The 63453-nt window shown below is 37.7% G+C and overlaps 1 protein-coding gene and 1 pseudogene across 1 annotated transcript; both read left to right on the top strand.

Annotated features, from left to right (window-relative positions):
* The first annotated feature begins 1306 nt into the window (after positions 1-1306).
* On the top strand, positions 1307-5404 carry LOC110901092 (annotated as a pseudogene).
* Positions 5405-17919: 12515 nt separating this feature from the next.
* Positions 17920-38692, top strand: LOC110901093 (protein FAR1-RELATED SEQUENCE 5-like). Its single transcript, XM_022147943.1, has 4 exons — positions 17920-18389; positions 18496-18756; positions 18849-18995; positions 38509-38692. Exons 1-4 carry the CDS (start codon positions 17920-17922, stop codon positions 38690-38692), a joined length of 1062 nt encoding a protein of 353 aa, XP_022003635.1.
* Positions 38693-63453: the final 24761 nt, after the last annotated feature.

The following is a 63453-nucleotide window of genomic DNA, read 5'->3' as shown; positions in this document are numbered from 1 at the left end:
TAGACATTTAAAAAAAACATTTACATACTACACTATGCGCTAAATTTTTTTTTGACATTCGACACCACATGTAAAAAAACATTTACGTGTGAGTTACATTCGGCAATTAAAAAAAATTTAAGTTCAACACGTGCATAAAAAATGTTTGACGTTCGACACCGCACGTAAAATATACATTTACGTGTGAGCTTACATAAGACAATTAAAAAAACATTAAATTCGACAATCGACAGGTGCGTAAAAAATGTTTGACATTTGACGTCGCACGTAAAAAAACATTTACGTGTGAGTTACATTCTACAATTAGAAAAAAACATTTACATTCGACAATCGACACGTGCGATAATTAAAAAATGTTTTTACACCCCTAATCGCTGGCCCGATATCCTCTTAACGTCACGCGTAAATCTATTTTCAAAATTTTACGTTAACTTTTACATGAATAAAAGCGTGTAAAATATATGCAAGCGTGTAAAAGTTGGACGCAAAAAAAATTTACGTTAACTTTTACACGAATACAAGCGTGTAAAAAGTTGTACGTAAAAAAAAATTACGTTAACTTTTACATGAATACAAGCGTAAAAGTTGTACATAAAAAAAATTTACGTCAACCTTTATACGAGTACAATCGTGAAAAAACTTATACGTAAAAAAATATTTTACATTCGAGACACGATGTGTAATTTTTTTTAACACTCTACAACATACGTCAAAAATACATTTACGTGTGACCTTACATTCGACATCTAACAAAACATTGACGATCGACACATGTGCGTAAATCTGATTCCGTTCTTGTACAAATCCACTTCGTTAGCTTTTTTCGTTTAAAAATTGGTGGTATATGAAAGCTATGCTTTTTTCTTTTGATTTCTCATGGTGTTGGGCTTTATGGTTAAAGACGAGGATAACATACAAGTGAAGAACGAATTGAACTTATTTTTTTGGCACAAGTTTAGTGATTTTTACGTCAATGTAAATATGTGTTTTAAGGACTTATGACGACAAAGATCAAGGGGAAAACAAACAAGTTGATTTAAAGGTTTTTCTTGCGTTTAATTTGATGGACAACGAACTAGATGTTTTAATGTAAATATGTGTTATATTTTGACTTAATGTTTTTCTTGTATTTTTTTTTATGTTTTGATTTGATAGACCTGACTTATATAAACCTAATTGACAAAAAGGTTAATGCAAAATAACCAAATAACCCTTTTCATAATTCAAAACAATTTTCACAAAAGACAAACTAATTATTGCATAATTATTGTTTTACTTTATGCAGTTTAATCTTAGTCACTCAAACATGATTGATCAAGTTTTGAGAATGGTTCATACGGTTCTCACAACTCAAGGTGGTTCTCATTTTACCCAATCCATATATATATAGTGTGAGGTTAATTGAGGAACACTAAAAAGTGGGTAACCGGGGAACACTCTTAAAGATTTAACTTAATATGTAAAAAATGAATTTTTTTTTTTAGTTTTTTTTTCGGGCGCTTTTCCTTATAAATGCTTGTAGAAGCAATTTTAATAAAAAAATCAAAAACTAAAAATATAAAAAAAACAGTTAAAAAGGCTTAAATTATTTTTTACAAAAATGATTTTTTTATTGGAATAGTTTTTACCTATTTTTATAAGCAAATGCGCTGAAATTTTTTTTAAATAATTGATTTTTAACATGTTAAGTTAATTTTATAAGATATATTTTTGAACTGTTTTTAAAACATTTTTTTATATTTTTATTTTTTTATTAAAAATGTTTCTACATGTATTTATATGGAAAAACTCCAAAAAAAAAATTAGAAAAAGTTGATTTTTAACATGTTAAGTTGAACCCTCCCCTATATATATATATATAATATATATATATATATATATATATATATATATATATATATATATATATATATATATATATATATAATATATATATATATAGGGGAGGGTTCATTGGGGAACACTAAAAAAGTGGGGAATCGGGGAACACTCTTAAGAATTCAACTTAACATGTTAAAAATCAACTTTTTCTAATTTTTTTTTTTTTAGTTTTTTTTCGGGCGCTTTTCCTTATAAATGCTTGTAGAAGCAATTTTAATAAAAAAATCAAAAACTAAAAATATAAAAAAACAGTTAAAAAAGGGTTAAATTATTTTTTACAAAAATGATTTTTTTATTGGAATAGTTTTTACCTATTTTTATAAGCAAATGCGCTGAAATTTTTTTTAAATAATTGATTTTTAACATGTTAAGTTAATTTTATAAGATATATTTTTGAACTGTTTTTAAAAATTTTTTTTATATTTTTATTTTTTTATTAAAAATGTTTCTACATGTATTTATATGGAAAAACTCCAAAAAAAAAAATTAGAAAAAGTTGATTTTTAACATGTTAAGTTGAATTCTTAAGAGTGTTCCCCGATTCCCCACTTTTTTAGTGTTCCCCAATGAACCCTCCCCTATATATATAAACGGGATCAGGAGAAAACACTCAAAAGTGTGAGAACGGTGAGAACGCATTCTGTCCCAACACGCGGCATAGAGAAGGGCGGAGGGGCTTTTTTGTCCTTTTATCTTCTGTTTTTCCAGTTCCGCTTTTCCCAATATTGTTTTATTTTTTGGGGTTTAAGATTTTTGGCGTTAACCAAATTCAATAATTAATGGCGTTTAATGGTTTCATTGTATTAACATTTTGGCGTTTATGGCGGTTTTCAAATCGTATGCCATTGGAACCCCAAGGGGGTCAGGAAATCTATCTGAATGGTGTTTTATCAAGGAGTTTTAAACAAGATGGCCCATTGTTCTATTATTTTTATATACATTTTGGCGTTTGTGGTATCTTGACGTTTTACAATTGTAAGATTATATTACAACCACAGGGAAGAAAATAGAAGCGAAGAAAATAAATTAAAAATCATAATCGGATCTCTCTTCACAATTTTCACTGTCATCAGTCTCTCTCTTCTTTAATAGTACAAGAACTGTCACCAAATATATGGCGTTTTATTTAAAACTTAACAAACCCATCGGTTTGATTATTTTGCCTGCTCATCTGTTGAAGTGGCTTTTTGTGGATGTTTGGTTAGATAGATCTATGATGTGTGGGTGGCTTTTTCGCTTTTTCTTCGTCTTGATCTTCTCTTTTCCTCATCCAGGCCTTATTCAAGAACAAAGAACACAAAATGACATTTGATTGTCATCAGTATCTTTTTCTTGAAGATTTGTCCATCTCATGCAGCAAAATCTTTCTGAGTTACTCCTCTCAGCTAACAATCCATTTAGTGAAACTTTGAAAAATAATACTGAATATCCAAGATAGCATATTAGCCATCTTTGATTTTTTTAATTTTTTGGCGTTTTACAGTGAGTGGTATTTAGTAGTATTTGGCATTTGTTTTTTTGGTTTATTAGATGGAAGTTGCTGAGAGTTATTATTTTATAGGATTTCTTTTGGCGGCGTAGGTTAGGCGGTGCATTATTATAATAAAGTATATGTCGTTTCAGTTACTGTTTGTAATTATTGTTTTTGATAAGCTTTTTTCTCTGATGTCTGTAACACGTCCCGTCTTTCAAGTTTGGCGTTTTAGATTCTAATATAATAAATTTTTCGTCTCTTCATTTTTACTATTTTGTAGTTACTGTTTCTAGTTACATTTTGAAGTTTGATTTTTATTTTTTTTATTTTCGGGTTTTTTATAATACTTTTCCAAAGTAATTTTATTATAGTTTGGGAGTTTTTGGGGGCGTTTTACGGCATGATAGCGTTTTAACAAGCATTTTGGTTGTCTGGCGTTTTTATTATATATGGCGTTTTATTATATAACAATCAACTGAAAAAGAAAATTAAAAAAAAGAATATATAAACAATTGATCTTCCAAATCTTCACTGTCACCAGTCTCTTTCTTCTTTTTTGAATCATCTTAACTGGCTGGTTCGACTTTCATATGATTCATTTTGTTTTTTTCTTTTTCAAGTACTTTTTTTGTGGCTGTTTTGAAGCACAAAGTCTGACATCAGCATCTTTTTCTTGGAGATTTGTCCATCCCATGCAGCAAAATGTTATTGAGTTTAGACCATTCAACCAACAATCTTGAATTTTCCAATGAACGATGTTTGATTTTTTAATTTTGGCGTTTTACCGATAAAAAGAACGCCACCAAATAAAAGCACCTTCAACCTCAAAATTTGATCATGTTAAAATCAATAATGTTTTGCTGTATGAGATGGACACCATTGTTAATCCTCTGTTAAGAAAGATAACTGACAATGTTGTCCACCCCATATAGCTAAACTTTATTGACAACAAACCTCAATAATGTTTTTGTATATTTTGGCGTTATAAATTGGATGGAAGTTGTGGATAAAGTCAATAAGATTTTACTCAATGAAATGGACAATATCCTTACTTAAGGATTTTGTCCATTACATTGAGCGGAAGCTTACAAACAACCAAACTGAATTTCAAATAAACGTTTTGGTTTAGAAGATACAGTAGAAACTCTATAAAATAATACACTTCGGACCACTAAAATTTATTAATTAAAAGAGTTATTAATTAATCGATAAATTAATAATTATTAATTAATTTTTTATTAATTTATAGTAGAATACCGTGCTAACAAACGAGCTTGGATGACTGTTGTGTTATTTGAAGAATATGTTCGCCAACTTGATAAAAAAATGGTTGGAAGAAAAATTCTCTTGATTGTGGATAATTGCCCTGCTCATCCAAAAATTATTGAAGGATTACGAAATGTTGAATTATTTTTTTTGCCACCAAACACAACTTCAAAAATTCAACCTTGTGACGCGGGGATCATACGAGCTTTTAAGATGCATTATCGTCGTCGATTTTATAGAAGTCTTTTGGAGGGTTATGAATTAGGGGTTTCAAATCCAGCAAAAATAAATGTATTAGATGCAATGAATCTTGCAATTTCAGCATGGACTATGGATGTTCGTGCAAATACAATTGCAAACTTCTTTCGTCATTCTAAACTTCGATCAACAGATAACATGACTTTTGAGAACTCAGATGAAGGTGGTGAAAGCACTCAAGAACTCCAGAATTTGATCAAAGAGTTGGATTATCGCAATGCAATGGATGTCGAAGATGTTCTGACTCACCCAGAAGAAAATGTAGTTGCACAGTTGTTGACTGATGAAGAAATTATTGAAAGCGTTATTGGAATTAATAAAGATGATATCGATGAAGAAGATCATGAAATTTCTACAATGGAGCCCCCTTCGCGAAACTAAGCTATTAAAGCGGCAATCACATTGAACAATTTCTTGTTGAGCTATGAGAAAACAACACCAGAAGTTCTTACCATGCTAAGGAAAATTAGAGACGGGATTCAAGGGGAAATTGATTTCAACAAAAAACAAAAGATAATTGAGTCATTTTTCAAGAAACCTTCATAAATCATTCATGTAATATGCTATATATAAGGAATTATTAATTTATATTTTATATGGGGTCTAAAGAAATTATCAAAAATGTATTATCTTATAATTTTAGCGAATTATTAATTTAGCACCCTCTCCCGGAGTCGGGACCGGCAAAAAATATTATCCTAGAGAGTTTATTAAATAATCGAGTATTAATTTATCGAGTTTCTACTGTATTTGATGTTTGGGTTTTTTGGCGTTTCTAAGACGAATGGCATATATTAAATATGACGTTTGGGGTTTTGTGTGTGTTTTTAATTGAAGGTCTGAGAAGTTGTATATATAGGATTTTTTGGCGGTTTTTTAGGCGAGATTTTATTATAATTAAGTTTGGCGTTTTATATTTAATGTCGTTTTTAGTTAGAATGGTGTGTGATTTTTGTTTTGGCGTTTTATTTCATGAGATGGCGTTTTGTGTTGAGAAGTCAAAAGACTTTTTTACCCTTAATGAAGCGCGTCCACGTAATAAAATTGATGTTATTTACGAAAACGCTACCGCGCCAATCTAGTCCATAGATTGTTTTGATCGAACGATTCATAAGCGTTCTCACCATTCTCACACTTTCCACCGTTTTCTCTAAATCATGACCATATATATATATATATATATATATATATATATATATATATATATATATATTGAGGTTCCTGTAAAAAAGACCTAAAGTGTGAGAAGGGTAAGAAAAAATCTCAGTCATTAGATCTTTCCATATCCATTTCATTAGATCAAGGATATAATGGTAATTGTATTAATAATTCTAATTAAGGATTAAATTTATGTAACTAAATTTAGTTAGTTATTTTAGGAATTCGAATTTTGAATTTTTATTATTATACGTAAAGATTAAATCATCAAGTGTTGGACCGGTTAAATGACCCTAAACAGTCAAGTTGAGTAGTTCATCATCATTTACAAAGGCGGAATCAGAGCAAACAATGTCAAACAGCTTGTTTCCTTTTAATTCTTTACTTTACTGATTAATCCTGAGCTTTTACACAGTCAAATGACACACGGACAGCACCTCGGCTTAGAAACACTAACTAGATTCTGCTCCAAATGAACACAGCACACACATATATATAGCCGGACTGATTCCGCTTGAAATGGGTTCAAGCGGAACCTATGATTTCACTCTAGGTGAACTCAAGCGGAATCACATACATGTGTTCAAGTGGAATACGTAATAAACTCATTTCGCTTGAAATGAACAATGTCATTTCAAGCGGAATTAACACTAAAAGCCACTTTTTCAATCCTAAACCCTAATATATCCTATCTAGACATAAGACTCGATTAAGACGTAGTTAACAGACACTAGGTGCACCAACAGACTCCCCCTTGGATGTTGACGAAGTCTTCGGCGTCGAGTCTTCAGCCTTTGTCTCTTTCCAATTTGTCTTTCTTGTAAAAGCTCTCTTCAATCTTCTCTTCAAACTTTAATCTTCAATCTCCCTTTTGAGTGTTGATCCAGAATTTTGAATCCCCCTTTCACAGACTCCCCCTCTCGATAAGCTGGGATCTAGGGTCGTAATCTGGCTCAAGCTTTTAATCATTTAATTGCCATAGGGATGTTAAATCTTGTCTCCTGTTTCTCAAACATATAACATTACCATCTATACAAACTACAAATTTTTCAACTGTTCATCAGTTTTAGAAATCCACTTAAGTATTCAGGTCCAAGTTAATGACCCTGATTACTCAATTAATCTACCAAGTCCAACTTAATGACCTTGGTTGATCTTTTGACAAAACAAACTGATTTTTATACAAGTATTTTCAAAAATTTTCTGAAAATTACAAGTATCAAGTTAATGAACTTGATTTTGACTTTCCATCAATCAGATTTTAATCAAGATAAGCTCTCCTCATCCTCCAGTCTAGAAACTTCCTGCGTCTGCTTCAACTTTTAGAATCAGACAATCAACTTTCTACTCTGGTTTGCCGAAAAATAAAGCAAAAATAAATATCATTTTGGATTTTCAATAAAGTTTCTAAACTAGAAATGAAATACAGAAACTTAAATGCAGTGAAAGTAAACTATTTACAAACATATTTTTGGTGAGCGTGTTAGGGAATCATATCAGTTATCAGACAAGTCACTAGTACTGTTAAGCTTTAATTTCATACTCAGAATTAAACAATTCACGTAGATTGCCTATATACTGATCCACTTTAAATTTTCACACAATTTTCAATCTGTTCAGGATACGATTTAGGTGTTTTAAGAACTTAAACTCATTCATGTGTCCCACCTCTTGAATATACTCCCGTATCCAGAATCCCAATATTCAGTCTTACAGGTGAGTATACCACAGATGATATCTGTAAGGGGTTAGATGCGAAACCGTGAGAGCTCAGGTCAGAACTTCCGTTCAGCAGAGAGATGATGGTTCGACTTTCGGTGTGTCCCCTTTAGAGGATCTTTTTTACAACTGCAATGATTATCAATTTTATTGTTTCATCAATTTGCTGAGGTCTGTGCTATGTTTCAAGCAATGCAAAAAGTATTATTCGGGGACTAGGTCAGAACTTCCATTCAGCAAAAGTCCCGGAATAATACCCCAGATATGACTGAGTATAAAGACCTAGTATTTCAGAAAGAGGGACCTTTCAAACAAGATTTCAGGGGTTACCTATATATCCAAGTAGTGTTCCCCACAAAATAAGTAAGTAGAGATTTTATGTTTATATCCCGAACAAACCTACTAAATGTGTAAAAACCTATCGACACATCATCAGTGAGACTGTTTAATACTTTTAAACTTTACAAATCTTTAGCGTACAGTAACTGTCAAACTGATGTACTATCATTTTCCCTTTTTACACAAGCTTTTTTCAGTTTTCTATTGTTTTTGGATTTTGAAATTTTATCATGTTTTTGTATTTTTAAATTTTTACTGTTTTTGTATTTTCTGAAAATATTTACTCCCCCTAAATACCAAAACAAGTAAAAAATCGACAAACCATTGCAGATTATTTCTCATCATCATCCACAACAGTACCTTCATCAATGCCAATAATGCCATCCGACACCGAGAAAAGCATCATACCATTTAGTTTTAAAAGATATTTAAAACGCATTTTGTCAAAAGCTTTGGTATGTAAATCAGCTTTCTGATTGTCAGTGTGGATTTTCTCAAGTATCAACTTCTTCTCAAAGCAATCTCGGATGAAGTGATGTCGAATTTCTATATGTTTAGTTTTAGCGTGATGTACTAGATTTTTCGTTATATTAATAGCGGCCTCATTATCAACAAATATAGGGGTGTTTAGAAATTGCAAACCATAGTCGCGCATCTGTTGCTGGATCCACAAGATCTGAGAGCAGCAACTGCTAGCAGAAACATACTCTGCTTCACATGTGGATAGAGCCACAGAGGTTTGCTTTTTGCACTACCAGGTGACCAAACGAGGTCCAAAGAACAGACAACCCGCTGTTGTTGATTTTGTATTGACTTTGCAGCATCCAAAATCGGAATCGGAATACCCTTCGAGCGTGAAATCGCCTTTTCTTGGATACCACAACCCCAATGAAGGAGTTCCTTTCAGGTAGCGCAATATCCTTTTCACAATAATCATATGCGAAGCTCTCGGGTTAGATTGAAATCTTGCTGCAAGGCACGTTGGGTACATGATATCGGGTCTTGAAGCAGTCAAGTACATCAACGAACCGATCATGGAACGATAAAGCGTCTCATCTACCCTGTCTCCGGTGAGATCTGGGTGTATCCCATGATTCGTCGCTAGTGGGGTTGACGCTGGAGTAGAACCTGACATCCCAAATTTCTCTAGAATATCATGAACGTACTTCGTCTGGTGAATGAAAATTCCCTCAGGTAGTTGATCAACTTGAAGACCCAAAAAAAATTCATCTCCCCCATTGATGACATTTCGATTTTTTGATTCATCACTTGTTCAAAATCTTTGAACAAATTCTCATTCGTTGACCCAAATATTATGTCATCCACGTATATCTGAACTATCAGAAGATGTCCGTCGACCTCTTTAGTGAAGAGAGTGGCATCCACTTTTCCATGAATAAAGCTGTTGGCTAGTAGGTGTTGAGACAAAGTCTCGTACCAAGCTCTCGGGGCCTGGTGTAAACCATACAGCGCTTTGTCCAGCAAGTAGACCTTGTTTTTGTGGATTGGGTCGGTAAAGCCCAACGGCTGTCCGACATATACCTCCTCTTTAACCTTCCCGTAAAGAAACGCCGATTTTACATCTAGCTGATATACTTTGAAGTTTTTCCAAGATGCAAATGCCAGGAAGATTCTGATTGCTTCTAGTCAAGCTACAGGAGCATACACTTCAGTAAAATCTATTCCCTCCTGCTGACTAAAGCCCTGGACAACGAGTCGAGCTTTGTTACGTACAACAACTCCTCTATCGTCTCTCTTACATTTAAACACCCATTTTGTGTTAATCTTCCTGTGACCATCCGACAAATCTACTAACTTCCATACTCCCAACTTTTCAAACTGACTTAACTCTTCTTGCATCGCATTGACCCAAGAATCTTCAGTTAGCGCCTCTTTGTAAGTTCGCGGTTCGATCTGCGATATAAAACAACTTAATGAAAATTCAGTTTGTAAAGGTGATACTGTAGAATAAAAACATGTAAGGCCTTGGTCAATTTGACGTTTAGTGCGAACGCCTGTTTGTAGTTCTCCAATGATCAACTCCTCTGGATGGTATGAAAGAGTTCGTAGCATTGCTTCGCCTGAAACATCTACATTGCCCTCCAGATTAGTAACATTCTGATTTGCACCATGTTCACTGACTGGGTTTGTTTGACTTGAAATCTGAATTTGCTCCCCCTCAGAATCTGAATCACCATGATCAAATATCGGCATGTTCTCAGATTCTTGATTATCATTCTCAACCATTTGATTATCTTGAATAACTTCATCTTGTCGGACATCATCATATTCACCAGCATTGCTTGGACCTGCTTCATCGTCGTTCGAAGTTTGTCGTGGTCGCCTTGAATACTCGGCTGGGAACCTTTCCTGCGATGACTCATACTCTCGCAAAATATCCAACTCATCAAAGAAATCTTCTTCTTCTTCTGGTTCTTCCATCATGTCAAACGAATCCCACAAAGTGTCGTAATGATAACACCATGAATCTCCAGGATTCTGCGGCGGCATTGTATAACGTTGACATTCAACATTTGGAGCTTCAATAATCCGCTTCTCACTTGGAACGAAGACTCGTCGTAATGGACTTGCATAACCTATGAATATCCCTTCAATACTCTTCGGACCAAACTTTCCAAAAGGCTCTAGAACAGTACAGGGTGACCCGAACGGTTCAAGATACTACAGATTAGGTTTGCGGTTATAGATCAATTCAAAGCACGTTTTGTTGAACTTCTTGATAGTGAGAACTCTGTTGAGCGTATAGCATGCGGCGGAAACAGCTTCTGCCCAAAAATTTATCGGAAACTTTGAATCAGCAAGCATTGTTCTAGACGTTTCGATTAGTGTCCTGTTTTTTGCGTTCTGCGACTCCATTCTGCTGCGGAGTGTACGGAGCACTAAACTCATGCAATATACCTCTTTCTTCACAAAATTCTTCCATCTTGCTGTTCTTGAATTTTCTTTTGATACGCCTTTGGTACAGATTTTCAATTTTCTTGAACAACGCCATCAAACTGTCATACATCTCATCTTTCGACTTTAAAAATGAAACCCACGAAAATCTGGAATAATCATCAGTAACCACAAGACAGTAGAGATCCCTTGTAATACTTTTGACATTCACAGGACCAAACAAATCCATGTGAAGTCTCTCCAGGGGTCTTGAGACTGAATTGACTTGCTTTTTAGGGTGTGACTTCTTCTTCTGCTTGCCTTTGATGCAGCTAATGCACTCCCCTTCCAGATGAAAACCTTTCACATGAACACCAGTAACCAAATCATTGTGCACCAAGTGATTCATTTTTCTTAGATGTATATGACCCATTTTCCGGTGCCACAATTTTGATTCCTTTTCCGTTGCTCTAGACACAAAATAATGAGCCTGACCCGTGGTTGTAGTAGCTACGCTCATGTCCAACACGTACAGACCATTAACTCTTGGTGCCCTCATGATAATCCATTCTTCAGGGATAACAAATCCTGGCTTCAAGATCAAACATTCTTTGTCAGTGAAGTGAGTGGTATACATCCTGTCACAGATCTGTGAGATACTCAGCAGATTATTTTCTAGCTCAGCAATGTAGTTAACTCTTTCAAACGTCACAATCCCATTAGATAACGTTCCTTCACCAATAATCCTACCACCTTGATTTCCTGCAAACCCTACATAACCTCTATTGAAATTCCTAACATCGTACAGCAAAGCTGTCTTCCCTGTCATGTGCCGAGAAGCTCCACTATCCATAATCCATCTTGAAACGGATCTCGGAAGCTCCTGCACAAACCACAAACACTTAGTTAGATTTGGATGCTACCCAAGCCTGTTTTGACTCAGGTAACTCAGCTTTGATGTGAGATTTTGTGGTGTAAAGTGGCGGAAAATTTTTGTCATTCATTTTTAAGCTTTCTTCATACCCAACCTCAACCTTTTTATATAAGTAAAACTCATCTTTTTGTGGTTGACCAGATGGTTGGTCTTTCTTTTGAACATTTTTCTTCTCAGATTTTTGCATTTCTTTCTCCAGTTTCACATAATAATCCAAAGGAACATTCATCTTTACCGGTGTGGTAGAAGATGATTGTTTTTCAGTCTCAGAAACCTTTGGTTTTGGAACACTTTCTTTCTTTTCAACAACTTTCGGCTTCCATGTTTGTTCAGCTGATGCAACCCCCTTATAAAATTTATCAGTTTTAGTTACCACCTTTTTAGCAGGTTCAGTTTTGACTTTGATGTTCTCATTTTTCAAAACCTTTTTCTCAACAACCAATGGACTTTTGCCCTTCACATCATCTTTCTTTCTTTGATTCTTCACAGCTTCAGTCTTAGACTTCAAGTTGGTACACTTTCGTGCAATATGTCTAACTTGATTGCATTTGAAGCATGTTCGAGTGTCAACTACTCGACTTGTGCCTTCGGACTGAGGCTGTAAGGCCTTCTTCTCAAAAAACTCTTTGTTTGATTTTGAAAAGATTTTTGACTCTTCATCAGACAATGAACTTGAACTGTTCACAAACACTTTCTTCTCAACAAACCTTCTGTTTTGAACATTCTTTTTCTGATAATCCTTACCACCCTGATATCCACCCAACCATTTGTTTCGATCGTTGTTATAAAAACGTGGTAGAACAACTGGCTTCTTGTAGTAAGCTTTATCTTTTTCAAAATTCATTTGTCTTTTTGTTTGATTTAAACTGTTCACTTCTGACAGATCAACTTCAATAAATTTGAACACATTTGTCAGTTTAGCAACATTTACATTCTCAAGTGGAAACTCAGAATCCGAAAACAACTTATCCGAACCCAACATCTTGTACATGACAAGATTTGGTCCTTCATTTAAGTTGTTCTTGGACTTTGGCTTCGGAATGTATTTGTCGAAGAAACATTCATCTTCCTCAGTAGTGTCACTTTCAGATTTTAGAACATTCTCAACAACACTTTTTACAACATCAGTTTGGACACTATCTTCATCGGAAGATAAAGTGAATGTGACATCTATTGTGTCAGGAAGTTTCACCTCATTTTCATCATCATCATTAACCAACCCTGATTTTTTCTTTGAATAAGTGTTCAAAACTGGTGGTGGAACTTGATGATACCCCACCCCTGTTCCATCAGAGAATACGTCTTCGCCTGCTTTGTTTTTTCCGATAGGTTTGGGAACAATGTGTTGCAAAACAAAGCTTGCGGAGTTGTAACTGGTCAATTTCAGATTGATGCGCTCATTTTCAATCTTAGCTTCTTCAAATTGAAGCTTCAACTTAGCAATCTCATCCAATTGCTTGTTGATTTGTTCTTCTTTGTGTCTAAGAATCACAGTTAAATGCTCATTTTCTTTTCTTGTTTTACCGTTTCGTTCATCAGAATCTTGAATTGTTTGTTTTTACTTGTTAAAATTTTCTGAGAGTTGACGATTTTCATGAATTAGTTTCTCATTTTCTTTCCTAATTCTTTCTACTTCAATTTTATCATTGTCAATTTCTTAGTCAATTTTTTAACTTGATCATTTGAAAACTTGAGCATTTTGTCACGATCAAGAATCTGATCTTCAACCTTTCTGACTCTTTTTGTCAGATCATTCACCTTTGTATCTTTGAGGTAATCTTGTGTACTACAAACTTTGCAGTTTTTCATGCAATGTTTGCAGTCACTGTCACCTTTGACTTTCTTACCTGACTCACTTGATGACGCATTTGAACTGACCTGGCTTTTAGACTCAGATACAGACTTACAGTCTACCTCAAGTGCTTTAGCAGCCAACACCTTGTCAGCCATCTTTCCAAAGTTTTCAGCGTTCAATTCCAGTGAAGTATCAATGATTCCTTCATCTATCTTCTTTGGCTTTTGCTCCTGCTCTTTTTCTTTCTCTTTCTCTTTTTCTTCACCACCTCCCCACCATTTTCTCTGTTGAGACTCTTCAAGTTCAGTAAATTCCGCAGTCGTAGCTTCAAGACTAAGAGTCTTTGGATCAATAGCAATGTTTCCTTCAGGATCAAGGTAACATTCTCTATCTGCATCCCATCTTTTTGCTCTCTTTGCTTCAGTGTGTACACGAGAAAGTCTCATCATTTTCCATTCAGCTCTCTGTCGTCTATCATTTGCTTTATCTTTTTCTGTTCTGGTGTCTCTGAACGATTTGACTTCTTCTTTTGCAACAAGCGCATAACCTACCGCATCTTCCTTAGGTAACAGCTCGCTCTAGTCAAAACCTTCATCGTCATGAATGACAGCAAGAGCTCTGGATTTTTCTTTGTCTTCAATCTGCTTCATCCTGGGGGGTTCAGCCTTGTTCTGATGATAAATTGCCTTTTTGTAGTAATCTTCTCTGAACAGATTTTCAGAATCATCAGCATAGGCACTTCGGCACTCCTTTTAAAATGACCTTTCAGTTTACACTTGAAACAGGTCACTTTTGATTTGTCAAAGCCTAACTTGGTAGATGGTCCACCAATAGACTTTCTTCCTGTAATCTCCATGAAACGCTTTGCCCTTCGAACTGCACTGGCCATACACCACCTTATGTCGATCAATTCCATCTCTTCAGGATCTACCTGATTGTAGTCTTCCTTTGTTAGGTTGGTGTTGCCTATCTTGCCTGCTACAAGGCTGTCATACGATTCAAGCACAGATGCTAAGAAAACCATCTGCTGCTTTTCAGATTCTTCACTGAAATTTTGACCATTCTTCAAATCTACAGCGATGTTGCATTGAAATAAGTTCTTTGATGCAGATTGGCTTGAAGGTGTTGAAGAAGATCCACTGTGAAAACCACTATGAGGACTTTCATGATTCACGGAATTTGAGCTTTCTACAGAAAACGCTGTTCTCGGAGATCCTATCTTTGGTAGATTTCCTCTGTAGTACAACTCCACGTTTTGTTGATGAGATGTGTTGTTGACTTTAGATTTCTTTATCTCCAACTCATGGCTTTCTAATCTTTCAATCAGCAAATCCACAGTCAACAATTCTAGCGGCTTGATGGTATTCTTCAACATCAAGGCAAAGTATTGCCAATCTTGATCATTCGGCAACGAATCAAACAGCTTGTCGACCAACTCCTCCTGAGTATAAGTGATTCCATGCCTAGCCAGCTCCATCTTCAGATGCCCAAATCTCTTGATCATTTTACAAACAGATTCATTCTTCATACAACCAAATAAATCAAACTCTTTACGCAACAATTTCTTTTTGTTTTTCATAATCTCAGCACTACCTACACACTTAATTTTCAACTTTTCCCAAAGATCTTTTGAATTCTCATATTCGATCAATGAAATTATATCATCTCTGACTAACTGATGAATCAATGCTATGCATTTTTGTTCAGCTACATATCTTTCAACATTATCTGTATCTGTCAAACTTTCACCAACACGTTCTCCTGAAGTATAACCATTCTTTAAACTTTTCCATCTTCGAAATGCGAATGCTTTAAGCCACTCCTCAAATCTCATAGCCCACCGATTATAATCTTCGATCGCCATCAGTTTAGGAGGCTTGTTGTATGTACCGTAAGCACTTTCCACGCTCATTGCATCAGAAAGAATCTTTTTCGCATTCGGGGTTGGTGTAGTTTCATTCGTGTTGTTCATTGTGCCGTCTCCCGAACCACTGGTATAAGCAAACACATCATAGAATGGGTTCATGGACAAATCATCCATTTCCAAGTACCTGAAATAATCAACAAACACTTAGAAAGTTTTTGGTTTTTAAAAGCAACAATTTTCAAGCGGAATAAGCTGAAGCGAAATCAACTTTTCAAGCTAAGTACAACTTCAAGTGAAATCAGCTATTCAAGCGGAATAGCTATTCAGGCGAAATCAAATGATAATTTCGAGCGAAATCTAATTTCAAGCGAAATCAGACTATTGACTTCAAGCGAAATCTCAATTCTCAAGCGGAATCTGTTATTTCGCTTGAAATAGCCTCTGATTTTCAAGCGGAATATGCAATGTCAAGCGGAAACAGATTATACTCATTCAAGCGGAATCAAGTTTTTGAGCTATTTTCACCATTTTTAATTCGAATTTTAATCTGATTCTTTGTAGGGTTTGTTAAAACTATGTTTTACATGACATATGTGAAAATCAGGCCATTTCAACTGTTAAAACTTGTTCAAATCAGAAAAGTATGTGTAGAAGTGAGTAGAAATGAGAAAATCTGGTAGAATCAAGCTGAATTGGTATGAACTCCTCCTTCTGAGCTCTGATACCACTTGTTGGACCGGTTACATTACCCTAAACAGTCAAGTTGAGTAGTTCATCATCATTAACAAAGGCGGAATCAATGCAAACAATGTCAAACAGCTTGTTTCCTTTTAATTCATTACTTTACTGATTAATCCTGATCTTTTACACAGTCAAATGACACACAGACAGCACCTCGGCTCAGAAACACTAACTAGATTCCGCTCCAAATGAACACAGCACACACATATATATAGCCGGACTGATTTTGCTTGAAATGGGTTCAAGTGGAACCTTTGATTTCACTCCAAGTTAACTCAAGCGGAATCACATACATGTGTTCAAGTGGAATACCTAATAAACTGATTTCTCTTGAAATGAACAATGTCATTTCAAGCGGAATTAACACTAAAAACCACTTTTTCAATCCTAAACCCTAATCTATCCTATCTAGACATAAGACTCGATTAAGACGTAGTTAACAGACACTAGGTGCACCAACATCTAGAACAATACGTCTATCTTCTCCATCATCTGCTATTCCAGAACATCAGGTCATAATTCTTCATGGAGAACGACGATCCAGGTAATATCCTTATGGTGTTTTTTCATTTATTGTGTGAATTTCTGTTAATGGTACTTAGTATTCGTTAAAGCAAAGCTTCACTTTTCAATCACCTGTTTTGTGGATTGTGTTCATATTTTTGCTTTTTTACAATCTGATTAGTTTTCTGATGAATATGGTTTTGACACTTTGATGTTACAATATATGGTGTTTTTTGCATGGGCGATGTTCCTTTAGTATACGAGTTTATTTAATGACACCATGTGTAATACTTCCAGGGTGTTTTATATGTACATGGTGTTTTTGATGTATACTATTGAAGTTGAAGGGTGTTTTTTTATACCAGTTGTTTCTTTGTTACAATTTGATTAGTTGCGTATGGTGTTATGTTGTAGATATTACGTTGCGGTGTCTTTTTTTGCACATCTTTAGTGCTGAATGGTGTTTTCTGCATGGTTGTATAGTTCCATTTGGTGTTTTTTTTGGAGTGTATTATTTTCTTTCTTTTTTTATATTCAATATGGTGTCTTACCCATAAGTTGTTATTTCCATATGGTGTTATATTGTAAATGATATCCGTGGTGTCTTATTTTCGTTTATGTTGTCGTTAATATATACGTTGTTTGTTTAGTGGTGTTTTTTTCTATATATGATGTCATATTTTTCCAATTTTGTTTAACTGAATTTAACCAGGCTATCATTTAATTTAGTTTTTTCGTAGGCTTTCAAACTTATCAGCCGGTTGGGCAACTACATCTGTCTCTAAACTCCGGTAAGAGGACTTATTTACCTGAGGTGGATGACTCGATTAAGCCGAAGGATAAGATGACGTTTGATATGCATTCCTCTTTTATCAAAAGTATACAATGGCTTTAGGCTTCACTGCTAGGAAGTCTTCTCAATACACGCCTCATGGTGTTATAAAATCTAAATATTTCGTCTGCTCAAAGGAGGGAACTAAACCTTTAAGGCGATTGATACATCTAAAGAAATTGACACCTCAAATAATGGGTCAAAGAGGAAATCTATTCGACGTGTTCCTTCTATAAGGACGGGTTACGAAGCACGTATGTGTGTAAAGTTAAACGCTTCGAATCTATACAAGGTATATTCTTTCAAGGAGGCCCATAATCACTATTTTGTTGCTGAAGACGATAGGCGTTTACTCCCCGCTAACCGAGGTATGAACTACATGCAAGAGCAAGCTGTTAACGCGTTGAGCGCCTTGAATATTGGACCAGTCAAAGCCTTTAATATCACGAGGACACTATATGGTGGGTTTAACAAGGTTGGGGTAACCAAAAACGATTTTAAAAATTTTAAACGAGATCTGAACAGGTATATATTTGAGTTTGACGCTGATATGATGTATAAACGGCTATTGAGGAAGAAAGAGTACATGCCAAACTTTTCAATGGAGTATATAACCACAGAAGATGGTATATTAAGGGCGTTGTTTTGGGCCGATGAAGATGCCAAAAGGAATTTTTCGGTGTTTGGTGATGTTGTTTCATTTGATGTGACATATCGGCGTAACAAGTAAGTTTAATAATTATCATCCGCATTTTGATTTTTTTTATAACTTTTTTTGTTAAGCATATATCATTTAGTTGTATGGTGTTTTTAATCCATATTTTTTGTTTAGGTACAAAATGATGTTTATTCCATTTTTTGGTATCGACAACCACAATCGTAAGGTTACTCTTGGTGCCGCTATAATAGTTAACGAAATGGCTGAAACTTACAGTTGGTTGCTTAAGGTGTTTCGTGAAGCATTTGGTCATGCCCCTCCGGTGATTGTCACCGACCAAGACCCATCCATGAAGAAGGCTATTGAAGATCCATGGACTGAGATTAGGCATATGCTATGCATGTGGCACATTATGGACAAGCTTATTACTAAGGTGTTTACTTATTCGACCTTTTAAGTTTTTTTTTAATCATTTTACATACTTTTCTTGTAATTATTGTGTTATATGTTGTTCCATGGTGTTCCAGGTTGGTGCTACAATCTGCAATAGTACAGATTTCAAAAAAGAGGTTGTGTGCCATTGTGTGGACTGATTCAATTCTACCTGAGCAGTTTGAAAGTGATTGGGCTACCATAATGAACGATTTTAACTTGGTCGATCATGAGTGGCTGCAGTCAATTTATCAAATCAGGGATACTTAGATACCGGCTTTTTATCGCGAGGAGTTCATGTTCGGGCTTATGCATACCTCATGTCGTTCAGAGAGTGAGAACCATTTCTTTGAACAGTTTTGTAACCCAGAGTGTACTCTTGTCGAATTTCTCAGGCATTTTGATTATGCCATTGAAGCTCAGATACATGAGCACAGGAAGAACGACCATGACACCAGAAAGATGAAAGCTAACATATGGGCGGCAGACTTTGTTTTGGAGGATCAAGTGGCTAGTATATACACACGCACTATACTTTTTGACGTCCAACTGGAGATACAAAATGGTTTATACAACAACCCTCGAAAAACACCCCTAAACATCCTAATTATACCCCGTATACACATAAATGGACTCGTTTAAACCTTTATTTTTATAAATATCAAATAAACAAAGTTCTAGAGTGACTCGCCGACCGCGACAGGGTTGTCCCTGTGGTTCGCGGGGCACGACCGAGAGTCACCTGACGGATTCTCAACGTGCCACATGGCACGACACGCGGCGAAGCTAGGCTGGTGAGTAACCAGACCTAGCCGTAGCTAGGCCTAGCTCGCGGGGCGTGAAAGAAACAAAGAGGCGGGTCGTGGGACGCGAGCCAACCCATTTCCAGCCTATAAAAGGAGGCCTCGAGCCTCAGTTCAACTTGTTCATTTTATTTTCTTCTCTCAGCCCCTATTATAGCTAAAAGCTGCTCGATATTATACCCCTAAAACACGAAGCTCTGCCTCGTTGTAAGTATTTTAACCCCCGATCACTAATTCGTTACCCTACCCGATTGATATAGGACTCCGTAACGCATGTCGAGGCTCTGCCTGACTAAGTTCGTTGGAGTTCTGTCTCATGTTTTATGGCTAATGTGATTTGGGTTATCTTACTAACACGTGTGCATTGTTTAATTTAATAGAAATTAATCAGGAAAAGCAACAGGAAGCTATAGAATTACCTAAGTCTACAAAGTGATTCATTCTCTTTTTCTACCAAATTGTTTTACCAAAACCTCAAATATTTTCAGTTATACTTACAGTGATTGAGTCTATGTATTCTACAATTGCTGCCGGTATGTGGGGTTTTGTATACACTACTAGTAAATACGTTACTATTGGACAACGAGTTAGCCAATGAGTAATATGACCACAGTCATAGAACTACCAACATGACAAATACTGAATGAGTATATTGGTAGATATAAACATTGTAATCGCTCTCAATACTGTAAAGTTATAAAAGCTTGTTTTGATTAAACTGGGATGCGCTCGCCAGTATTTCTTGCTGATAAAATATTTTTAAAACGCGTTTCAGGTAACTTAATGTGAAGCTAATAGAAGCCATCCATGGAGCACCGAAGGCTTAAATATGTGGCTATAAAAGTTACCTAAATAAAAAGGAGATTATGTTTTCAATAATTAGGGTTTATCCCTATGAATGTATTATCAATGGAACAAGGGGTTTTATCCCATTTATTTATTATAAAAGTTTGGTGTTTTGAAACTCTGAAACTATTTCCTAACTACGGTCCTAATGTATCATTTCCGCTGCCAAATTAATAAACACTGATACCACCCGCTTTGTGTTGGCTCGCGATGCCCGCTATCGGGGTAGCGGCCGGGGGCAGCGACAGAAGGTTGTATCAGAGCCATGACACTGGTTTAAGCCATTTAGGGGTTCTGTTAATACCTAAATTTTAACCAATTGTGTTAAGAAATAACTTATGTGATTCTATGTAAATATGTTTATTATTATTTTGTGTTATTTGACAATTTGCTAGTTTACAATATGAGTGAGCAAGGTACCTTTGACGCTTACCGTCAATTACTTAATTCCTCAAAGAATGAAGGAACCTTATCCCATCCAACCTCAGGATATACCACTGATTCTGAGGAAGGAATCTTTATATTTAAAACCTAATCTGAGGAACCATTCCCCCATAAGAAGAGAGGATGGTTTAGTAGAGGAGCTCATGAAAGGAAGAAAAGAATGAAAAAATTCCAACAACAGCTAGCAATAGCAAAAGAAAATAGAGAAATGAATACCCAAACCCAGGAAATTAGACCATCATGGGAGGAGGAAAATAGAGAGATGAATACTCAAAACCAGGAAGCTAGACCATCGTGGGAGGAGGAACTTGATAGGCAATTGACTGATTTCCACATATTAACAAATACAGCAGCAGACCCAAATCTTAACTAAGTAGCTGAACCACAACTTCTACCCTTATTCCATAACCAACCAATTGAACTAGAACACAATCAGGAGGACCAATTCCCAATCCCAGCATTTGACCCCAATGAGATCCCTAGAATTCCCGCACCAAACCCTATAGAGTGGTATACAACCCTGACCCCTTTAGACCCGTGGTGGTATGACAACGGGTCAATTCAGGATATATTAGACAACCCGTACCTTTACAGAGAACCTATACCACGTCATCCTGAACAAGTACCAGCACCACTACCACCCACGAATCAAGAAAATGTGGAGGAACTTCGCCAGTATGACGAAGATTTAGTTTAAGAGGGAAACCGGATCCGTCAGATAGGAGAGAAACTCGTCTAGAAGTATGACGAGTGTGAGATGCAGTTCTAGCCAAGCCAACACCATATATATATATATATATATATATATATATATATATATATATATATACATGTGTGTGTGTAATTTCATACTTTGATAAAAAAAATATCAACTAGACTAGATAAACTAATATATATGGATGCATAGTTACTAGTATTTAAATTCCAGTTGTAATTTGTACTAGATGCATATATAGATATATATAAAAAGAGTAAGTCGCAATGCTCGACGTTTTTGACCAATACGCTTACGTGATTGTTTGTATTAAATCTTATTCTGTGATATTAATACTTGATAAATGTTTACAATTCAGATGGACAACGAAATAAATCAGGACAACCAGAATAATGACAATAACGGGAACTAAGTGAATAAAAGTGCCATCGAACATATAGTAGCACAAGGAATCATAGATGCCATGCCATATATTATCAAGACTATTAAAGAAGCAGAAAATAATAATTCTGTAATTGGAAGTAAACGTCAAACCACTGAACCAAGTCACAGGGTGAACGAAAATCACGGACCTCTAATCCAAGCTTCAAATCCAAAAAGAAGAAGAACCATATCATATGGTTGTTCTTATAAAGAATTCTTGACCTGCAAACCAATAGAATTCTCAGGCAATGAAGGAGCCATTTCAGCCTTGCGTTGGATAGAAAAGACAGAAGCAGTTATAAAAATAAGTAAATGTGAAGATGAAGATAAAATCATGTTTGCTTCTAATCTTTTTAAGAATGCAGCCTTAGAGTGGTGGAATACCATTCTCCAATCTAGAGGAAGTGACAGAGTTTATAATATGGAATGGACCATCTTTAAAGAGATAGTTGAAAGAAAATTCTATCCTCCTCATGAAAAGGAACAAATTGCTAATAAGTTCCTAAATCATAAAATGATTGGAATAGACTGCAGGGAATACACTACCATATTCTTTGAATATGCTAGGATAGTACCCACCTTAGCTTCACAAGAGCCAGTATTAATCTCCCGTTACATCTGGGGATTAATTAGTGAGATCAGACACGTAGGCAAGGCAGCCGGGCCACAAACCATAGAAGAAGCAGTAGAACTGGCCAACACCCTGACTAATGAGTTGGTGCGTACGCAAGAGGAAAACCAGAGAAAGAACCAAGCTCAAAAGCTTACCCAAGAATTTCATTACGGTAATTCCTACTGTGGGAAAGGTACAGGTTCTTCCTCTTCGCCCAACTTCAAGTGTTGCAAAAGGAAGCACTCAGGAAGGTGCTCAATATACTGCAACTTCGACAAAATTTCTAGACATAAGGAATAAGATTGCATGAAGAAAGCAAGAAATAGGCTATGCTTCAATTGTAGAGAAGCTGATCAGATCAAACCGAACTGTCCGAAACTAGCTCTAGCAACAACCAGCAAAGTTAAGGCAACCGAAGGACCCAAGAAGAATGCCAGAGCATTCGTTCTGATAGCAGAAGAAGCCAAGATGATTCCGGATGTGATTGCCGATACGTTTTTAGTTAATGATATTTTTGCTAAAGTATTATTTGACTCTGGTGCAAACCAAAGTTTTATCAATTCTTTCTACAAACTTCTCAATCAACCATTAACTAAACTTCAACAAGACTATCTGGTGGAGACGACAAATGGAGATTCTATTAAGATAAGTGAAATCCTGCAGGGAGCAAGGATAGAAATTCTAAATCATACTTTTACTACTAACTTTTTTCCAATGAATCTAGCTGGATTCGATGTTGTATTAGGAATGGATTGGTTGGTAGCCAATCATGCTAGTATTTTATGTGATCAAAAGTCTGTACAAGTAAGTACACCAAATGGTGAAAAGATCACAATTAAAGGAGACAAGCCAACCAGGTCAACAAAATTCATCTCTATGATGAAAGCTGTAAGCTATGCAAAGAAAGGAGGGATGGTGTATATGATTTCTATAATCATTAACACTAAAGGGAAAAGAATTAAAGATACTCCTGTAGTATCTAAATTCTCAGATGTTTTTCTAGAAGAGTTACCTGGATTACCTCCAAATCGAGAGGTTGAATTTAGAATTCACATAATACCAAGAATGACACCAATTGCCAAAGCCCCATATCAACTAGCACCAACAGAGATGCAGGAACTGAAGAAACAGTTGGACGAACTACTTGACAAAGGTTTTATACAGCCTAGTTCATCACCATGGAGAGCAGCGGTACTATTTGTCAAGAAGAAGGATGGATCAATGCGTTTGTGCATTGATTACCGAGAATTGAAAAAGGTTACGATTAAAAATCGGTACCCACTACCGAGAATCGATGACTTGTTCGATCAACTTCAAGGAGCTTGATTCTTTTCTAAGATAGACTTACGCTCAGGATATCATCAATTGAAAGTACATAAAGAGGACATTCCTAAAACTGCTTTCAGAACAAGGTACGGTCATTATGAATTTACAGTCATGCCATTTAGTTTAACCAATGCCCCAACCACATTTATGGATATGATGAATAAGATATGTAAGCCATACCTGGATAAATTCATAATTGTCTTTATAGATGATATTTTAATTTACTCTAAGAGTAAGGAGGATCATGCAGAGCATCTGCATATACTTCTGACATTGTTGAGAAAAGAAAAGCTTAATTTATGCTAAATTCTCAAACTGCGAATTCTGGTTACAAGAAGTACAATTCCTTGGACTTCTGGTTAATCATGAAGGAATTCATGTGGATCCCACAAAGATCGAGGCGATTACCAAATGGAAAGTCCCTGAATCACCAACGGAAGTAAGAAGTTTTCTTGGATTTGCAGGATATTATAGACGTTTTTTTTCAAGATTTCTCTAGGATAGCCATTCCATTAACCAAACTGACCTGCAAATTCAGTTAAGTTTTAATGGGGACCAAAACAGGAGGAAGCCATTAAGATTTTAAAGCAAAGTTTAACCAATGCACCGATACTCGCGTTACTAGAAGGAACTGAAGACTTTGTAGTCTACTGTGACGCGTCTGAGTTAGGATGCGGATGTGTGCTGATGCAACGTCAAAAGGTTATAGCTTATGCCTCTAGACAGCTTAAGAAACATGAAGAGAATTACACAACCCACGATCTAGAGTTAGGAGCCATAATTCTTGCCCTTAAGATTTGGAGACACTATCTTTACGGTAGTAAGTTTGTTGTATTCACAGATCATAAGAGTTTAAGATATGTTTTTGGGCAAAAGGAATTAAATATGAGACAGAGACGCTTCGATGGAAATTCTTAGTGATTATGATTGTCATATCCAGTATCATGCAGGTAAAGCTAATTTAGTAGCTGATGCTTTAAGTCAAAAGTATCATGAAAAGACAAAACGAGTACGCTCTCTCAGATTAAATCTGCAGATAAATTTAAATGAGCAAATTAGAGAGATACAGGAAACAGTAATCAAGGACGATGCTGAAGGTTTAAAAGGAATGATTAAGGAATTAAACAAGGATTAGATGGAATTTGAAGATTCCATAAGAAAAGGATCTGGATACCTATTCAAGGGAACCTACGAAACCAAATTCTAGAAGAAACCCATAAGTCTAAATATGCAATACATCCCGGTAGTGATAAGATGTATCAAGACTTAAGATGGAATTTCTGGTGGATAGGAATGAAAAAGGATATAGCAAACTATGTTGCTAAATGTCTAACCTGTTCACAGGTTAAAGCTGAATATCAGAAACGTTAGGGTTATTGCAGCAATTAGAAATGCCAATATGGAAATGGGAATTGATAACAATGGAATTTGTTACCAAATTACCCAAGACACGAAAAGGTAATGATAAAATTTGGGTGATTGTTGACAGATTAACCAAATCTGCTCATTTCTTACCTATGAAGGAAACTTTCAGTATGGAACAGTTAGCCAAGTTATATGTAAATGAAATAGTTTCATTACATGGAATTCCTTTATCCATTGTATCTAACAGAGATAGCCGTTTTACATCTCTTTTTTGGACAAGTTTCCAAAAAGCAATGGAACCAGGTTAAATCTAAGCACAACTTATCATCCTCAAACGGACGAACAAAGAGAAAGGACAATTCAGACAATGGAAGATATGCTTAGAGCCTGTGTAATGGACCTTGGAGGAAATTGGGACGATCATTTGCCATTAATAGAATTTTCCTACAACAACAGCTATCATACCAGCATCAATGCTGCACCGTTTGAAGCACTCTATGGACGAAAAATGCCAAACTCCAATCTGTTGGGCAGAGATTGGAGAAAAGCAACTATCTGGACCAGAGATAGTGCAGGAAACAACGGATAAGATCATTCAAGTCAAGGAAAGACTAAAAGCAACACGAGATCGTCAAAAGAGTTATGCAGATAACAGATGAAAACCATTGGAATTTCAAGTTGAAGATAAGGTATTATTAAAAGTTTCTCCATGGAAAGGAGTGGTCAGATTCGTTAAAAGAGGAAAGCTAAGCCCAAGGTATGTTGGACCTTTTGAGAGTACCAAAAGAATAGGACCAGTAGCTTATCAGCTACAACTGCCAGAGGAAATGGCAGGAATACATGATGTATTTCATGTATGTAATCTCAAAAAGTGCTTAGCAGACGAATCATTAGTGATACCTCTTCAGGACATAAAGGTAAATGAGAAGCTTAAGTTTGTAGAGAAACGGCTTCAGATTGAAGATAGAAAAATCAAGAATCTCAAGCACAAGAGATTAGTTCTGGTCAAAGTAAAATGGGATTCAAAGAGAGGACCAAAATATACATGAGAACTCGAGTCAGAAATGCAACATAAATATCCACATCTGTTCCAATGAATCTCAAGGACGAGATTTAAAACAAGGTGGGGCGGATATAAAAACCCTCAAAAACACCCCTAAACGTCCTAATTATACCCCGTATACACGTAAACGGACCCATTTAAACCTTCATTTTTGTAAAAATCAAATAAAACAAAGTTCTAGAGTGACTCGCGGGCCACGACAGGGTTGTCCCTGTGGTTCGCGGGGCGCGACCGAGAGTCACCTGACGGATTCTCAACGTGCCACATGGCATGACACGCAGCAAAGATAGGCTGGTGAGTAACCAGACCTAGCCGTAGCTAGGCCAGGCTTGCGGGGCGCGAAAGAAACAAAGAGGAGGGTCGCAGGGCGCGAGCCAGCCCGTTTCCAGCCTATAAAAGGAGGCCTCTAGCCTCAGTTCAACTCGTTCATTTTCTTTTCTTCTCTCAGCCCTATAATAGCTAAAAGATGCTCGATATTATACGCCTAAAACACGAAGCTCTGCCTCGTTGTAAGTATTTTAACCCCCGATCGCTAGTTCGTTACCCTATCCAATTGATCTAGGAATCCGTAACGTATGTCGAGGCTCTGCCTGACTAAGTTCGTTGGAGTTCTGTCTCGTGTTGTATGGCTAATGTGATTTGGGTTATCTTACTAACAGGTGGGCATTGTTTATTTTAATTGAAAATAATCAGGAAAAGCAACAGCAAGCTATAGAATTACCTAAGTCTACAAAGTGAGTCATTCTCTTTTTCTACCAAACTGTTTTACCAAAACCTCAAATATTTTCAGCTATACTTATAATGATTGTGTCTAAGTATTATACAATTGTTGCCGGTATGTGGGGTTTTGTATACACTACTAGTAAATAGGTTACTATTGGACAACGAGTTAACCAATGAGTAATATGACCACAGTCATGGAACTGCCAACATGAAAAATACCGAATGAGTATATTGGTAGATATAAACATTGTAATCGCTCTCAATACTGTAAAGTTATAAAACTTTGTTTTGATTAAACTGGGATGCACTCGCCAGTATTTCTTGCTGATAAAATCTTTTTAAAACGCGTTTCAGGTAACTTAATGTGAAGCTAATAGAAGCCATCCATGGAGCACTGAAGGCTTAAAGAAGTGGCTATAAAAGTTACCTAATTAAAAAGGAGATTATGTTTTCAGTAATTAGGGTTTATCCCTATAAATGTATTATCAATGGAACATGGGTTTTTATCGCAGTTATTTATTATAAAAGTTTGGTGTTTTGAAACTCTAAAACTATTTCCTAAGTACGGTCCTGATGTCTCATTTCCACTGCCAAACTAATAAACACCGATACCACCCGCTCTGTGTTGGCTCGCGGCGCCCGCTTCCGGGGTAGGGGCCGGGGGCTGTGACAGTTTACACAAATGTGCTATCGGAAAGTGGGAAACGATGGGTGACTTCGTTAACTTTTTTGTGAAGGACTGGGAACAACCATGCACTACTTTCTTCGCGGTATATACAAAGAATTAAATATCTAAGTTTAACTATAATCTCCTCGAGTTTACACATGTTGTTTTGTAGTGTTATGTGTCAGAACGTATAGTACCTCCCGATTTACGGATACATATGGTGTTATGTATCTAAAGTATAGTTTTTTGCTCCATATGGTATTTTTTGTGGTGTGTTTATGCTGTCATGTATGTAACAAAATTTTAATTTTTTAACAGTGTCTTAAAGGTTATGATGCGGGAGGACGACATGACTGTGTGTTGTACATGCAAAAGATTCGAACAGTTTGGGTTGTTGTGCTCACACATCTTTTGTTTGCTTAAGATGCTTGATGTTAGCGAGTTTCCAAAAAACTATATCTTACGACGTTGGACACGGGAGGCTGTTCCCAATAGTGCCCCTGGTGCTATTCTAGGTATCAACGATAGGGATGATCATTATAATGAAGTTAACCGTGTTGTACGTGAGATCACATACTCTACGGAGTCGGATATCAACAAGCTTGTCACCAACTTTGATGTGTTGTGCTCGTTCAGGGATCATGTTGTTAACTATTTCAAAACAGCTGATGAGGCGGTGGTCAATGCCCCACGTAAGAGCTGTCGTGAAATGTCACACCCCCAAAAATACCACCTGTGGAAACCCTGTTAGGCGTGTGACAACCAATAACGAGCCACTAATCATGTTGAACCCATACAAGTTTTTAAATGAAAATCATCACTTATTAATAAAAAGTATCAACAATAAGTTTAAATAAACCCAACATTGTTCAGCGGAAGTAATTAGTAAACCATAAATAAACCGTTTCAAAACCAATGTATTATATCAGTAATTCCATCACATGTATCCATCCAGTTCAACCAATGACCACTCCTGCCACTCCAGTCTGCAAGTCCCAATCCAAAACACCTAACGACCTGCGAGCATGCAACAAGTGTATCAGACAATGCTGGTGAGTTCATAGTTTTACGAAAACATTGGTTACCAAGTATTTAGTTAATCCATTGAAGTTAATTCCGAAAGTAATGTTGATAATACCCCGAATACAAGACGGCTTTTGATTATTTTGCCCTTTCTCCAATGCTCCTATCAAAGCATTGGTCATGACTAGGTCATTAGTTCAACACCCGTCCTCCCAGGAACGGGGTGAGGTTGCCAAACCTAAGTAGCGCTACTAACTAATACCATGTTACCTCCCAGGTAACCAAACAACACGGAGGGACTTTAAAGGTGATAGGAAGAGTATATTATCCAACATTCCCGTTTTTACCCAAAAGACTTATCCCTCCCTGGAATACCCACTGACTGTCCCAACCACCGGGACGCATGCTCAATAGATGAACTCACCTTTGGTTTGCTCGGTAAGATTAAGTATCTTGTTTATCAATCAAGCACGCCCTAAAAGGGTTACTGATAATAGTCAGTTCTACGTACACATAAACCCCATGTTTCACGTACAACAAGTCATGTATTCCTTATTCACTTATCACACAGTCACGATACATGTAGCACACACGTAAAGTTCAAGCCATAACAGTCAATCAATTAGTCTCTAGTGTATACATAGTTCATAAACCAATCCGTCACATTAATTCATATATATAATGCATGCAGCAGTTAATTCGTTGGCACTCGAAATGTGCAACGTACAAACCAGTGATCGATCTATGACTCGCGCGGCCCAACGTATTGTTTACGTTATGTGCGGCCCCGTTTAATACCAACTGCATAACACCCATTGACCTTCGACCCATCCTGAGTCAATCTGTTACAAGATCCAATCCCTATTTCTTAACTATTGTTTAACTAATAATTATCACACCTATTAATTCACCTCATACTTTTACCACTACATAGAATTAACTGTTCCAATAAAAATCCACTACTTAAGTGTTTAATTTACACATGCATGTGGCCCATTACCCCACATCGACCCAAGTGATGAGGTGATCACATTCTGTTTACCTCGGCCCAATTACTTTCCCTGCCCAGTTTCATGTGCCACAATAATTTCACAACACCACCCTATGACTTCAACTTATCCATACACCCAAATCCAAATTTAATCGACCGCATACGTTATTTCAATAATCAGATTATTGGTCCATGCTTTAGTGATTTCCTTATCCAACTATGACAATCTATAAGTGATTAAGAACAATGGACGAGAACTGAAATCATATGTTCATCATATGTCGTGATACAAATACAGTCTATAATCAAGAGTTATCATCAAGTAATAAGTCAACTATCAAGATGAATCCTGGGAATCCCTAAACACCCTACGAAATTAGTTAACATTACATGAATCGTGTGTTTATAGAGGGCCTATTATCATGTTCATCTAAAACAAATTTATGGATATCATCATTGCCTTTATTGTTTTCTAACAATCAACAGTCATCGTTTTCATCCTTTAACAGCCATTATTGCTTAGGCTATTAACAACAAGCATCATCATTTATCATTTACACATTCAATCACACAAGAGGTTACTCCTTTATTTCACAGTTTATACACTACAAAGAATTTAAAACAAATGTTGATGAGCATAAACTGACCAAGAGTTTACGAGACGAAAGGAGATGTTCGCTACCACTGCTACCGCCCGATTCGGAGTTCCGACGGTCCACCGCCGCCGTAGCCAGTGACTTCTCTGCTGCTATCAGTCGTCTTCCCCGCTCTCTTCTGATCGGAAACACACCACCACCATTCTATCGTTGTGCCGTCGTATATAAACAGACGGAGTTGAGCTCCATTAACACTTGTCGCGATCGCCGTGAAACACCACCTCCGTCAGTCTTCCGCTGTTGGCGTGTTGTTGTCGGCAACCGGTTATTGGCCAGAAGCTATCTCCGGCGATCGGAGGTAGAGGGGATATAGGAGTGTGCGGCTGAATTATTGTTATGTGTGGGTAGGGTTTGTAGTTTTCTTAAATATTGTGATGATATGATAATTGCAAGATGTCACGTAATCCCCTACTTAAATTGCCAATCAACAAATATTGTGATAATATGTGGTGGGCCGGTCATGAGATGCACAAGGAATGGAGTGGGCCGATGTTGTAGATGGTGTGGGCTCGGTTTGCTATATTGTGAGATAATCAAGATTTACACTAAGTTCATATCCACTACATCCAAATGCATAAATAATGCTAACAATTATGCTAACAATTTATCAAGTGGGCCGATCCAAATGATTTCCTCGGCTACACATTTTGGGCCGAAATAATCAAAACATACACAAGGAACAATTAAAGCACATCAAAGACTAGTTGGGCTCATGAAATCTATTTGGGTAGACATGGTATGTGTTTGTAAGGTATAGTCATAAAGCCCAAGATATACGCGGCCCGATCCAATTCCACTAAGTGAATTAATCAGTTTATCATTTAAGTTTAACGGAGTTAAGATCACAAGATTACACATTACTAACCTCGAAAGTTCGGGTTGTTACATCAGCCCCAACTTTAAAGAAATTTCATCCCGAAATTTGACAAGTAAGAACAGAGGAGTGAAGTGAGAAATCAAGATTGTTGCGGATTTTCCTCAGGTGCCACATCATCCCCAACTTGAAAGGGAATTTCGTCCCGAAATTCGCCAATGATAATAGATGTTGACACAATCGTTTAGATAACTTCGGATCCTAGAGTTTACTCAGACCATTGCATTCCTACGTGAACTCCGGTCTACATCATGAATTCCAACGAACTCTCAAAATCTGGGTACGACTATATTAATCGAACCTTGACTTCCAGGTCCACGTGTTCGATAAATTTCTCCAGTAAAGGTATCGCACGTGCTTCATCAGACATCAGTTAAGCTCGCCACGCTTTCCAAGCATCCCACACCCTCTCAGGGGGAGACTTTCAACACGATACGATCGCCGACAGCGATCTTCCAATGTTTCCCAAGTTTATCAGCTTCCCTGACGGTCACGCGTTGCCACCAAACGATTTCCGATCCAAGGAATCTTCCCAAGAGTTTCGAGTACAGGTTCCGAACCTGTGATTTGGTTGTCACCCGCCTCAATTCAACAAGGAGATTAATGTTACTGTCCATGCAATGCCTCAAACAGAGCTGTCTGAATACTAGAATGGTAACCTCTACAGTAGAGCTCAGCCAAAGATATGTGTCCTTCATAATTCCACCAAGTCAATCACACACATGCTCGCAGCATGTCTTCGAGTGTCAGGATGGTTCATGTACTCTGACCGTTTGTCCTATGTAATGCTCATGTCTAGATGTGAGCTTAGGGTGTTGCGTATTGCCTGACATAAATCATACATATATTAAATTCAGAGGTAACAGGAGTTGGCACCTCGTGCCTAGAAGCCGCCTCTCTCAGAGGAACATTCACAACTGTGAAGACTCGTTAGTTTACTTGATTGCAAGAAAGTGTGTTGGTATCATGAGACAATCAACGATCACTCAGGTGATATCGTTTCCGTTTCGAGTTGTAAGCAGACTAGTGACAGATTCCATGGCAATTCTGTTCTCAGTTCCAAATGGGTGTTTCTGGTTGCCAATATCCCACATTGACTTTCCCACAAGTCAAACATCGATCTCATGCGTTGCTATGTGGGCCTTCAGGCCCGGTCATCCGTACATGGTCTTCAGGTTTTAATTCATCCTATCAAAACTCAAATGAATGGGATATCGAAACCCGAGTGCTTTGCCTGCACCAGCTCCCAAAGGTTGTTGTATAGGGAGGCCCAAATTCGTTCCATGAAGTAGCAAATATCGTCCGACCTACCAAAGGTTGCTTCCCTATGCCCCGCATGGGTTAATCTGGAGAACTCTCTTCCTTTAGTTCTTCAGTTTGAGCAAGGTGAGTCTGATCAGGTAAGTTAGAGTCGATAGCGGGCTGCAAAGCTCGTGCACGTCCAGGTTTCGCGGTCGTATTCATTCAAAAGTTCCACCCAGCGTTACCATCACGTGTTTAGCTCTTTTGAAACAAGGGTACACGGGAGGCCCTTGTGATCGGTCTAAGTGGTGTATTCGGTACCGTCCAAGTAATGCCTCCCATTTAAATCCAAAGACTACGGCTTCCACCTCAGGTCGTGACTCGTGCAGTTCTTCCTGTAAGTCCATTACGTAAGTCATCACTTTCTTGTGTGGCGTCGATGTGTAAACATTGCAGAGCTGGGATTCGAAAGCTGAAAAGACGTCCTCCTGTTTTGTCTTTCACAAACACAGCACCCTACTGTGCTAAAGAGATTTAAGCTGCGCGATCTTCGAAAATCATGTGGTGAATCTGCGATAGAGTCTAGTGTGACCAAGAAATTGCTGCATCCTCGAAGGGATCTTTGGTGCCGAACAATATCTAACGAAATGGGTCCTTAGCGAGATCCTCATGTATTCCCACTTTGTTGATCATATGACCAAAAAGGTATCTCTCGAATCCAGAAATTACCTTTAACAAGACTTCGCGCGGAGTGGCTCCTCCCTCAGGAGCTCTAAAATAAGATACAAATGCCGCCCATGATGTTCCTTCCTCTTGGATATGACCCAGAACGTCATCCATAAATACGGTCGATTCATGTGGTCCATAAAGCTGCTGGTATGTTGATTAACTCAATGGTCATGGTGTACAAAGTCGCAACGGCCGTATTGCGTTCGATATGCCGTTTCGGGAACATTCTCCTCTTGGTCTTCCGTCAATACATGGTTGAGGCAAACAGTTCTTGATTGTCACCTTGCTGAGTTCTGGATAATCAGTACACATACGAAAAGGCTTTATCTTCCCGAATATAGCTGGGGCTCCCTACAGCGAACAAAACTATGTCTAATAAAACTCCTGTCCAACAGTTCCTATAGATAGTCCTTGCAACCCTCCTGGTGCAAGACGGTATGTAGCACGAGCAATCAGGGCTGCCCCTTTCGTGAGATCAAACTGAGATTCTGCCTAACAGTGGTGGAAGTAAATCAGAAAGCTCCTCGGGTAGCACACTGAGAGGAATCACGAACAATGATGGATCCTTGATCATTTTTTCCTTAGCCTCAACATCAAGAACAGTTGCTAACGTAGCGTGGTGATCCCTCCGTAGACACTGCTAGGCCTTGATAGCTGATATGGTGCTAACCTTTGCACCACTCTGTTGTTTTAGAACAAATAACGATTCTCCACACAAAATTTCCTCCTCACAAGGTATGTCTGCGCGATTTTTGAATAACCAATCCACGCTAACTACTGCATTGTAACCATCAGGGGTAGTAGAAGGAAGGTCGATGTCGAACACCTGTTCCCCCAAGGTCGAGCTTGCATCCCAGCGAACATATAAGGCTTTAATTGACTTGCATCAGCCGACTCCACAACAGGTTCGGTTTCAAGAAGCATCAAGGTTAAACAGAACAGAGACGAAGCGAATAGCTACCCGTCCAAGCTATCATGTTGCTATTACGCCCGGTATAGCCTATGACAATACTAAATGTCCTCCCACGAGCTTCATTTCTAGTGTTGTTTTTGTCACGAGAATTTCCAGTACTGCCGCTGTTCCCTTGGTTGTCAATCCTTGTCGAGGTCGCCTTCGTTTCCATACTGTAAGTTACGATCACGAGTACCTTGATGTTGCCACGACTGTTGCCTCTAATATTGTTGCCTGTAACGGTGTCCCACATCCTTTCACCATCAAGGTCCATCTTTTCACACTCCGTGCCATGTTCTAAGGCACTACTCATAGTGCGGGCGGTTACACAGTCCGCTCTACAGTCAATCGTCATCGATTTTGTCCCGATTGGTTCGTAAAAGTCAACTCCCAACAGTCGTTGGCTGGGGTTGAGGATTCGATTAGAGTCAAATCCCTGTTGCTCGATGCCGGTAACTAGGGTCGTTCAAATGCTGAAGTCGGTAAGGTACTACGTTTACCCTCTTGTCCATCGTTCTTGCAAGCTGACTGAGTAATTCACGGTATGTTGTGAGAGTGCTGCAAAAGTGATCGCACTTCGGGATCTAAGGCGTCAACATGCTAAGTTCCAGCAAACAAAGATAAGTGAGAAAAGTATAGTCTAATCATTTGACGCCGAGCCATCCAACTCAGGGACGTTCGTACTAGCACCTAACATTCTACACAATTCGCTAGGCGTTCGGATGTGTGATCAGGTGATACTCGTTAGCATCGAGATCCGTAAGGATTCAGAAAGGGGTGAAAAGATCATATTCGGGTAGGAGACAATCACTACTATGACTCCTATAGACTGCTGAGTTCTAACATAACATCAATTAACAGAGCGGAACCCCTCTCACACTCGTTAAGCCTCATTGGGACTCACAGGCACCCCACATTATTATTATGTGTGCACCCATAATAATAAGGCAATTTGCATGCTTATCTCAGTGCCTCTTAACTCGCGCTAAAAGGTTCCCCGAATTCGAGCAATAAGACAGATGACGCCACAACATAGATCATGAAAGTTCAAGAAGAGTCGCACTCTTAAAACACGTAACATGGGTTGGTACATAGAAGTTCATACTGCAGTGCTAAGTGTGCATCCATGTGTGATATTATTCATAAGCAAACACTAGATATACTATGCAATAGTAAACAAGAAACGAACCTTGCAGTCTGGAGCTGAGTGTCATGGTCGATTTCGGATCTGTTCGGTTATAGTCTGGTTTTATAAAAACGTTTTAAAACCAAGTTCACTATAACCAGTGGCTCTGATACCAAACTGTCACACCCCCAAAAATACCATCTATGGAAACCCTGTTAGGCGTGTGACAACCAATAACGAGCCACTAATCATGTTGAACCCATACAAGTTTTTAAATGAAAATCATCACTTATTAATAAAAAGTATCAACAATAGGTTTAAATAAACCCAACATTGTTCAGCGGAAGCAAATAGTAAACCATAAATAAACTGTTTCAAAACTAATGTATAATATCAGTAATTCCATCACATGTATCCATCCAGTTCGACCAATGACCACTCCTGCCGCTCCAGTCTGCAAGTCCCAATCCAAAATACCTAACGACCTGCGAGCATGCAACAAGTGTATCAGACAACGCTGGTGAGTTCATAGTTTTACGAAAACATTGGTTACCAAGTGTTTAGTTAATCCATTGAAGTTAATTCCGAAAGTAATGTTGATAATACCCCGAATACAAGACGGCTTCTGATTATTTTGCCCTTTCTCCAATGCTCCTATCAAAGCATTGGTCATGACTAGGTCATTAGTTCAACACCCTTCCTCCCAGGAACGGGGTGAGGTTGCCAAACCTAAGTAGCGCTACTAACTAATACCATGTTACCTCCCAGGTAACCAAACAACACGGAGGAACTTTAAAGGTGATAGGAAGAGTATATTATCCAACATTCCCGTTTTTACCCAAAAGACTTATCCTGTTTACCATCGGGACGCATGCTCAATAGATGAACTCACCTTTGGTTTGCTCGATAAGATTAAGTATCTTGTTTATCAATCAAGCACGCCCTAAAAGGGTTACCGATAATAGTCAGTTCTACGTACACATAAACCCCATGTTTCACGTACAACAAGTCATGTATTCCTTATTCACTTATCACACAGTCACGATACATGTAGCACACACGTAAAGTTCAAGCCATAACAGTCAATCAATTAGTCTCTAGTGTATAGATAGTTCATAAACCAATCCGTCACATTAGTTCATATATATAATGCATGCAGCAGTTAATTCGTTGGCACTCGAAATGTGCAACGTACAAACCAGTGATCGTTCTATGACTCGCGCGGCCCAACGTATTGTTTACGTTATGTGCGGCCCCGTTTAATACTAACTGCATACCACCCATTGACCTCCGACCCATCCTGAGTCAATCTGTTACAAGATCCAATCCCTATTTCTTAACTATTGTTTAACTAATATTTATCACACCTATTAATTCACCTCATACTTTTACCACTACATAGAATTCACTGTTCCAATAAAAATCCATTACTTATGTGTTTAATTTACACATGCATGTGGCCCATTACCCCACATCGACCCAAGTGATGAGGTGATCACATTCTGTTTACCTCGGCCCAATTACTTTCCCTGCCCAGTTTCATGTGCCACAATAATTTCACAACACCACCCTATGACTTCAACTTATCCATACACCCAAATCCAAATTTAATCGACCGCATACGTTATTTCAATAATCAGATTATTGGTCCATGCTTTAGTGATTTCCTTATCCAACTATGACAATCTATAAGTGATTAAGAACAATGGACGAGAACTGAAATCATATGTTCATCATATGTCGTGATACAAATACAGTCTATAATCAAGAGTTATCATCAAGTAATAAGTCAACTATCAAGATGAATCCTGGGAATCCCTAAACACCCTACGAAATTAGTTAACATTACATGAATCGTGTGTTTATAGAGGGCCTATTATCATGTTCATCTAAAACAAATTTATGGATATCATCATTGCCTTTATTGTTTTCTAACAATCAACAGTCATCGTTTTCATCCTTTAACAGCCATTATTGCTTAGGCTATTAACAACAAGCATCATCATTTATCATTTACACATTCAATCACACAAGAGGTTACTCCTTTATTTCACAGTTTATACACTACAAAGAATTTAAAACAAATGTTGATGAGCATAAACTGACCAAGAGTTTACGAGACGAAAGGAGATGTTCGCTACCACTGCTACCGCCCGATTCGGAGTTCCGACGGTCCACCGCCGCCGTAGCCAGTGACTTCTCTGCTGCTATCAGTCGTCTTCCCCGCTCTCTTCTGATCGGAAACACACCACCACCATTCTATCGTTGTGCCGTCGTATATAAACAGACGGAGTTGAGCTCCATTAACACTTGTCGCGATCGCCGTGAAACACCACCTCCGTCAGTCTTCCGCTGTTGGCGTGTTGTTGTCGGCAACCGGTTATTGGCCAGAAGCTATCTCCGGCGATCGGAGGTAGAGGGGATATAGGAGTGTGCGGCTGAATTATTGTTATGTGTGGGTAGGGTTTGTAGTTTTCTTAAATATTGTGATGATATGATAATTGCAAGATGTCACGTAATCCCCTACTTAAATTGCCAATCAACAAATATTGTGATAATATGTGGTGGGCCGGTCATGAGATGCACAAGGAATGGAGTGGGCCGATGTTGTAGATGGTGTGGGCTCGGTTTGCTATATTGTGAGATAATCAAGATTTACACTAAGTTCATATCCACTACATCCAAATGCATAAATAATGCTAACAATTATGCTAACAATTTATCAAGTGGGCCGATCCAAATGATTTCCTCGGCTACACATTTTGCGCCGAAATAATCAAAACATACACAAGGAACAATTAAAGCACATCAAAGACTAGTTGGGCTCATGAAATCTATTTGGGCAGACATGGTATGTGTTTGTAAGGTATAGTCATAAAGCCCAAGATATACGCGGCCTGATCCAATTCCACTAAGTGAATTAATCAGGTTATCGTTTAAGTTTAACGGATTTAAGATCACAAGATTACACATTACTAACCTCGAAAGTTCAGGTTGTCACATGAAAGGTTTGCTGAAATTACCGGTAACACACAACCATCAAATGTAACCGTTCGTGTTCCTGTTGGAACTAGATACAAAGGTATGGCTAAGCCTAAACGGATGAAGTCTAAACGTGAAATTGCTGTAAGTTAATTGGGAAAAAAAAAGATGTGAGTGTCAAAACTGTTTTAGATATGGGCATAACGTACGTACTTGCAAAAAACCTAAATGGAGTAAAGAAGATGCTAGTTCCGAGGAGGGCGGTGAAGAAGCCGATGAAGGTGACGAGGAGGAAGCCGTCTGGGAAGAAATTGAAGAAGCTCTTGATGAACAAGATCAGGACGAAGAAGACGAGGAGGATAGAGAAGAGGATTAGGAAGTTATTTAGAGATGTCTAAACATTTGGTTATTTTTAACTTATTTTCTTTTTGTTTCGTACATTGTTAGGTTTTCAATGGTTATTCGGATTGGTAGAAACTCGTAGTTTTATTTGTCTGGTTTCGGTCAAATTTTATATTACCGATGAGAACGTTGTATATTTTGTGTATTATTTCATTTAAATCTGCTTTTTTTTGTTATTCGATAGTGTTATATCTGTTCAGGGTGTTTTATTATGTATGTTGGAAGTTTAATAGTGTTATTTCTTTGCGCACAATGTTTTAATGTGCATATGAGTTGTACTGTTTTTATTTATATTTTTGTTTTGTTTTACTTAAATCTGCTTATTTGTTATTTAATGGTGTTATATCTGTTCATGGTGTTTTATTGTGTATGTTGGAAGCTTAATGGTGTTATTTCTTTCCACACAGTGTGTTATTGTGCATATCAGTTGGTATGTTATTTCATTACATCAGTAACATGTTAACAGTTATTTCGTACAATCCCTCTGGTCGTGGATGGATCACAAAGGTCATTACAGATTCTTTCAACGAAAACGGTGTAGACTTGGTGTCTAACTAAACGGAAACACCAAAATAGAACATATAGAAGACAAACAGTTTACCAAACAAAATTAGAGTTTACATAGATAACGTATACCAAAATCCTAACGAGCGACCAAATGTTTTAACCATTGTTTAAAACCCATAACAAGAGTGCTAACATGCTAACACATCATATATTCTAAAAATGCCGAAATTGTTTTGTTTTCTAACAGAAAGTTGATGTTCTTTTGCTGTCCACCTACAGGGTACCATCCAACCTTTCACAAATACCTGGATAGCATTCTCTTCCATTCTCACCCTTTCATCCTCGTCTAAACGTGCAAATTCTTCTACTTCTCACTCTACATCGCCCCGCGCCGTGTTCACGTTGCTTAAAAGCATTTTTGAGATGTACTTCTAACGCAGATCCTCGATTTCTTTGGCTTGATTAGGCAAGATTTCTCCTTTGATGTCTCTATCAGGCGAGAAACCACACATCCATTGTCCCAAAGTTGTTCCTATACAATCCCAAAACATTAGCATTTTTCATATTTTGTATATATTTTAAGTACATGTATTTCAGGTTTTTTATTAAGAAACAAAGTGACACGAGCTTACCATTGTAAGTTTCCATATGCCGCATCAGGAAAATAACACAGTCGATGCCATTGTAACATGTTTGCCATGGGAATTTAAGTCAAACGGGTTGTGTAGTCCTCAGTTTTTCAGCGATTTTTAGATGTATTTGACTTAGTTACCGACAAAACGTTCTTATCTGCAATTACACATTTTTTTATGTTAAGAATTATATATTTTTTACACCATATGGTTACGGCAGTCACATATATATAAATCTACACCAAACTTACCATCTTCTCCACATTTTCGTGGTTTTTTCTAAGCCCGCATCACCTTCTATGTTGTCAATAATCAAGATCTCTCTTGTTTTCGAGTTGAAAAACAGGAGATAGTAGTGATCACCTGTCAAGATAGGTATAAATACCATCTGGAAACCCTTAATCGTTTTTGTTTCTGTCCCAGCCAGCACAGCTTTCATGTTTGTTGTAAACTCCGTTATGCGGTCATCATCAGACTTCTCGAAATCTTTCTCGAGTTGTGGTGTTATTCAAGTAAACAAAAATAAGATATGGTGTTATTCAATAATAAGCTATGGTCAAACAGTAGATTGTTAAACAACCCTAAAATTTGTAAACATACAATAAGCTATGGTGTTATTCAAGTATCAAACAGTAGATTGTTAAACAACCCTAAAATTTGTAAACATACAATAAGCTATGGTGTTATTCAAGTAAACACAAATAAGCTATGGTGTTATTCAGTAAGTTCACATAATATGGTGTTTTTACAGTTACTTATCTCAAAATTTTGGTAAACCCAAAAATTTATAAACATACAATAAGCTATGGTGTTATTCAGTAAGTTCACATAATATGGTGTTTTTACAGTTACTTATCTCCAAAATTTGGTAAACTTAAAATAAACCCTGGTGTTATCTAGTCAGTTCACAGAATATATGATAAACAAATTAAAAGCTACGGTGTTATTGGGTGGTGTTATTTTAAGTAAAGGAATAACTTACCAACATTCCTACGTTGTAGAATAATTTTGGGGTTGTCCCCATCCTCCTCATTTTTTCTTCGAAGTTTAAGACTGCAGCCCAGGCACTGATGACATTCACGTGTATAGTTACACCGGGTATCATCGATTCAAAAGGGCCCCTCATCACCATCACATTACCATCGTTGCTGAACAAAACTTCCCTATGAATGGAAACACCATCGAAATGAATGTATAATTTCATATAGAGACAAAATAATGGTAACGTATAATACTATACATGAAAAAGGTAAATGTCCAGTTCAGATTCATACCACTTGTTTCCTACGCCACAAAACATACAACGAGCTAGTGTGTCTTCAGACTTATCACGTCCATCTCTCAACGAGACAATGCGCTTGACGTACGTCGACCACAGTGCAACCGAAAGAATGATTGTTCATTTCAGCCTTGGGGTTTTACCTCGCTCCTCAGGTTGTGTTACTTTGTTGCGGTCTTCATCCATCACAGCGTCGGCCAGCCTTGTTGACAAGTTCACCGCTTCAATTCCCGAAACGTTGAATCTTGTCTCTGGTGTCTTTTCACTTCATCCCTCCTCAAGAGTTCTATCCACCTCTGCAACAAACGACGACGTCATTGGTGAAAAGGGAGACGTGTTCTGTGTTATACCATCATTATTTTGCACGTTCGCAGGAGTGTTATCTCCGACCAACAATACACTACCTTTTCGAAGATCAATGGTTTCAGCTGCTTCAACCACATTATCTTCTTCAACTTCAACGCTTTTATTTCCCTTTTCCGCATCATCACCCTCATTTTCTTTCTCATCTTCAACTTTAAGGTGTTTTATGATTATCTCCTTCCACTCTATTGCTTTCCGGTTTAACAGATCATTCTCAGGGAACATCACACATGAGTTTGCTAGTGTGTTTTTTATTTTGTTCACGCATATCTCAAACGCTCTAAACAGGTTATCCAGCAAATTTGACCGAACCTTTATGAAATCCCGGTTTAATAACATATTAACAGAAGTCACATATAGTGTCAAATCAAGTACGAATCATAATATGTTTACCGGCTCAAAATCCCCGTCAGATGCGCCTGATGGTGATGGACTGTTCACATATTGTGAGACCATCGGCACACGGCATGCGCCATTCGTACCTACAAACAATGCACACGTTTGGGTGTCAGTTTGTGACAGTAAGTAGTCTGCACAGTGTCTGCATATACCCAGGTGCGCATCATCATCTTCGATCTCTTCAGTACCTTCATCCATCAGCTTATCCATTTCCATTTCCTTTCTCCGTGTTGTTTTTTGCTTTTTGATTGGTTTTTCTCTATCAGTTGTCCTTGTGCATTTTTGTTTATCCACCCGTTCGACACTTTGTGTCTTCCTTTATTCCAGTTTCTCACCACATTCAATGTCGTCAGCTGGTTTGGTTTTTTTCTCTTCCTTTTCTTTCTTCTTCTCCTGTTGTTCTAAGTGCATCCTCTCCATATCCCCTCCAAGCTTGTTCAAAACATCATCATTGACAAGTTCAACAATAGGTGAACTGTGTGACGATGGTATCTTCTTTTTCTCAATTCCGTATGCAATCTGCGACAATATATTGCAATATGTTTCAAAAGATTGGTAAACTGATTAACATGTGTGGTGTTATAATAAAATATGGTGTTATTAAAGTAAACAAAATAAGTTATGGTGTTATTAAGTTATTTCACAAAATAAGATATGGTGTTATTCAGTTGTTTTTTTCACAAAAACAAGTTATGGTGTTAGTGTTATTCAGTTGTTTTTTCACAAAAACAAGTTATGGGGTTATTCGGTGTATTCACAAAAAACATGTGGTGTTATTCAGTCATCTATGGCGTTATTCAGTTATATCACAAAATATTGGTCAACAACATAAAAGGTATGTGTTATTCAGTTATCTATGGTGTTATTCAGTTATATCACAAAATATTGGTCAACAACTTAAAACGTATGGTATTATTTAACTAAAGATGTTATTCAAGAATTTTGTAATGCAAGATGTTAAATACGAGCAACTTACCGCCAGTAACAGCACTGGTCCTGAGAAAGCATCCTCACTACCATGCCACGCCTTTTTCGTTCTGTTAAGACATGAGACCATGTACGAACACCAGTTCAAGCTTTTGATATCCACGTGCGGCTGTATACATGGAATGTATCGCACGTTCCCCAAATTGTTCGTTGTGGTTTCACCTAGGAATGAAAAGTAGAGAATCAAGAAGTTCACGACAAACAACCTTCCGTGATCATACATATCTAATACGTAACACATCAGCTGCAATGGCGACAATCTCTTGCTATCTGTATGCTCAATTTGATTTCTGAACTCTTGAATAACAACATCATTCTTTTTGTTTGCTTTCTTCTTCTCAACGAGATTTGTTGGTCCCATAGGCAGCCCGAAAACACGTTTCACCAGCTCCGATGTTATTTCTACAAGACGACCCCCGCCCACTGTAACACCCCGAAAATATAAATCCTTATATTAGAAAATTCAAAGAGTTAATAAACAAGAATTTACAAACTAGGAACTTAACCTAGTTAAGTTCAAGTCTTGAAATAATTCACAATAGGTTTAAAACATATAAACTCAAAAATAAAACAAAGTTGAGGGTCTAAACTTGGAAAAACACAAACTAAGTTATTAATAGTAACAAAAATAAACCAAACATCCCAAAATTGGGAGTCTGGTCGATCAAGAACAAGCAGGGGAGAGCTTCCCCACTTTCAAACCCTAAAATCCACAAATCCCTTAAATTGGAGGTGCAAATCCTAACCAAAACGAAATCCGAGCTTAGAATTGTGATCCTCATCGCAAGAGGATTAAGAGGTATGTAAAATTTGATGAGAATTCTCTACTTGAAATCCTCATGAATTTAAGCAATCTGAAATTTGTTGATGCATGAAAGTAATTTAGTTAGATTAATGATGATATAGTGTCTAGGAGTAAAACCTAGACAACTACATGTGAATTTATGCCCAAATTGAGGAAATTCCATGAATCCATGGAAGCTAGGTTATGAGTTTTATAAGATGATGATGAACACTAGGACTTTGAATAATAATTCTAGTATAATTTCATTATAGGAAGTAATTCCTGTGATATTGATGCTAAGTTGTGTGCAAGGTTTACTAATTAAAGTGAAAATTTGAGGTTTAATTGCAAGTCATGAACTTGGAGATGATGGTAGGAAAATCTGACCCGTTAGGTGTTTGTTGAAATGCCTAAGTGAGGATTTGTATGTTAAATTTGATGGAAACGCAGATTTTGATCATGTTTCATAAACGATGTGAATATGGTCATGAAAAGAATTCTAAACAAGTTAAAAACTGAATTTTCTAGGCAAAGAGTCCGGATCATCAAGCGGACAAGCCGGAGGGAATTCACGGGGAAAAGGCGTGCTCTAAAGGTATGAAATTTATTGTTTCATTACATTATACTTATTGTTAAGTTTTATCCCATTATTCAAACATGATAACCGAGAGTTACCTTTATGTTATAAACTCGACTAAAAGTCTTAAACAAGTAATAAACATGGAAATTGGATGTCCGTAAGGTGCTTTATTTAGTACCCAAACGGGTCAAAACAAGTTTTGTATATAACATGAAGTTATACATCTTTACATAAAGCATGGTTATAATTATTGTCTAAGTTGTAAGTTGGACGCGCTAAACTTGTTGCGAAGTTAAACTCTTCATATAGGAGTTAAGGATCCGAATGGTAAGCACGTTTAAGTAGTATTGTTGATAAATATGAAGTCTTGGATCTAAACATGTGTTTGACGGCGTAAGCGATTCCTCATGGGAAAGCGAAACATGATAGCGAGTAATAATTCCAAACATGGGTAATTAACCTTGGGTAGGTGATAAACTTGTTCAAGGTTAATTCCCTGCAAAACGGAACTAGAATGTCTAAAATCACAAAGCAAGGAAACATGTGCAGAGTCTACCGCAAGTTACGGTGATACCGTAACTTACGGTAGCCAATAAAATGCTACGGTGGGATTCTTATGCTTTACGGCAGAATAATAAACTTCCAGGTGCCACCGTAACTTACGGTGGCTACCGTAAGTTACGGTAGCCCCCAGTTCCAAATGCTGAAATTCATAATTCTTGATTTCCCTAATTGGTTTTAACACACCTTTTCATTTATATTATTGGTCAAGGACCATAATACTAACATTGGATTAAAATGCTCAGTTTTCAGGTTTTCTAGCAAAAGGGTGATGATCAAGCATATGCATCCGAACCGAACACTTTAACAAACGCTTCCCCACATTATCTTTAGTTCTAAAAACTATGTAAACAATTGTAGTTATCGTCTTGATGATGGTTTCGTAAGAACAATACCTATATGTAGTGTCTAGTTATGGTTTAAATTATTAAAAGTTTTTGTACACTCAAATTTTTGGTATCAAATGCATATTCTTGTGTCATAAATCTAGTAATATAAACTGGGTGCTACACCCACATCATAACACATGCGTCTGGGCCGTAATTTGAGACCAACCAGTTTGCCAATGCTATAGGCACACTTGTCACCTTATAACAAAAACATCGACCCAAACCCAATTTCTTTTACCGTGTGACGTTGTTCCTCATTGAGGCCGACTGCTAGTTGTATCAGATTATCGATCAACACTTTTGGCTTGATCCGTGCAACCCATGAATGGCTGATATGGTTGTGTCACTATTTGATGCCTTCCACGAGTCGGTGGTCTTTTTGCAGCCGATTTCCGTCGCTTTCCCTGTGAGGTGTCGACAAAATCGTCATCCGGGTCTCGCAGCCGATCTACAACATTTTTAATATTTGTTTTAGTATACCAGTACACCACAAGATAAACACTTCAAGATAATACCTGGGTTGGATGTTTTATCGACGGATGGGTGTACGACCAGTTGGCTATCTGCTTCTCTGTGTGTTAGTGCAGGATTATATTTAGGTACATTCTCCACGATGCCACTATCATTCCCAACTCGCTCCTCTACTTCACGCATATCTGTTATGGTTCAAATCAATAGTTACCAGGTCTTATATGCTAACAAATTATAATCACAAAAGCTTTTTTTCTTATTTACCTTGTGTGTTTTTTATCGATTGCGGAACATCTTCTTGTGTTTCTGCATTACCAGCATCATTCCTTCCAGCAACATCATCTGTTTAATACAAAGCAATTTTTATCATATAAAAAACTCATGATAAGACATACATACTCACATATGGGCTACTTAGCATACTGTAGTGTTTTTTGTTTGTTTATACTTTAAACTACATTGCAAATACCTTTGTCCTCGTTATTTGATGTTTCTGAGTCACTACATACCAACGGTCTTTCAAATGTGTTTTTGAATCGTGATTTGTAAATTTTCCCTTTAAGCTGTTGGCTTGACCTGACTATAGAAGACATTCAAACACTACATTTAAAAGAATACATCTAATACAACTTATCCTAAATCATGTTTCAAACAACTTTAACAACACCATGCCATAGGATGTTAGGACCCTACACGGACATATAACAGGATGATATCACAAGTTAACAACATAACCAAAATACAGTCATCTATCAACACACTGAACACCCTGTCTATATAAAAATAACATACAACAAGATCATAGAACTGTTTACCATAATATAACACCATAGCCGCCAACATCAATATATATAACACCTTACATACAAAAAAATCCATATGTTTAACTCAATCTGTTTAAAAACACCATGCAACAATATATATAACACCATACATAGAAAAAAAATCATATCTTTAACCCAATCTCTTTAAAAGCACCATATAACACCATAGCTGCAAAGAACAATATACATAACACCATACATACAAGAAATTCATATGTTTAACTCAATCTGTTTAAAAACACCATATAACACCACATAACAGTTTGTTTTAACTCAATGTACACCATGTATAAGGATATAACAACATACAGCAACAAAAATAACACTAAAATTACACCCTGACCCATATAACACCCTATCTAATAAAAAACACCATGTTCAACAACAACAACCACAATCTTATAACACAATTAACTGTCAACCAAACATAAAACACCATTACCAACAGGCCAAATAAAACATTAACTCATTGAACTATAAAACACCATTATAACACACCTATTTTACCAAACCCTATATTTAGCACCATTGAACAATCGCTCAGTTCCGTTTGTTCTCTATTAACAAAAACTATCTTAAAGAAAAAAACACCATTACACTTCTAAAAAGTCAAACAAGAACGACGAACCTTTTCGAAACTCAGTTGTTGTTTTCTTAATTTTGGGTAGTTTAAGCCCTCGGTTTGTAGTGTTTTTCTGACCGGTATCATCCATCTTCTTCTTCGTCCTTCTTTCAAAATTCTCTGATGATGAACTATCCTGCTTTTTTGGTTTGTATACGAGTTTGATTTTAGGGCTCATTGTCATCGATTATAGGTTAAAATCTCTGATGGAAGAACACCCTGATTTTCGTGCGAAATGATCGCTATAAGAGAGGTTTTAGGAGTTATTAGATACGGTTATTGATTTGAATCTGTGTGAAAGCCCTATTTTACCCCTATGTAATCAAATTAGTATTAAAATACCACTATTTTAATTACAATATTGCCATCTAAATATCAACCATTGGATTAATGATCTAATGGTTTAGATTCTTTCTTACCTTTCTCACACAAAACACATTTTTTTACAATAACCTTACCCTATATATATATATATATATATATATATATATATATATATATATATATGTATGCATATGTAGCGTAGGGATAGTGTACATTAATTCAGAAGTGTGAGAAGTGTATGTATAACACTATATATAACACTATATAACACCATATAAACACCGTATAACACTATGTAACACCATATAACACCATATAATAATATGTAACACTATTTAACACTATATAACAATATATGTTGGTGCATAATGTCTATAGCCTATGTCTATAGTCTAGGTCATGTTGATAGCTTGTAATAGGGTCTAAAGTGTGAAAATGTAATTTTATGTTGTTTTGAAGTGATTTCGCACGAAATAGCATGTGGCTCTTTCGTACAAAATCAAAATGTGGTATTTCGTACGAAATGACACATGGTTGTTTCGTGCGAAATCAACTGCCTATATATAGGCATGTGTAGTTTCTCATTTGGTACGAAATCAGTTGTGGTGTAACGAAGTGCTGCCCAATTTTCACCGTGTAGTCAAGTCAAATATCAATGAGAAACTTGTTTTAAGTATCATACTCTGTTTCTACACCTTTCTTTCACTGATTCTAGGTTGTTTGACTGTTTCCACCTTTCAAACAGCTTTGTGTTGACTCTGAACGACTCATATAGGTCGCAAAACGATCCTACAATATATAACACTATACATCTATCATAGACATGCTATCAGACAAAATATAGTGTTATATTTGTTATATAATGTTATATAGTGTTACAAAGTGTTATATGGTGTTACATAGAGTTATACGGTGTTTATATGGTGTTATATAGTGCTATAATACATTTCTCACACTTCTGGATTAGTGTACAGGATCCTCTACCTGTATATATGTATATGTATATGTATATATATATATATATATATATATATATATATTGGGAGAGGCTCATGCGAGAACTCCATTTATTGCGAGAACCGCGAGAACCAATGTGAACACAACCTAAAAAAACCTAAAAAAACCTAACCCCCCCCCCCAAGCTAAATGCTAAAAACTAAAACCCCCAGAAAACCTAACCCCACCCCCCCCCCCCCAAAAAAAAAAAAAACCTAAACCCCCCTCTCCCACCCCCCAAAAACCTAAACCCCCCCCCCCAAGCTAAAATGCTAAAAACTAAACCCCCCAAAAAAACTAAAAAAAATCTAAAAAAATCAAAAAAAAAATCTATTTTTTTTTTAATATTTTTTACGCTCAAATCGCTACTTTTAGTGGCAAAAAAAAATTTTTTTTTAAAGAAAATTTTTTTTTTGGCTTGGAAAAGTAGCGATTTTTATATAAAAAATATTAAAAAAAATTGTGTGATTTTTAGCTATTTTTAGGCATTTTTGGTTGTGTTCACATTGGTTCTCACGGTTCTCGCAATAAGAGGTGGTTCTCGCATCATCTTCTCCCTATATATATATAGGGAGAGGATCATGAGAAAACTAGATATAAATAAGAAAACTAGAAAACTAACTAAAATCCACTAAAAAGGAGGGGGAGGGAGACTTTTAGGGTGTGTTCCCGAGTTAAAAATCCCTCCCCATCCCTCCGCTCCCCTCCATGTCTTTCCAAATGGGAAAGACTATTATCAGGCAAAAAAACCCCATTTTCCCTCCCCTCCCCTCCCCCTGTTAAGTGGAGCTCTGGAACACAGCATTAATGAAGGAGGGGGGACTTTTAATGAAGGAGGGGTAAAATTGGAAAAAAAAATATATAACTTTTCAAACATTTCCCATTTCTCCATACGTTATCATTTTAAAACAAAAATGGCACCATAAAATCACAAATTTTCTTATCTTTCATTCAAGTATATTCGAGCGTATTTTTTTATTTTTTATGACATAAAAAAAGATTTATGGTGTCGTTTTGTTTTCAACACTATTATTATAGTAGTGCACATGTGCAATATAACATGTACTACAATTGCATTACATGCTTAAAATTAGCTTTTTGTGTCTAGTTTATCTTTTAGGGTTAGTTTTTTTGGAGGTTTAGGATTAGGATTAGGTTTTTGGGTGTGGGGGGGGGGTTAGGTTTTTAGGGGGGTGGGGTGGGGGGTTTAGGTTTTTTTCGGGTTTATGTTTAGGGTTTAGTTTTAGGTTTTTGGGGGTGGGGGGTTTAGGTTTTTGGGGGGTGGGGGGGGGTGTTAGGCTTTTGGTGGGAGGGTGAATTTAGGTTTTTGCGGGGTGGGTTAAGTGGTTTAGGCTTTCCGTATTAGTGCACATGTGCAGTACAACAAATTTTTTTTTTTTTTTTTGAAAATTTTTTTCCATACATAAAAAGTAGCGATTTTTCTTTAAAAAATTGTAAAAAAAAAATTGGGTATTTTTTTAGGTTTTTTTAGTTAGGTTTTTGGTTTTCTCATTTAAACTAGTTTTCTCATGATCCATCCCCTATATATATATATATATATATACATATATATATATACATATATATGTATATATATATGTGTATATATATATGTGTGTGTATATATATATATATATATATATATATATATATATATATATATATATATATATATATATATATATATATATATATATATATATATATATATATATATATATGCAGAACACTAAATATTACGAGAACACGTAGAACACATTGAATCACCTATTGTTTCACTCTGAAAAACTAAAAAGTAAATGAAAATGTTAGAAATGTAAGATTTATTGATTCTCACACTAAAATTCAAAACAAAATACGGAAAGTTTTTTGTTTTTATATAACCTACATATATGTAGGTTATGTGTAGGTTAAATTACCTACATGTATGTAAGCTATGTATAGCTAAAAAGATATGGTTTTTTATGTGTATATAATACACATATGAATGTAAGAAACGTAAAATTTTAAAAACATGAACCTTAAATCCCAACATTTAATGATTTAAATGTTCTTTTTGTTCTCGCAAATGTGACAACCCACAATTTCAGGTTAATACTTTAATCTAACCATAGTTAACTTAGTCACACATTCATAACACTGCATTTAACTAGGGTTAGTTAAATGAGTCTACTTTGGTAATTCAGGGAATTACCGGAACACACACACAAGTTAATTCTCGAACGTTGGTGACTAACTCGAATAATAATTATAAATGGACGGTTTATACGAAACTAATGCATTGCATGACAAATAGGTGAATTATATGCTTTAATTGTAAATTACAAGATGCTATGTGCTTTGTGTGAAAGTTAATTAGTTAAGGGTGTTTAGAGTTAATATTGAAATTCTAGTAACTACTGCATAACCCAAAGCATCCCTCACAATTCACTGTACGGCAGTTCTCTAATCATTTCTGGCTACACAAGTTTCACACACAATCATCAACCTCTGATCTTTCTATCCTTTAGGACCAAACTCTAAATCAATCTACGGTAATGTTTTAAGTTATACATTGATATCCATGTTCACTTAATTTCATGTAAACCCTAGACATCCAAACAATTGCTCTGTGTTTAGTTGATCATGTCTGATTGAATGTGCAATGGTTCATGAATGAATGTGTATTTAGTTGCCTGATATTAGGATGTTATTGACATGCTAGGATTGCGAAACTTTTGTTTTGATTCGTAGCATTGTTGGTTAGGGTTTTGATCATACTGTAACTGTTTCGATTTTGGTTTTGTTAATCTGTGCATTGGTTTGTCTAGAGATAATTGTCAGACTTCACAAAGTCCGAGGTTATCATTTCCGAATTTATTTATACGAATGAAGTAATCCAAGTTTAATAAAAATGCATGTTGTCCGAGTTTACGAAACCCAATGATGTCCGAGTTTTATAAATATATTTGTCCGGGTTCTCTAATGAGTCCGAGGTTATATATAGAAATGGATTTTCCGAATTTCTTCATGCTTGTCCAAGTTTTTGTAAAAAATATAAGGAACCGGGTTTGTTAATAATGTATAGTCCGAATTTATGAAGGAATCAAGGGGAGGTTCCGAGTTTATTATTAAAAACCCAAGTGTCCGAATAATGTATGAATGAGTGGTCCAAGTTTATCTGTAACACATGCCATCCGAATTTGCAAGTGACATGATTCCAAATTTATAAGTGTGATGTGATTTTCGAACTTATAATGTGAAAGGAAGTTTCCGAATTTATTAATAAGCTTGTAAGGTACCGAGTTGTTAAAATGAAACATGACATCCGAGTTTACATGAAGTTCCAGGTGGCCCAAATTTGTTAAAATGGAACATGTCTTCCGAGTTTATGATGGGTAGAATGGACCCAGGCTTACATAACAGTTCCGAATTTATATGGGTTATGTATGAATCATGTTATTCGTGTTTGATATTAATACAGCATGTTATGCCGGTTCCGAGTTTATATATATTTATATATGTGTTCCGAGTTTATATGTATTTATATATGTTCCGGCTTCATTTATAATGTTCTGATGTTCGGTATCTAATGTGTCCAAGCTTTTAAATATATTGCTAATTATCCGAGTTTAAAATATATTGAACATGGTCAGAATTTACCATGTCTTATATGCCTGAATCATGTTTATTGTTCCAAGTTATGTATAAATATGTTTAATTGGCCCGAGGTTATTGATAAACAAAGTGACTGTGTTTCCCCAAAATTTCATTACATGTGTCAACTAGAGATCCCACTGTGTGTTACTGTATGATAACTTGTAATCTAATCACATTAAACACTGGGTTGTTTAGACAATTAGGGTATTGCATAACCCTACACACATACGTACTTACATTTACTGTACATTAGGTCGCGTGTAACGGACCTAACACTTATTTAACTCGTAGAAGCACGTTAATACACACCGAGCAAACTAAGATGAGCTCACTACTATTTTACAAGCATGCGTCAATATTCCTGGGAGGAATACTTTTAAATTTTGTATTTTAATTACGGTGTCAGTTAATAAACTCAAACTCTATCACGAAAGTCCCTACTTACCGAGCTAGTTGTCTGGGAGGCAACGAGGTATTAGTTGATAGCACTATTAGGTTTGACAAACCTCACACCGTGCTATGAGCCGGGTGTGAACTAAGGACCTTAAACATTTTTATCAATGCTGATAGACATTGATGAGGGCACAACAAACATAATAGTCATATCGGTACATAGTTTATTATTCTTGACATGTCTTAAGTTAAACACTTACATGATTTACGTTGAAGAAAACTGTGAACTCGCCAACTTTATGTTGACAGGGCCGGCCCTGAGAATTCATGTACCCTGTTCGAGCTCGAAAAACGTGCCCTTAGGTTTTAACTAAATAAAAAATTTAAGCTAGTTTTTTCATACAACTTTGAACGGTTGACAAAAATATAGCATTCGATAAACAATGCAATTAACAAAATACAAAATATAGTATTCGAATGAATGACATGCCGTAAAAACTAATAAGCTAATAGCTAACCAATGATTCGTGAAGCTCTCCTTGCATTCTTGATAGCAAATTGGTGAATCAACTCTTCACAGTTTATATCATCTAAGACTTCATTCTCGATAGCAATCATCGCCAACCCACTAAGTCTTTCTTGGGACATTGAAGATCGTAGGTAAGATTTCAATAACTTCAACTTCGAAAAACTTCTTTCTGCAGATGCCACAGTGACTGGAATAGTCAACAGTATTCTATATGCAATGCATGCTTCTGGGGAATAACCGTCTTCTTTCATATACTCCAAAACATCTGCAGGACTGCTAAATTTATTGGTTAGTGAGTCACGAAATAAATTAAGCTCTGTATAAAGTGCCTCGCCATCAATATCCGATTTTTCTTTAAACCTGAGTGCATTTTCAAGACAATGACAAGACGACTTAAGATCTTCATCTTTAATAATCCTCAACGTACGTGGAAACAAAAAACCAAATAAACCCTCATACCATTTAAATTGTTCAAATCTTTTCTCTAAAGAAGCAATAGCTTGATCCACAATATATAAGAAAAAGTTTACTCTGAAATTCTCTTCTACTGTAAATGCAACTTCTTCGCTACTAGAAGTCTCATCTTTTCTTTTTTTCCTTTTAATCTTACGTTTTTCTTTAAATATGGGATCAATTTCCATATCACTAGCAATCTCCATAGCTTCTTCAATCGCTTTAAGAAAACCGGTTTCTCTATAATCCTTAAAGTACTCAATCAAATTGTTTATTCCTTGAATAGCAATTTCAAGATGCATATCCTTTGCTTGTAATTTTTTGCTCACAATATTCACCCGGTTTAACACTTCATACCAAATAACAATTGATACCAAAAAATCAAATCCACTAAGTTGATTTTCTGCTAAAGCTAATGCTTCCTCTGCAATTGCAGCATCACTATCTGTCTCTCCAACTTCAAGCAAAGCTTCCCGCACATCATCAAGTTGCAATTTGATTGCCTTAACACTCTCAAAACGACTTTCCCAACGAGTTTGAGACAATGACTTTAGACTCCAGTTTTTCACATTATCTTTCAAAATTTGCCAACGATTGATAGAATTTGCAAAAATAGTATAAATCCGTTGGATGTGTCCAAAAAAACTCTTTCCTTTAACACAACTATAAGCCATATCACATAATGTAAGGTTAAGTGAATGGCTACCACAAGGAGTGTAAAATGCTCTTGGATTTTCTTTTAAAAATCTCGTTTGGACTCCTTGATGTGAACCTTTCATATTTGCCCCATTGTCATATCCTTGGCCACGCATGTCATCAATTTCAAGACCAAGATTTTGTAACTCCGCATAAGTTACATCAAATAGTCCCTTCCCAGTGGTATCATTAGCATTTAAAAACCCCAAAAATGACTCCTCAACAATAACAGAATTAGATGAGAACTTTACTGTCACACCCCCAATTTTTCCACCTACGGAGTGTCCCTGTTAGGCGTGTGACGACTAGCAATGAGCCACCAATTACATTGAATCATAAATTTGAAATAAAGTTTCATCATTTAATAATACTGAAATCCCAAACATAAGTTGTCCAAAAACCATAAATTCAGCGGAAGCATTAACGTATCACAAAGTATATGTTTCACACAACCAAAGTAGATAAATGTCTGTTGAATAACTCAACAATGTAACCATGACCACTCGCGCCCTCCAGCCAGCAAGTTCTTGCATTCCAAGTACCTAAGGACCTGCGAGCATGTAACACGTGTATCAGACAAAGCTGGCGAGTTCACAGTTTTAGAAAACGTTTGTTACCCGTTGTATGTAAAACAGTTCAATAACCAATGCAAGTAATATTGTTAATATCTCATTTCCGAACAATGACGGCTCCTGAAATACACGACTGCCCTTCCCACGTACTCCTATCTAGTACTGGGCCAGACTGGGTCATTAGTTCACCTCCGTCCTCTACAGGAGCGGTGTGAGGGTGCCAAACCTAAGTAGCGCTACTAACTAATACCCGATGAGGGACTTACAAAAGATGATAGGTGAGAATATTAACCAATATACCCGTTTTTACCCAAAGATTTATCCCCCATTGGAATACCCACTGATTGTCCCCAACCACTGGGACGCATGCTCGAATGTAGTGAACTCACCTTCGGTTTGCTCGGTTGGACTAAGTGCCCGCTTAACCGTTAATCAATCAAATCCTACCGGGTTTACAAAGACAGTTAGTTCGGTGTAGTCATGTATTTATTCACATAAAACATTTCAAACAATCCATGTATCGCACATTAACACATGACAGGCAAGTACTTCGATTATAAACTATTCACAACACTAATTACTGTATCACATTCGGACCATAAGTGTTCCATGTTGCCACAACTCCGAATAACGCACAGTGTATTACATACACTCGGTTCGTCATACGGCTCCCAAGTCAACCGCTCCAGCCGTTAAACCCGTTCGATTGGGCCGTTCCAACCACTTAACCTACTGATGCACCCGGCCCATTACACCAAATAAAAACATGCGCAGTCCATAAATTCACATGAAGATTTTTATGTTAGTAACCACTTACTGATCCATTTGATACATGTAACATTCATGGGTATACCCGATTACTAACCTATTACATATGATTAGAACCCATTAATAACAATTAACTCATAACATAGCATACAATTTGTCCAGCCCACTAATTTGTGCAACTGGGCCGCCTATAATGCGATGGGTCATCTCCCTTTTGCCGTGTACAGTTCATAAAATATATGAGTTCAAAATCTCACTATCCTAATAACAATTTAACAATTCAATTACATCACAGTTGTAATAGTTGTAATGTTGTAGAACCCAATTAACTTACTGCTTTGAAATTCCCATATACTAAATTCAATAAATCGATTCCCTTTATTCATCTAATCAAAATAACATGCACACTATCATGAAGTCCCTGCCATTCCCTAGTACACATCGGAGAAAATAGTTTACATACAACAATTTCCACTTATTCCATCAAGATCCCTATCATTGGACCACTAATTTGATACCTATCATTGGACCACCAATTTTCATTATGTATTTATAGTCCCAATATAGTGCTATTGTAACATGCTAGCACATGAGCCACCATTTTCCAAGTCCTATCCACTTTTACATCAAAATCAATTAATGACCACATGCACCCACATACATCGATAACAGTCACTCACATGCAATTCCATTTCATGTCCAACTCATTAATATAGTACCACAATATTACATAGTTGCTGCCTAACTACTCTAAAAATAAAAGCATATATCAACTAGTAAATCACACCTCGTTCACATGTAATCCAGTTTATCAATAAAATATTTAAACACAAGATGATACTAACCGAATGAATGCAGAAATATAATGATGATCACGATAGGGAAAAGCCTTGTCTTCTGCCGTCGCACAACTAATAGGGAGGGGTAGGGTTTTTTTTTTTTTTTTTTTTTCTAATTGGCCATCACGCTAATTATGTTTTCTAATTAAATGGTGATTTGGGCCGATCATATCCACTAATCAAGACAGTTATTTGGGCCGGTCATAACCATCACATTACTCAATCAAGGATTCACAAAATAATTATATAAATTTAACACGTAGCAACACTTTGACAATCAAGGCTATACATACACATTACCACTAACTAAGAATTAACAGTAGCTTTAACAATTAAGATTCATTAACCCAAAATCCTGGGTAACGGGACAATCTGGGCCGGTTTTGATTACTAAACAAAACAGTGATCTGGGCCAGGACAACACAATCATACGGATTGATATTTGGGCCAAGACTGAAGGTTTAATAATTGACATTACAAGTGATACTCGGGCCGGGTTCCAGGTTTCCCACACACACATACATAATGCACAACAACCAATTATGTTAGCACGCTTAAGAGGGTTACGGGTCGGATATATAAATTAAACAAGAGCTGGGAAAAATTCACAAAACCGAAGACACTAACCTTGAAATCTCGGGTTGTCACATCATCCCCAACTTGAAAGAAATTTCGTCCCGAAATTTGACAAGTAAGCATGAGGAGTCAAGTGATAATCAGGATTGTTGCGGATTTTGCTCCGGTGTTACATCATCCCCAACTTGAAAAGGAATCTCGCCCCGAGATTCACCAGTTTTGCTTGATTCTGCGTTGTCTTTGGGAAAGAGATGAGGGTACTTTAGTTTCATCTGATCCTCGCGCTCCCACGTGAACTCCGGTCCACGTCTTGAGTTCCAACGAACCCTCACAATAGGAATACGACTGTGTTTACGCACTTTGACCTCACGATCCATGATCTCGATGGGTTCTTCTACAAACTGCAGCTTGTCGTCGATCTTTAACTCTTGAAAAGGTACTGTTAATGGGTCGTCAGCATAACACCTCTTCAACTGCGACACATGAAATACATCGTGAACATTACCCAGCTCAGTAGGTAACTCCAATCTATAAGCCACCTTACCAATACGCTCCAGAACCTTAAACGGCCCGACATATCGTGGATTCAGCTTGCCACGTTTCCCAAAGCGCACAACCCCTTTCCACGGTGAGACTTTCAACATGACTCGGTCATTCACTTCAAACACTACCTCTTTAGCACGCTTGTCTGCATAGGCTTTCTGACGATCACGAGCAGCTGCCATACGTTCTCTGATTTTCACGATCTTTTCTGAAGTTTCGAGTACTATCTCAGGACCTGTGATCTGACTATCACCCACCTCAGCCCAGCAAAGAGGTGAACGACACTTCCTCCCGTACAGTGCCTCAAATGGTGCCGCCTTGATGCTGGTGTGGTAGCTGTTATTGTAGGAAAACTCGACCAATGGCAAGTGCTTCTCCCATCCTTTTCCAAAATCAATAACGCATGCCCGTAACATATCTTCTAGCGTCTGAATGGTGCGTTCACTCTGACCATCCGTTTGTGGGTGATAGGCCGTGCTCATATCGAGACGCGAGCCGAACGACTTATGCATAGCCTGCCATAACTCCGAAGTAAAACGAGGATCTCGATCAGAAATAATAGAAGTCGGCACTCCGTGCCTAGAAACCACCTCCTTAAGGTACACCGCTGCGAGCTGCGAATATTTATCTGTCTCCTTGATCGCTAAGAAGTGTGCTGACTTTGTGAGACGGTCGACAATCACCCATATAGTATCGTTCCCAGCCTGTGTTCTCGGTAACCCCGTAACAAAATCCATAGCGATCTGTTCCCATTTCCACATGGGTATCTCCGGCTGCTGAAGTAGACCTGAAGGTTTCTGGTACTCTGCTTTGACCCTAGCACAAGTCAAGCACTTACTCACGTATGTTGCGATGAGAGCTTTCATATTCGGCCACCAATACAAAACCTTGAGGTCCTGGTACATCTTATCAGACCCTGGGTGAATAGAATATCGTGACTTGTGTGCTTCGTCCATCACAAGCTCTCGAAGTTCACCGAATGAAGGAACCCATATTCGTTCCATGAAGTAGTAGATACCATCAGACCGTTGCTCGAACTTCTTCTTGTGTAGACCTCGTAATCCTTCAGCCTCGATATTGTCTTCCTTTAACGCTTCAATCTGAGCTGTACGGATCCGAGCAGGCAAATCAGAGTGAATAGTAAGCTGTAGGGCACGAATACGCTTCGGTTTCGGTTCCTTGCGGCTAAGAGCATCCGCTACAACGTTAGCTTTACCCGGGTGATACTTGATGGCACACTCGTAATCATTGAACAACTCTACCCAGCGACGCTGACGCATATTCAATTCTTTCTGGTCAAAGATATGCTGAAGGCTCTTGTGATCAGTATAGATGGTGCATTTCGTGCCGTAGAGATAATGCCTCCAAATCTTCAGTGCAAAGACCACTGCTCCTAGCTCCAAGTCATGTGTCGTGTAGTTTTTCTCGTGTACCTTCAACTGACGCGAAGCATAAGCTATCACCTTCTCGCGTTGCATTAACACGCAACCGAGACCCTGAATCGAAGCATCACAATAAACCACAAAATCCTCAGTACCATCTGGTAGAGATAGAATCGGCGCGCTGCATAATTTTTGTTTCAAAAGCTGGAATGCATCCTCCTGTTTCGTCCCCCAAGAGTAAACTACCTTCTTCTGTGTTAACGAAGTGAGTGGCTGAGCAATCTTCGAGAAGTTCTGAATAAAGCGACGATAGTACCCTGCTAGACCGAGAAATTGCCGCACTTCCGAAGGATTCTTTGGTGCCGCCCAATTTCTAATGGCGTCGATCTTGGCAGGATCCACATGTATGCCCAACTCATTAACTATATGCCCCAGAAAATGCACTTCCCGTATCCAAAAATCACATTTCGAAAATTTTGCGTACAATTGCTCCCTCCTCAGGAGTTCTAAGATGAGGCGCAGATGTCGCTCATGATCTTCCTTGTTCTTGGAATAAATTAGAATGTCGTCGATAAAAACGATAACGAAGTCATCAAGGTATGGCTTGCACACGCGGTTCATGAGATCCATGAAGACCGCTGGTGCGTTGGTCAACCCGAATGGCATAACCAAGAATTCGTAGTGACCATATCGCGTCCGAAACGCTGTTTTGGGAACGTCTTCTTCTCTAACTCGCACCTGATGATATCCCGACCTTAAGTCGATTTTCGAATAGAAACTTGACCCTTGCAGCTGGTCAAACAGGTCGTCAATACGAGGCAAAGGATAACGGTTTTTAATCGTCACCTTATTGAGCTCACGATAATCTACACACATCCGGAAAGACCCATCCTTCTTCTTCACAAATAGAACTGGGGCTCCCCAAGGGGAAGAGCTAGGTCGGATGAAACCCCTATCCAATAGCTCTTGGAGTTGGTTTGACAATTCCTGCAACTCCCCTGGCGCAAGACGGTATGGCGCACGAGCAACCGGGGCTGCCGCTGGGGCGAGGTCGATCTGGAATTCCACCTGACGATGTGGAGGTAAACCAGGGAGTTCCTCAGGAAATACGTCAGGATATTCTCGAACAACTGGAAGATCTTCAATCTTCCTTTCATCAGACTGTGAATCGGTGACAAGAGCGAAAATAGCAGGATAACCCTTACGTAGATACTTCTGAGCCTTCATTGCTGAAACAATGCTAACCGGGGTCCCACTGCGATGACCCTGAACTGATAAGAATTCCCCACTAGGAAGGGGAACACGTATGATCTTCTCCTTACAGAGAATCTCCGCTTGATACTTGGACAGCCAGTCCATTCCAACGATCACGTCGAAGCTTCCAAGAGTAATAGGTATTAAGTCAATGTCGAATACTTGACCCAGAAGATCGATTTTACACCCAAGTAGAACATGTGTAGCTTCGATTGTTTTACCATTTGCGATTTCTACTATGTGTTTCATTACGAGAAGTGTAGGACTTAACCCTAACTGAGAACTAAATTCCAAAGACACGTAACTCCAGTCGGCACCAGAATCAAATAAAATAGACGCAATAACACCGTTCACTGAAAACGTACCAGTAACCACGTTGCCGTCGTTCCACGCTTCACCAGCTCCCAACACAAACCCGCGCCCACGCGCGACATTACCCGCATTGTTCCTCGCATTGTTGTTCCCATTACTACCCCCTGTGTTCTGCTTCAGCTGAGGGCAGTCTCGCTTGAAGTGCCCATCGGCCCCACACTGATAACACCCTCTCTGAGTACCCTGATTTTGTTGAGATTGTTGCTTACCCATCTGCTGTGACGGCTGCTGCTGAGCTGGAAAAGTGGCCCTACAATCCCTAGCCATATGCCCTGGTCGATTACATCGATGACAAACCCGAGCACACTGTCCCTTGTGATGATAATTACACTTGCTGCACAAGGGTAGCTTCCCCGCATATGATCCCTGCCCCGATTTGTTACTCGCGTTCTGATTCACTGATGCTGTCTGACTGGAACTGCGGGTGCTGCCAGTATCCGTCTTCTTCTGAGGTTGTGCAGAGTTGGACCCCTTGTCTGTATCGTTCCACTTACGTTTGCCATCAGCAGCAGATGCAGTGGAGGTAGTGGCAGCTGTAGTAGTGCTAGAAATACGAGGTGGCAATGAGTCGCTCTCCACCTCCTGGTCAACGATTTTATGTGCCAACCTAACAATCTGGGTTAGGTTATTGAGGTTCGCTGCTGTAACTAAACCCTTCACCCGTGGAGGTAACCCCTTAATAAACAACTCGATTCTTCGTGGCATGGGTCGGGACAAGTTTGGACATAAATCAGCTAACTCATATGACCGCTTCACATACGCCTCGATTTCAGACCCCACCATTGTCAGATGATAGTACTCATTCTCTAACTTCGTTATTTCATCTCGAGGACAGTATTCCTCTCTCATCAGTTCTTTAAAATCATCCCACGTAGTGGCGTTTGCCGCCACAATACCTAGCAGTTGGACCTGGGCATTCCACCAGGTCAAGGCACCATCCTGAAGCGTGCCTGCTGCAAACTTTACTCTATCCCCAACTGGGCAGTTACATATCGCAAACACTGACTCCGCCTTTTCGAACCAGCGTATAAGTCCCACAGCCCCTTCAGTGCCACTGAAGGTCTGTGGCTTGCAATCCATGAAAGTTTTAAAAGTGCAGACCGGTGGGTGAGGCTGGTTTTGTGGCGCCGGCTGACCTATTAACGAGAGAAAATAAACCAACAAGTAAGACTCAAGTTTACGATTCAAAGGAAAAGAATGTCTGGTACATGTCATACCAGCCTGATAAGCTGCCAAGGCTGCAGCCACCTGGGCGTTGAGTAATGCTTCTAGCTCAGCCTGGGTCATATGGATTTCGCCACGCCCACCACCGCGGCCTCCATTACGTCCACCACGACGACCTCCACCACGTCCGTTCATGATTCTACAGATATGGGAAGAAGGAACGAATTAACAGACTATTTCAAGCGAATGTCAAGTATTGCTATAGTATTCACAGTTTTCGAGGTTCTAATGCAAGATTGACTAACAACGTGGGATTCCTTTTCACACTAGTCGAGATTTACTGGGACTCACATGCACCCCACGTTGTTATTATGTGTGCACCCATAATAATAACCCGATTTGCATGCTTATCTCAGTCCCTCCCTACTCATGTTAAAAGGTTTCCCCAAATTCATGCAGTACGACCGACGACATCACAACATAGAGCATGTAAGTTCAAGTAGAGTCCCATTCTTAAAACACGTAGCATAAACAGATAGCATAGTAATTCGTATCGTAACATCAAATGTGCGTTCGGGTGTGATACTAATCATGAGTATGTACTAACTATGCTATGCAAAAGTAAACAAGAGACGAACCTTGCTGCCTGGAGCTGAGTGTCATGGTCAATGTCGTATCAGTTCAGTTATAGTCTGGTTTTATAAATCAGTTTTAAAACCAAATTCACTATAACCAGTGGCTCTGATACCAAACTGTCACACCCCCAATTTTTCCACCTAGGGAGTGTCCCTGTTAGGCGTGTGACGACTAGCAATGAGCCACCAATTACATTGAATCATAAATTTGAAATAAAGTTTCATCATTTAATAATACTGAAATCCCAAACATAAGTTGTCCAAAAACCATAAATTCAGCGGAAGCATTAACGTATCACAAAGTATATGTTTCACACAACCAAAGTAGATAAATGTCTGTTGAATAACTCAACAATGTAACCATGACCACTCGCGCCCTCCAGCCAGCAAGTTCTTGCATTCCAAGTACCTAAGGACCTGCGAGCATGTAACACGTGTATCAGACAAAGCTGGCGAGTTCACAGTTTTAGAAAACGTTTGTTACCCGTTGTATGTAAAACAGTTCAATAACCAATGCAAGTAATATTGTTAATATCTCATTTCCGAACAATGACGGCTCCTGAAATACACGACTGCCCTTCCCACGTACTCCTATCTAGTACTGGGCCAGACTGGGTCATTAGTTCACCTCCGTCCTCTACAGGAGCGGTGTGAGGGTGCCAAACCTAAGTAGCGCTACTAACTAATACCCGATGAGGGACTTACAAAAGATGATAGGTGAGAATATTAACCAATATACCCGTTTTTACCCAAAGATTTATCCCCCATTGGAATACCCACTGATTGTCCCCAACCACTGGGACGCATGCTCGAATGTAGTGAACTCACCTTCGGTTTGCTCGGTTGGACTAAGTGCCCGCTTAACCGTTAATCAATCAAATCCTACCGGGTTTACAAAGACAGTTAGTTCGGTGTAGTCATGTATTTATTCACATAAAACATTTCAAACAATCCATGTATCGCACATTAACACATGACAGGCAAGTACTTCGATTATAAACTATTCACAACACTAATTACTGTATCACATTCGGACCATAAGTGTTCCATGTTGCCACAACTCCGAATAACGCACAGTGTATTACATACACTCGGTTCGTCATACGGCTCCCAAGTCAACCGCTCCAGCCGTTAAACCCGTTCGATTGGGCCGTTCCAACCACTTAACCTACTGATGCACCCGGCCCATTACACCAAATAAA

This window comes from Helianthus annuus, chromosome 13, assembly GCF_002127325.2.
Source record: "Helianthus annuus cultivar XRQ/B chromosome 13, HanXRQr2.0-SUNRISE, whole genome shotgun sequence".
In the NCBI taxonomy this organism is placed as follows: domain Eukaryota; kingdom Viridiplantae; phylum Streptophyta; class Magnoliopsida; order Asterales; family Asteraceae; genus Helianthus; species Helianthus annuus.
The sequence above is the reverse complement of the archived record's forward strand: the minus strand, read 5'-3'. Positions and strand labels throughout refer to the sequence as shown.

Bases quoted from the DNA above. Each gene is read 5' to 3' on its own strand.
- LOC110901093 (XM_022147943.1), top strand. From the start codon at position 17,920: ATGTGTGTAAAGTTAAACGCTTCGAATCTATACAAGGTATATTCTTTC. The intron at 18,390-18,495 runs GTAAGTTTAATA...TTTTTTGTTTAG, and splicing joins GTGACATATCGGCGTAACAA to GTACAAAATGATGTTTATTC. The intron at 18,757-18,848 runs GTTTACTTATTC...ATGGTGTTCCAG, and splicing joins GACAAGCTTATTACTAAGGT to GTTGGTGCTACAATCTGCAA.